This window comes from Muntiacus reevesi, chromosome 6 (genome assembly GCF_963930625.1).
Source record: "Muntiacus reevesi chromosome 6, mMunRee1.1, whole genome shotgun sequence".
NCBI lineage: Eukaryota > Metazoa > Chordata > Mammalia > Artiodactyla > Cervidae > Muntiacus > Muntiacus reevesi.
In genome coordinates, this window is record NC_089254.1 from 23,009,304 (window position 1) to 23,081,392 (window position 72,089).

The 72,089-nt window shown below is 38.3% G+C and overlaps 1 long non-coding RNA gene across 2 annotated transcripts; it reads left to right on the forward strand.

The window, feature by feature from the left end:
* Positions 1–20,861: 20,861 nt before the first annotated feature.
* LOC136170467 (uncharacterized) lies at positions 20,862–59,563 on the forward strand. 2 transcript variants are annotated; one of them, XR_010663639.1, is made up of 5 exons: positions 20,862–21,004; positions 24,127–24,245; positions 44,596–44,711; positions 46,063–46,304; positions 59,416–59,563. It is a non-coding gene; the product is annotated as an uncharacterized lncRNA (long non-coding RNA). The 2 variants fall into 2 exon arrangements; XR_010663638.1 differs by lacking the exon at positions 59,416–59,563 and having other exon boundaries at positions 46,063–47,635.
* The last annotated feature ends 12,526 nt before the right edge of the window (positions 59,564–72,089 follow it).

The window sequence follows — 72,089 nt, forward strand, 5'->3', positions numbered from 1 at the left end:
ATGTTTTAGCACAAATTATTTGGTTCATGCTTCTTCTTTAGGCAGAGATATACATTAGGTGAATTTCCTAATTTTGCAAAGTCCAAAATATAAGTTATTTTTAAGAAGCACCTTGCCTAAGCATGCAAATATTGTGTGTCTTAAAATACATACAAATGGAAGATTGTGATAATAATATTACCTTAAAACCATATATATATATGAAAGACTATGGTTATTAAATTAATTCCTTGTTCAATAGACCCAAAAAGTCAGGGTACTTTTAAAATTTATACTTAAAAAATAAAAACAAAAAACACCTGCACCAAACGATGGGAAAAGCAAAACTTTCAAAATATGCTTTTGAACCAGAAAACAATATTAGTATAATATTTGAGGTGCTAAAATACTTCTAATTATTTCAGAATTCAAACCTGCTTTTGCTTACTTGAAATTGCATCAATCAAAAATGCCTTTATAATTCAACCCAAATGGTATAGAACTTCAGTCAGCTGGTGAAACTGATTCTGGACATTAAAGAGATGCCTGCGAAGTTATAAATCGCTATTCCAATCGGAAGTGAAGAGGTTAATAATTCAAGATTCCAGTAAAGAACGGACTAACAGAAAGGTTTCCAGCGACAGGCATTCGTTTTGGGTTTGTTCTCTTGTCCTCCTCTCTTGCTCCTTCTCTCATCTCTCTTTTTTTTTTGACTCAGTGGGGGTTTGGGGAAGATGTTTGGAAGGGAAGGAGAGGTCTAGTTGCTGGCCCGCGGCGCTCCCCGGAGCCCCGTTACGGAGGGGGAGGGCTTCCTGCCCAGGCAGCCATCTGTAACCTTCTGCGAACAGCAGGAGCCCGGGGCTGCTCCAGTCGGTAAGCCAGCCCGAGGACTCTGTCTGCATGCGAAGAAAAGCCTGACGGAGCCTCCCCCCTTATCTCTCAGATTCTCTCTGCCTCTTTTACCTGTTGCTGGCGAACCATGGAGCTGGTTTATTAGGAGTTGCTCGTATAAATAAAACAGCATCTCAGCAATGTCAGCCCAGTACTGTTGAGGAGACTGGTATCAAAATACCCCGCCTGCCTCCTGGAATGTGCTGGCAGCAAGCTGGCAATGTCATCATTCAGCTCATGTCACACGGTGGAACTCTTTCTGGCTTTCGTGGACGTGTGTCTGATGTTCCCTAAAGTTACTGCTTTCTAGGCTTGAGTCAATTAGAGCTGACTTTTTGGAAAGCGGTGTCATTTAAAACCTATTTTATGAAAGTTATTTTTGTGCCTATAATTTGGGGCTCACACGTCTGTTATTTCCTCCAGTCCTTGGCATGCACAATATGCTGCCTATGGAAAGTAGTAAAGAGTGACAATGGAAAAAATAACAAGGACTTTTTTACTTTCAACATCTGGAGAAAATGCATTTAAGGAAATGTTAACAAATAGGTACAGGAATTGATAAAGTAAAAAATATATGTGCTTCCTTATAGAGGCAAAAATAATCAGAATAGATGGATATTTTTAATAATTAGTTTTACACAAAGAATGCATTACAATTTAACAGTGAAAATGATCTTACTTAAGAAGATTCCATTCACATCCTTTCCTGGGGTCAGCCAAATGGCTAATGTCAAGTCCCCAAAGCACATAGGTACAAAAATATTTTCTCAGAACTAAGGCACAGGATTCCAATTTTCAAATTTTCCTCTTTTCCACTTTTCAATAAAGTTTTACTATTATATTTAGATTCCTGGCAGCAGTCTAGAGAAGCAAGCAAATTCTACTGTAGAATATGACACTTAAAAACAAGATAAAAATACTTCAAGAAGCAGCATTCTAAGTCAGAGATAGATACTAGGGTGAGCAATGTAGCCATAGTGTTATTGAGGAAAAAAATGTACATATGTGAAAGTACCCTATCTTTATACACCAAAATAACTTAAAGACAAAATATACTTCAAGCAAAAATAAATCATAATGAATATCTACTACAGTTTTACTAAAAAAAATAGTAGATACATTCCAGCATAGTTTTTCTACCTCACTCTTTTCACATTTTTTATACCTTAAAGAAAGCATCAGTAAATATTCCCATCTGGTTTTTTTATTTTTGGTGCTACATCACAGTCTTATGACAGTATAGGCTAATTTATAAAGATATTGCATCAAAATTTGAAAACACAGAAATTCAAATTTAAATAATTTAAATATATTAAAATAATTAAATTAAAATTAAATAATTTAAATATTTTTTCCCTAGACTTAGCCATTGTTTAGATGAGGAAAAAATTTCCAAATCAGTATTTGGAAGAAGAAAACATCTTGACAAAATACTGTAACGAAACTTATTAAAAAGTGCAGAATCAGATCTGTAGAAAAGTTTAAGTTTTAGAAAATAAGTGGATTGCTTCCAAGTGCATAGAGTTAATGCTTATTGGGGGAGAATGCCCTTGTTGGGGATGGGGGTGGGAGAGGCACTTCCTAAGACTGCTTTAATTCCTTTCTTGTGTCCAGTCATCCTAATGTCAGTATCCAGCATTAAGCTTTGAGTTTAAATGTCTCAGAACTTTTTTTCTTCTTAGTATTACAAAGGGAAAAGCCAGTTCCATCATCAGGAGTGTGAGACTGCTGTAGCAAAGCAGAAAAAACAAATGATTACTTTACAATTTTATGACAAATAAATTATTGTAAAAAGGAGGCTGCCCTGATTCATACAACCAGGGTTTCTTACCTGTCAGTAAACTGCCTAGGAATCCAACTAGCTAGTGAATTGGCAATGAGAACATACTGTCCAGGATAAGCATGGTCCAAATTCTTGTGACCAGCAGGTTTTCTCCATTAAGGCAGATGTTTCTTTTTTAAATGAATTAATACGTTCAATAATATTACAGTCTGGATAGGAGATCCTGAGGTCCATTTTGTCTCTTCAGGGAAAGTATAAATATGTTGAATGTTATACCCTAAGTACAAGTCTCAGTGAAGAGTCTTACCTTTGTCAGGTCTATATTTTCCAGGCACTTTTTATTTTATATAACTCATTAGTAATGACAACAGTTTTCTTCCAGGTACTGACTGTTTTCAGTGGCTATTCAAGAGAAATATTATTGTGAAAATCTCTCAATTAATGAGCCCCCCCATTTTTCTGTGCTAGAGCAAGATGTTCTTGAACCTTAACTATATAGGTGCCAATAAAAGGCTGTGAAAGTTGTTATGGAGACGTCTGCACCTGCTTAACCATTTTACACTGCCCCTGTGGTTAATACACAAAACCCTTGAGTCAGAATAATTATCCCGATTTTTCTGATGAGGAAACTCAACTTACACAACATTTTCTAGTCATTCCTCTAGCAAACACAACTTGAACTGCTTCTCTCTGACTTCTCAGAAGGACTACATGGCACTTCTCTATTTTGACCTATCCTTGGCTAACGAAAGATAATGCTGCATAAACTGGCAGTAGGTTCCTAGAGACCAAGAACCCTGGGGTTTGATTTATACATTCCCAGAAACTAGCACAGTGAAACACAAATAAGACCCTCAATTTGTATTTCCTGAATGAATGAATGAAACAAACTCAATAAAGAGTTTAATTGCCATGTTGAAAAGCTGTAAACTGACTTGCATTTCATTAAGCTATTTCCTTCAAATTTATGCTCATCTTTGAAAGATACATTTATTGGGTTTAAAGTGAAAGTTGCTCAGTTGTGTCCAACTCTTTGCACTGACAATTTTGGAATTTTCATTTTATTTAGCTGTATTCCTTAGAATTGTTAAGGTTAAGGGAAAAAGGCCTTTTATCTATATAATTTAAAAATATAATCAGAGCCCAACATCACTAATTAAAAAAGTACAAATCAAAACTGCAGTGAGATACCATGTCACATGCATTAAAATGGCTACTATTAAAACAAAAGACAAAATAACAAGTGTTGGTGAGGGTGTGGGAAAATTGGAACCTTTGTATAATATTGTTCAGAATGTAAAATGTCACAGCTGCTATGGAAAACAGTATGATGGTTCCTCAAAAAATTAAAAATAACATTACCATATGATGTAGCAATTCTAATTCTGGGTATATGCACAGAAATTTGAAAGCAGGCTTGAAGAGATATTTATACATCCATGTTCATAGCAGCATTATTCATAATAACTAAAACATATAATCATCCTAAGTGTCCATCAACAGACAAACCGATAAGCAAAATGTGGCATATACATACAATGGAATATTCAGCCTCAAACAGGAAGGAAATTCTGACATGTGGTACAACATGGAAGAAACTTAGGGACATTATGCAGAGTGAAATAAAGCAGCCACCAAAAGACAAATAATGTTGTGGTTCCACTTACAGAAAGTAGAATGGTAGTTACCAGGGGATGTATGGGGGAGGTGGAATGTAGAATTATTATTTAATGGGTACAGAGTTTCAGTTTTACAAGATGAAATGAGTTTTGGAGATGGATGGTGGTGATGGTTGCACAACTATATGAATGTACTTAGTATCCACGTACTTTACACTTTAAAATGGCTAAGATAGTCAATTTTATATTTTGTGTATTTCACTACAGTAAAAAATTTTGGAAAACAGTATGATCAGGAAAAATGACATTGGTCCATATATATAAGCCCCCTTTTGGGTTCTACTCAGCATTACCTCTCTCAAGTTTTTTTATTTTATTATTAATATAAGGGCTTCCCAGGTGACACAGTGGCAAAGAATCCACCTGCCAGTGCCGGAGATACAGGAGATGAGGGTTTGATTCCTGGGTCAGGAAGATCCCCTGGAGTAGGAAATGGCAACTCACTCCAGTATACTTGCCTGAAAAATGACACAGACAGAGGAGCCTGGTGGGCTACAGTCCATGGGGTCGCAGAGTCGGATAAAACCGAGAGCACGCGTGCGCACACACATGCACATTTTAATATAGCTGAGGTTTTTTTTTTTTTTAGAACTTTTTATTTTGTATTGTAGTTTTAATAATTAACTGTACTTTTTTATTATGAGGGAGATGAAGCTCTGTGGACCTTCATTAATTATTTAAGTGAATCTGGCATCTTTCAAATTAAAATAACCAGTTTATTCTCAGAGAGTTTTATAGAGCCAGTGCTTAGGTATTCACAGGAAAATATTGCCAAGGAGTCTTAAGAAAACCAACAATTTTAAGAATACCCAGTTCTTTAAAAAACAGTACCACTGTAGCATGAATTATTTATTAGCAAAAATTTTAAATTATTGATTAATGCACAGGCATAAAAAGACAGCAGCAGTTAATGAGCTGGGTCTCTTGCTCCACATTATATGGATCCCGTGAATTGATTTTGGAATTTTAGCCTCTGAGCATTGACGCTTCCATGGTCCAGGTGATTCTTTATCTATTCATCCACCCATTAAAATACGTCCTTTTAAAAGTCATTTAGCAAATACTATTGATGACATTTGCTATACTAGCCCTGAGTTAAATAGGAGGGAATACAATTATGACAACATGGATATATTGAAATATGCATTTTTATAAAATAACAATTCTGAAATTAAAAGTTATGCATATATACAGACTTTTAAAAAAATTTTATATAATCCAAATTTCTAACATTAAATTAGAATGTCTAAAATATAGCACTATAAATTAGTTGACAAAATTTTGAATATTGCATTCTTTTACAAGTGTTTACAAGTGGTAGTTGTCAAATTTACTCATTTATAGTTTAAAAAGATCTTTCATGGTTTTTGCTCTAAGTTGTTTAATGAGGTCAGTAAAATTCTCTTACCCTGAATTTTTTCTTCTGTGACTAATTATATAAACTCATGCATCAAAGAATTTAATTAAAGGCACCGTTAAGGATGTGGAGATAATGTAGATAGAAGCCTCAGCAGTGATTCAGGTCCTGAAGCATGCTTTTAGCTGTGGGACATGTTGTTCTGGACTTCCCTAGTGGCTCAGACAGTAAAGAATCTGCCTGCAGTGCAGGAGACCTGGGTCCAATCCCTGGGTCGGGAAGATTTCCCTGGAGAAGGGAATGGCCACCCACTCCAGTATTCTTGCCTGGAGAATTCCATGGACAGAGGAGCCTGGTGGGCTACAATCCACGGGGTTGTAAAGCGTCGGACACAACTGAGCAACTAACACACACACACACACACACACACACACACACGTTGTTACATATTTAGAAGTCAGCAAAGTCTGTGTGGTATACTGCCTTGGTTTTTCAGGAAACCCCTGGTGTCAGTGCCAGCAGCCTTTCTTAGGTGGCTGTAGGGGCCTTGAATTTCAAATAGAAAACTGGAGAAAGAACCTTAACTGTGTACAATTTTACACCCAAATTAGTTAGTCCTCAGAAGCCCCAAGAAATAACCAGGTAAAATTTTAAAGGTTGACTCAAGTTCCTGTGGTCAGGCATGTAAAAGGAAAACCTTCCAGTTTTGGACTTTAGTTTTAGAGTTGAACACATTTATCCACTCCCCAGCCCACCTCCAAACTATCCAGGCTGGGGACATTTAGAGAAGGCACACTTTACATCTCTCCAACTTTGGTTCTTCTTTACATAGTCTTGTGTGCTTAGATATAGTTTCTCTAGGAGAGCTATAAATGTCTTTATGGCTTGTATGGTAAAGTTTTTGTCTCTGTGAAAAGTTCAGCAGATATATTAGTAGAAGATTCTTTCATACAAGGCAGCATAGAGCAGAGGAGGTTGAGAACCTAAGTAGCAGGATTCACTGCTGGCTTCTCATCACATATGTTTGGTAAAGGGTAACAGCAAGGAATTCCCTGATGGTCCAGTGGTTAGGACTTCTAGCTCTAACTGCCGGGGCCCCCCGGTTCAATCCTTGGCTGGGGTGTTCAGTCCCTGATTGGGAAACTAAGATCTCACAGGCTGTGTAGCATGGCCAAGAACAAGATAACAGCAAGTAATTTGTGGGGGTGAAAAAGACATGGCTCTTCACTGGGAGGTGCTAATGAAAGCAGTCATTCAGCGCTTTCAAAAAGTAACCAATAACCCAATTTTCATTTTCTAATGGCTAGTTCTACTAAGAGCTTTGCAGGAAAACTAAGCCTATATTGTCAGAAGCATAAAGATGAAAGGGAGATGTTTGGAATATGGGGATTTATTTCCCTTCTTTCTGGCTCAGATCAATCTTGCTGTCCCAGAGTGGCTTTATCCCAGCCAGGTAGCACCATCCAGAAGTGGCTGTGTGGAGTTGGATTGGGAGCAAATGACAAGCTCCCCCCACAATGCATACATTATAATGCTTTTCTTAAGTCAGGAGAGGTGTTGAAATCTGATGTGTAATCAGACTGTAATCTGATGTAATCTGATTGTAATCTGTAAGGCTGTAATCTGATGTGGTAGTGATAGATTGCTCCAAAAAATGACACTCATCTTTGCTTTAAGGCTTCCCAGGTGGCACTAAAGGTGAAGAACCTGCCTGCCAATTCAGGAGACGTAAGAGCTGTGGGTTTGGTCCCTGGGTAGGGAAGATCCCCTTGAGGTGAGCATGGCAATCCAATCCAGTATTCTTGCCTGGGCAATCTCATGGCTGGAGGAGGCTGGTGGGCTGTATACAGTCCATGGGGTTGCAAAGAGCTGGACACGACTGAAGTAACTTTGCACGTACATATGCATACTTGATTTAACACTTGCAATATTTAGGCTATTATAGAACAAGTTAAATTGTGCATATATTTTACAGTTTATCCAGCTTATTTCATGTACATATTGTGTTTCATGTATTTGAACATACAGTTTCTTCTACACATGGGATATCCGTTATAGCAGCATTACCTGAAGGTGGGAGTAGGGGCAGGTGCCCTGGTTGGTGGTGATAAATTTATAATTATGATTATGCTATAATATGGGTAAATATTATATTACCCATATTTATATGGGTAAATATGGTGAGCTACTATAATTTTTTGACAAGGTAATTTTCATATTTGCCTAGTGACAGCTAGCAAATGGGATTATGAAATTTGTGAGAAATGAAAACAGTAATACAGAATAAGGTAACTTTTTTAGCATGGGCGTAACATGACCTTCCCTGCCCTTCCCCACTGTTTGTTTTGCACACTCACATGTTACCCCATTTGATTCTCACAATGATTCTGTATTAGCCCCAAATTATGGATGAAGAAACTGAGAAGATTTCACTCAGTAGTGCTAGAAGAAGATGAAGCTGGAACCAGGGACTCTAAGTCCAGGAGTCTGTGCGCTACTCACCACGTAGGCCCTCAATAAACACGTTCATCCACAGAGACTGAGGGTTGCTTCCTGACTGTTCTTGTTTTCCTGAAAGACCTTTCAGCAAGAACTGTGCTAAAAAATAAATTGGGGCATCGTAATTGAATGCTCTTGTGTTTCTGTCTGCTCATTGTCTCTCTCTTAAATAAGAGCACATGGCACATCCATTTCTCAGCAGCATCACAGAATATCACTACCTAATTTAAGCTCCATTCAGGAAATAAATAGCAGGTTCTAATAGGGCCTTGGGAGGCGCAAATACATGTGTATACATACCAGCATGAATGTACATAAGTCCCTTTGCTCTGCTCAGTCACAACAATTACTATGAAAGCTTCAGTAACTTCATTTTGGCAAACAGAATGATAGGTCTGTGAACCAAATGTTAGCCTTAAAAAGTGTATTTTTCTGTTAGATCATTAGGTTTCTTTTTTCTGTACTTAACAGATGTGTGGGAACTAAATGGGTCTGGAGTCACTGATATTTTATGAATATGAAAAGCACTGTCCTTCCTGTGAATAAAAGCAACCATTATCCAGTTAATTGATCTAAATAAAAAATTTTTCAGCTTTAAAAACATATTTTCTAATGCTCTTTATTTTACTCCTTATCCTCTTAACCTCTGGAAACCTGAAAATAAAAGCCTGTGAGGCTATAAATGAGAGAAAACCCTTCCTTTTGAATTTTTCTCCCCTTGCTTGTAAAACTTGACTCATGTCCTCTTTGAGGAGGAGTGAGTGGCCACGTTTGCAGCCCCCACCATTGTAAATAATACTGTAACGTGTGCTATGTCATCACACACTAATCACTGGGTGGAATAACAGGAAGGGACTTTGGCGATTACCTGATTTAATTCCCTTACTTTATAGAGGAGGAAACCAGGGTCTGGAGAGGGAAGTCCCCTGCACAAGGTCACACATATAATTAGGGGCAGACCATGTTTATTTATATTAATACAATTCACCCTTCACTGTTCTACAAGCAGCTGGTGGCTCTGTGACAGGAAAGGAAAAAAAAATAGCACTGCTGCCACATACACAAACTTCATTTATTCAATTTTTAGCAAATATTTATTGAGCCTTCTGGCATGCTAAATGTTGGGGATCCAGAGCTGAACATACAAGCTGAGATCCCAGGAGACAAAAACAGTTCTCTGCTTCCATAGGTGACAATCAAAAGTTGTTCCATAATAAGCAAAGGCCATTGAGGACTCTTCACAGCATATGGGTATGGCTTAAAGATAATGGCTTCTAACACACAGAGTAAGAGAATTCAAGGGGTGGTACATTAATATTTTCAAAATTAGTAACAGCTGCCCCTTTCTGTAAGTAATGCAGTCATGAAAGATAATACATGAGGGCAAAAATAGAGTTGATGCCAGGACACTAATTCATGAACATCGCTGATGGTTAAATTGCAGTTTTCCTTAGACTTCCTATGCTCTAAAATAATTTTTTAAATATTCTTTTAAGCTCTGGAATAGAGGTCAAGAGATTAGAACTTTCTTCCCTTTGGTAAATGTTCTCAAGAAGTCTAAAAAAAAAAATGACAAAAAAAGTCACACTCCTTTAAGAAAGTCAGACTACATAAAAGCCAGTGTCCCTTTCAGTTAAAACTTCTATTTCAGGGACTATTTCACTTCATATTTTGTAGAAAACATTTTTATCATTGAAATTTTTAAAAAGTTGAAACATGTCATTTGAGTGATTTTTTTTTTTTTTTTCTCTAACAGGGTTACACAAAATGGGAGAATCAGAAATACACTTCTAGAAGGTAGGGGCAGTATCTAGGATATCTGTGTCCAAGGTCATGCTGTTTAGTAGCTCAGTCATGTCTAGCTCTCTGTGACTCCATGGGCTGTAGCCCCACTGGGTTCCTCTGTCCGTGGGATTTCCCAGGCAAGAATATTGGAGTGGGTATCCTTCTTCAGGGGATTTTCCCTACCCAGAGATTGAACCTGCATCTCCTGCTTGCCAGGCAGATTCTTTACCCACTGAACCACCTGGGAATCACGCATAAAGGCATAAAAAAACGCTGAAAAATAGCGAGTACTCAGACTTTTGGCATATCTCAGGTAGGAAGGATTCAGTATCCTGGAGATAAAAATGAATAGAAAATATGGTTAGTTTCAAATAGAAGATAGCCTTATTCATGATACATCCAGTTGACTAAACATAGAAGACAGAGCGACTCTGATTTCTAAATCTAAGTGGTACAGGGTGCTGGGGAAAACAGATCCAGTTTGAAATGCTTGTTCTGTCATAGTTTCAGTAAGATTCTAAAACGTTAGAAACTATGAAGATGAGGTAGCAAAGTTTTATGTTGTATATTCCTAAATTCAACTATCCTTGAACGTGCAAATTTTTCATTTAACTTTAAGCAACATCTTAGAAATGACACGGGTCTATATCTCCTTTAATTAGGCAGGATGCATTATTCACCAAATCCTGCAAATCCTTTTGTCTGGTTTCCCTTCATTGAGATTTTCTACAGCCAGTTGTTATTTCTCTTAAAGACATGGACAGTTAACAAAAAACAGATTAGAAACTGAAGTTAAAGAAGTTAACTGAAGTTAAAGAAGTGACAGAACCAAAAGGATTTGCTTAATTGCTTACTTTATGTCAAAGCAAGCCTTGGGCCCTAAAGAGGAAAGTGAGTCTGCTTCCTAACAGATAATTACTGGGAGGATAGTTTCAGTGACCATTCCACTGCCAGAAGAGTCAGCAAATTGGCAGCTGGGTTCTTCCATTCCTCTCCTCTGGTATTTCAGCAAGATAAGGTGGTGTGAGATCAGTTACCCGCTTCCTCTTGCCCTGGGCTTTCCATCTTTCTGTAGCAATCAAGGACAGTTCCTTTCCATGTTTCAGCGTCAATCACCCCTCACCCGCGCCTCCCCTCTTTAGAAATCAGTGGAATCTGCCTTGAGTTAGGAAAGTTCCAAAATACTTCCTAGCAGAATCATGGAAATTAAAGATGCAGAGGACTTCACTGGATCATCTCCTCCATCTCTTTCCCATTAAGGAGTTTTCCAGATGGGTAACTTTTGTACACTGGATGCCTCCTCTCATTTCTGCACGGCCTAAAGTCAAATTTTGAGCATCCAAGTCTAATGTGGAAAGGTGAATAAGGCCTGCATTCAATAATTTCATAGACAGAAAAGTGCCTTATCCCAAAGGTGTTATCATATTACAACAGCTTTTGGATGGAAATAGGTGACACCTCATCAGAACAGTTACGTGAGAGTGCTGTATGGTCCTCCCAGCTCCATGCCTGACTTTTTTTCTTTTTCTAAGCAGAGAGCAGTGTTTGGTTGCTGTGAGCACAATAGAACCCATTGGGAACTTGGCCTTTTCTCTCTCTCTCTTGCTTTCTTTTTTGTTCTAGTTTTCTACACATAAGAACTGTTCTTTCAGCTTTCCCCCCACCACCCCCCCAGAAACCTCCTGAAAGATAGGAGTAATGCCTAATGGTACGTAGATAAATATGCTGGAGGACATAAGTCAGTAATAGGTATCTTTTCACCAGAAATTTATTTCTGACTCTTCCCCTTCATATATTTCCATCAACTTCACACAATGCTGCCAAAAAGTAGTTTGAATTTCTTTCTTAATGTTAAATTATTAAAGAACAACCTTAAGTAAGTGCCATTGTGGTTAGAAGATTATGGCCATGTTAAGGCCAGAAGAACCTTCTGATTTTTCCTTCATACAAAAACCCAACTTTAATGTCAGGTGAGGTGGAATCCTGGCTTGCTTTTCCCTTAACTGTGTTAACTTGCATGAGTTATTTAGCTTCAATCTCAATCTAGTAATTTGTGCAATGATCTTTTTTATAAGGCAAAGTAAATGTTAAAATATCTGGCCCATGCTAAGTGCAAAATAAATAATGGATTTTTCTTCTTCCTTTTTTGTTTAAAGATAATTCATCTAGGAGACCTGGAAGAATCCCTGAAACAGGGGATAAATGTGAAAATGTTTCTCCCTGTCTCATTTTAAGAAAAAAACCCAAATTAATTCTACCTTTTTCTTGTAGTAATAGTGTGCTTCTGAGTACACAGTTCCTTGATACTGTTTTTTAAAAGAAAGAAGAAAAAGAAATCTTGTCATTCATTATACAGTTGGCAAAAGCAGTTAAAAGAATTTTAAATACTAAACTTTTTAAATCCTCAGTATTCCATGATGCTCTTCCCTGTGACACATTAAAATATACCTTAAAAATATTAATAACATTAGAATCATCAGACATATCATACTCATGGGTCAAAATGGTAAAGTCTCTTAGTTGCCAGTAGCAGGAAACAACTTGAATTAACAAGCACAAAGGGCAACTTACAGGAATAAATTGGTGAGAATATTTCCTTGAAATACTCTTCCCTCAGATACTTCATTTTTACTTTTCTTCCTCATGCTGTTATTCAAATGTTACTTTCTCAGTGATGCTGTTTATGATCTCCCTTAATAAAATTGCGATCCCTTTTACATCCTCAATGTCCCTTCTGGATCCTACTATATATGGATTTATTTTATATTATTTATTTCATGTCTACTGTCACTAGATGTAAGGTCCACCACAGCAGAAATTGTAGACTATTTTATTTATTGCTTTTGCCTTAGCAACTAAAATGGTACCTGGCATACAGTGAGAACTCAGTAAATATTTATTAAGTGATTCTGAATCTCATGGAATCTGAGAATTTTTTTAAAAATTGGCTTCAGAAAAAGCCAGTCATGTTTTTTAGAAGTGGGAGTATTTAGATTTTTCCCTTTGAAGCACTGTCATTAACATGGAAGTCCACTTTTATGGATAGAATGTGTCTTCTAGGATGTCATTCTGTGTTCATTCTCTGTTAGCAAACCAGAGAATTCACTTGAAGGAGGGTATGACTGACTCGCCTGCCATTATGTCAAATGGCACCTCAAACATTTCTGCTTAGATTCTGGAGAAGTGGCCAACACTGAAACACTTACCAAGTAATATAGATGTGTGAAGCCAACTGGATGTGATCCCCTAGAGAGCACTATACCCTAGTGGTGTACTTTAGGGGATAGTATTGAAGCAGAGAACAAATTTCCTGTTTAACCGGTGAAGCCCCTTTTCAGTCTGGCTGAGTGCTGTATTGGGCCAAAGCCCACTTTTTTCCAGACATTCTGATTTTCAAAAGAAGTGGCAAATATGGATCTTTCTATAAATTCTCCCAGTTTCAAAATTGTGGCGACTACTTACAATGTGTTAAAATACACTGTGAAGATCATGCAAAGCATATGGAGAGGACAGATGTGGCCAGCTTGTCCTGTGTTTTTTAATGTCCAGTCTAGAGTATCTTTCAATTCTAGTTATCTGCATTTCATAACCTAAGCCATTTTCATTTATTTGTATTTGTAACATTTATAAAATTATTAATAAAATCCTCAATTTCCAAACTAGATTTCTCGTGCACATAGTTTTCAACTTTCTCCTTCTGAAGGATTCTCCTTATTCCCTTAATTAATTTAATGATTTCCTTTAGACCTTTCTAGTTCATTGCGTTTATATCATTCTTGAGTATTTACGTGAAACAGGTGAAAAAATACTGAGTCTGCATAAAGAACATGTAGATTACACTAGTGCCTCACTAGTTGAACAAGCTTGAACACAGTCATTTAAGGTATTGGAACTTAGATCTATGCCTCTGTACCCTTAAAAGGAGAATGACAGCACAAATTCCTTTCTCTTATGTGAGGCCATGTACTTGAAAGACTGTACAAACTATAAACCGCTTAAAATGTAAGACTTATTCAACTAGAATAGCATCGTAGTTTAGTATAGCTGTTGAGTCCCACTGAATACTTTATTTCTAGTAGAGTGCTTTATTGCCAATAAAATTCTTTATATCCTATAAAACTTAGAATGCATAATTACATGGCTTTGTTGTTGCTTCTGCCATCACAGCAACATTCTGAGATGTTTTCCAGACTCTTTGAACTTTTTCTTAGGTCGTAATTTATAATTGACAGTGTAGTAGTTTATAAATTCATTTTGCCCTCAACCTAGCTCATCGCATCCCTTCTCCCCCTTCAAATTGGATTCTAATTATCTTTCTGTTGTCAGTTGTCTCTTTTGAGTCACCCCATTTGCATTTGTCATATTTAATCACTCTTCCTCATTTGTTCTTCACTTAAAAACACCTCCCTTGTTAATCCCTATCCTTAAAAATCACATCAAGACATTTTTAGCTGCTCAAATAAAATGTTTTTCTTTAAGCTCCCAATTCTTCCAGTGAAAAATTATCTCTTCTAAACATTTATATAACTTTATTAATTTAAACCTTAATGCAGTTCACTTTGATAAATATTTATTCATGTATCACAGTAAGTACAATGATTCAGTCTTGTTCACTTTTGTTGCTCTTACAACTCTTAAAATAGGACTTTGTATATAATAGGTACTCAAAATAAATTGGATAAGTGGATTTTTCTTTAATTTTATTACCTTTATTTTCCTACATCAAAGTTAAGTGTTATTCTTTATTTTAATTGCTTTCATTATATTCCTGCATGCTATGCCTGTTAACCTAACCTTAAGTGTAGTTAACCTACACTTAAGACCTTGGCAATTAGGAAAAAGAAAACTTAAAGAATTCTCTCTTTTTTTCTAAGCAATATATTTAACATGTTGGTTGAGACTGTGTTCCAGGCTCAACCCCCAGAGAACCCTGACACTAACTTTTCTAAGTAGAGAAATGATCATTTATTCCTACACATTGCTTCCTGTCATTAAGCCATTTCCGTACTTAAGACAAAACATTTTCCATGATAACAAGGAAACCAAGTGTTTTTCCTAAATTGTTGTTTGACCACCTATAGCATACACACACTTTCAAAGTTTTCTGAAAGTAGAAATTGTGTTTTGTCAATATCGGCTCTGAGAAATCCGGGAGATCCATCTATTTAATGTCTCTATTGAAAAACCTGCTAAGTGCCAGGCACTATAAGAGACACGTGAAAGGAAATCCCATTTAGCCCTTGAGATGCTTCACCTTTGCAATTGGCTACCTGCTTTAGTATTAGTACAAAGGAGTAATTCTGCCTGGTAGGGAGGCCCATGAAGGTTTCACTGAGGTGGACACTTAAGCAGAGTCTCCAAAGACAATTTACTTCCTGATCAAGGATCAGGAGGTACATTCTGAGAAAATGGAACAGCACATGTTGAATCATGGTGGCAGACACCAGCACCCAGTGTGATGATCTGCATGCAGTCTGTCAAGCTCTTCTGGAGAGAAGCCATAGAGCAGATAAGACCAGAAGAGGCCTGTTGCAGAAAGCCTTCTGAACTGTGGTTGTTGTTGCTCAGTTGCTAGTTGTGTTCAACTCTGTGACCCCATGGACTATAGCACGTCAGGCTCCTCTGTCCTCAGGCTCCTCTGGAGTTTACTCAAATGCATGCCCACTGAGTCAGTGATGTTATCCAACCATCTCATCCCCTGCCACCCCTTCCTCCTTTTGTCTCCAATCTTTCCCAGCATCAGGGTCTTTTCTAATGAGCCTGTGAACTCATTTTCCATGAGAACTGTGGTGGAGAGTCCCTGTTTTATTCTGTAATCTGAACAGTCAAATGTTTGCAAGCAAGGAAGAGATCGGATAAGATATATCCTAGAGAGTACTGTGAATGCTGGGATAAAAGATGTATCTTGGAAAGTGAGGCTGTTTGCAGATTACTTGAAAACTTTAGTTCGATACTCTAAGCTGTTAGAGCAGCAACAATGAGGAGAGAAGGAAATAAGCTATATTGTTTTGGAGGTTTAATCAAATGGAATATACATTTATAACTTGAGTTCATTCAGTTCAGTTCAGTTCAGTAGCTCAGTCCTGACCAACTCTTTGCGACCCCATGAATCGCAGCATGCCAGGCCTCCCTGTCCATCACCAACTCCCGGAGTTTACGCAAACTCATGTCCATTGAGTCAATGATGCCATCCAACCATCTTGTCCTCTGTCATCCCCAGCATCAGGGTTTTTTCCAGTGAGTCAGTTCTTTGCATGAGGTGGCCAAAGTATTGGAGTTTCAGCTTCAGCATCAGTCCTTCCAATGAATATTCAGGACTGATCTCCTTTAGGATGGACTGCTTGGATCTCCTTGCAGTCCAAGGGACTCTCAAGAGTCTTCTCCAACACCACAGTTCAAAAGCATCAATTCATTAGTAAGGCATTATTTTCCCCTTGTTGAAGCCACATTACATATTCTCCCAAAGTTATATTTTTCTAGGAATCCGTGATATTGGCATTCTTTCCAGGTGCTGCCATCCTGACGAGTATGAGGATACGAATCACCAGTCTGAAGTTTCCAGGTTTGCTTCCAGTTTCCTCCCCATGGACACTATGTACTGGAAACCATTAGTCTTTACTACCACAAGTCAGTTTAGCATGACAGTTTGCATATTCTAGCCAGAATTTTCACCAGGGTCCCTGATGACTTATTTATATCTAGTCTGTCAATTAAATATAGAACATACTCTTGATTTACTCGGTACGACTTTGTTTTTAGATTTTTAACTTGCCATTGTTTATGCATCCTTGCTTTCCTTTAAAGATGAAGATCTTATCCCTCCCTTCAGTAATCTCTGCTCATCCCTTATTTCTCATTCTAGCTTGCTAACAGGAGCTGTGGTTGAGTTAACTTTTTAAAATATGTGACACACATCTTCCCTGAGGTTTTCAGTAAGATCGTCATAGGTGACTCCAGGCTTCCTGTATTCCAATTCTTCTCTAAATGCTCCTTATTTTCTTTACCAGTGTATGTCAATAAGTGAGGATAAAGAAATGTGAGACAGAATGGAATTCTGACACATTATGTATCCTTTATCATGAAATTAAAACTGTTGCATCTACACCTAATTTTTAAATTATTTTATATCTTGTGATCCCAGAAATTTAATTAAGGTACACACCAGTTATTCCACTTATTCCATATATTCACCTTGTTAGTGTTTTTAAGCACAGAAAAAAAAATTGCAAATAATCACAGTGGACTAAAATGTTATATTTAGTGACTCAGTTATGGTATATCTAGATAATGTATTAAGCAGCCATTTAAAAATGATTATTTTAATCTGGTATTTTGACATGAAAAACTATAGAATATTATATAATAAAGAAAAGCACATTGTGTAATTAGATATGGAGTATGATTTGATTTTGTGATAGATTTCTTTTTATAAGATACAATTTGGGTAATAGAATGTCAGTTGAATTTGATTTAATTTTTACTGTTTTATACTTTCTGGTGAATGGAACCCATTGCAGATTTCAGAATACTTGCTGTTTTTATTTAGGAATGCTTGTCCTCTGATTGAGGTTTGCAAACACTTTCAGAATAAAATTATTAGTAATTATTGGTAATACAAATGATCCATGACATATTTTAAGAACATTTCTGTGAGATGTCGCTAAACAAAACACAGTCAACCAAAAACCCTTGCATCATTTCCTCTGAGTTAGTACCTTGTCTGAGTAGAGAGAGACACTGGGTCTCCCCTCTGCTTGCACCCAATCAGGGTTAATTTGACAGGTGATAATGCCACCATGACTAAAACCAAGTTGACAACTCCAGATTCACTATTTCTGGGATGATATTTAAATTTTATATAAATATATATATATATAGCATTATATATATATTAAATTTACATACGTGTATTTTTTTTAATAGAAAACTGAGTTTTTTGTTTTGCTTTCTTTTGTTTTACCTATACTCTTTGTTGAAAGAATCTCAGCTCCCCTGCGCTCTAGTCCAGCATACCAGGGTACGATTTGGCATTATTATTCCATTCTTAGAAAAGGAAAGGACAGTGCTGGGCAAGTTGACATTCATTTCTCTATTTATTTTCTTGGTGGCAAGGATCCTGACATTTCCAATTTGATGCCTTGGGTTGATAGACTGTGTGCAGTTTTCTTTTATTTCCCTTCACTTTGGCAAGTCTTCCAGAAGAAGGGATGGCTTCTTCTAGTAACCAGTGAGGCTTTTTTACGTTTTTCCTTTACAATCTGGAAAATTTCATTATGAAATCTGAAACTTAATATTTATGCCACCAACACATTTTGCATGTTAATTTGCCAAGAAGATAAATCACATTTTCTTACATTTCCAGAATCTCAAGGATTATGGGGCATCCCACACTTGCTCCCTGGATGTTCTACACTGGCGCTCCATCTGGTTTTCTTTTCTAAACATGTTCCCCTGAGATCGTCTTTAATTTGAATTGTATTAAATTCATCAAACTTCTTAATGAGCCTTGGGCATTGTTCAACTTGTGTGGCAGTCCCTCCTGGATAGTAGCAGAGGAGAATCTTAACTGCCTTTAGTATCTGTACTTCTGGGCGTTCCCATCAGGTCTAAGCGCTGTTTCACATTATGTGAATGTCATAAATAACTTGGTTGAAAGGGTCAATGTTTTCTTATCTTGAAGAGAGTCAAAGGGCAGTTTGCATTTATCTAGGAAATGCACCTCACAGATGCTGGTCTTAAAAGCTCCTCAGGGGATGGGTGGGGAAATACTATTATCCTTACATAATTCTAAAAACCTGGGGGGTGCGGGGGTGGACCAACTGCACAAATTCTTTCCTTTCCTTTTCATCAAGGCCACAGCAAAAAGACACACACACACACACACACACACACACGCACACACACACGCACACACACACCCCACTAGTAATTTCATTTATCTTACAGCTCACAGTTTCTACTCAGTAGTATGTGCTTCTCTTGTCACATCTTAACTTATTTCCTTCAGGATGTTTTTCACTTGTATACAGAGTGGCTTGTAAGAGGTTTACTTAAGTACTATCTTGGAATGTTTCAAGTACACCTCCCCAAGTCAGAAGAGCAAAAGCCAAGGGTTTTTTGTTTTGTTTTGTTTTGTTTTGCTGTGATGAACTGAGACCTGACTTAAGAAATTTAGCTCAAATCAGGTTTTAAAGAAAAGGATTTGTAACTGTATTCTAAAGGCCCCCTACACAGTCTACAGCTGTCTGGATCTGTTCCTGAATGGAAATCATAGATGAAGTCTGTGATATCTCCCTATTGAATTCTCAGTCCACCACCCAGTTTTAGTTCATGCTATCTGTTCCTTGCCAAATTCCACTTCCTTGAGACTATAACCCATATCCATTGATTTATGTTGTAAGTCTGGGAAAATCAGCTTCTAAACACTAAAGAATTTGAATATTATCAATTCACCTTAAAGAACAGAAATGCCTGCAGAATTCCTCTTGAAACAAATATTTTGAGATCAATTCTACTTTATTATTGACTTCCATAACTGAATTAGATGTTCTTTTTTCTTTAAATCAACTGTGTTGAGGTACATTTTCATGGAATAGAATGCACTTATTCTAAATACACAGTTTGATGAATTTTCATAAAGACATATGAAGCCATAGAGCTTCCGATCTAAGCAAGATACAGAATAGTTTTATCCCCCTAAAAATCTCCCTCTGCCTCTTCTAGAGTGCAGCTAGTGAAAAATTCCAAAGATGAGACTGAGTTTGGTGGGTATCAGGAGTAGAAAGAAAGCCGGAGCAGCTGGCTTAGTGAAGAAGCAGAGAACAACATGAACAGAGAGCAGAGAAGCAGGTGGGACCTGATCTTGCATGAAGTAAAGTTTGACTTTATGTCCAGTGTAAAGAAGCCTTTGGAATCTTGTATATCAAGGAATATTATGATCTGATCAACAACTCATTTTCCTTCCATCGCCATCTGTCCATTCCTACAGTTTCCACCTGGCCGAGATCCCCTACTTCATGCTTTCTGATCCCATCCACAGGAATTTCTGGAATTTTTTTTAACCCCTAAACTTTTCTACTACACGTGTCTTCCTCTGTTTACATCATTGCTTCTGCTCTACTGTCTAGCATGTAAAAGGGATAGAAGGAAATAAAAAAGAAGGAAGGAATGGTTTTAAAAACCTATTGCAAACTGATCACAGTACCAAATTATATATTTTATAATATATGACTGCACTAATTGACAATTTACTTCTATATAGGTAGTTTATGAAAAGTGAGACCGAGCAGAAAAACCACCATTTGTTAAATGCATACTATCTGGCATTAGTCCAGGCACTGCAGCCAGAACTATAGAGTAGAGAGTTTAATAACTACTAGGCTCAGTAGATGCTGCTTGCTTTAGCAAATGAAGAAACAGATTCAGGGAATTAACTTTCCCTAAGTCACCTAAGTTGTAAGAGTGCTCGGATCTTTATGGTTCCATAACCTATTCTATTCCTCCAATACATACTATCTCCTCAAAATTAGGATTTCTTTTCTGGTGTGTTACGTGTGTCTGACTCTTTGCGACACCATGGACTGTAGCCCACCAGGCTCCTCTGTCCATGGAATTCTCCAGGTAAGAATACTGGAGTGGGTAGCAATCCCCTTGTCCAGAGGATCTTTCTGACCCAAGGAGAGAACCCGAGTCTCCTGCATGGCAGGTAGATTCTTTACCATCTGAGCCACTGAAATAATATGAACATTTTAACTATGTGAACAGAAAGAGGGAAGGGAACTGGTACTGTTTATTAAGTTCCTAATATATGCTGCTCATTAGGCTAAGTATCTAAAATTTTATCTCTTTTAATTATTCCAGCTATCCCAAAGAAAGCCTGAGAGAAGTTAAGAAGCCTTCTCAAAGTCGTGAAGCTCATTGGGACAGAGCTGGGAGGTGATTCAGCTGTATCTGGTTCTGATACTCATATTCATTGCCTCTGATGAAGCCACTGTTTGAAAGAAAAAGCTGGCCTCATCTCCCTAGGACTAGGTATATAATATACTTATTGTGTAGAAACTTTCATCCAGAGATGAAATAGAAAAATCTATTTCTAGGGGCTGGGGAGTAGGGCTGTAATCTCCCTCCACTTCTGCAGTGTCTGTGAAGAAGAACATGGTTGTCAAGTGCCCTAGAATAAATGACACACTTTGATAGAAGCACAAGAGCGTCCTGGCTTCAGGGCCCACAGTCGCAGAACAGGAAACGGAGAGGTTTCCAGGAGAAATGAAGTTGCCTTCTCTAGGGAGAAACAAAAAGGAGCCTTTGAACAGGCAGTTGATCAGTAGGAAAACTGCAAAGTGATAAAAGAACTGGGAGTCACAAAAGCCCTTGGCATACTAGTTTTAATAAAATGGTTTGTCCCCAGTTACTATTCAATGAGTGCCTTGACATGTGTTTCTAAGAATTATCTTTTAACAATGCAGGTGTTTCCACCCAGAGCCAACCCCTGTCTTTACCAAGGATAAAAGAATTCCTTTGGACTGTTTATCTGATTGACCAATCAGGATGTGCATTTATTTCTTTCACTGATTTTAACCAGAGTTTTCACTGCTTTCTATTGTCTGTGGTGGACAGAGTCTGCTACAGTTTTGGCTGTGTGACTTTTTACTAATTATTCATATGGTTAAATTTGAAGCCATAATTGTTAAGTATTTTATTTATATTCATTTTTTATTTCTCATTATCCAATTTTTATATTTTTTTCAGTTATTTTTATTAGTTGGAGGCTAATTACTTTACAATATTGTGGTGGTTTTTGCCATACATTGACGTGAATCGGCCATGGATTTACATGTGTTCCCCATTCCCTAGCCTGAAACCCCTCCCACCTCCCTCCCCATCCCATCCCTCTAGGCCATCCCAGTGTACCAGCCCTGAGCACTTGTCTCATACATTTTTTAAGTATTTTAGTATTCCCTAAAAATTCATAACAGTAGTAGTTAGATTAGAATCTCCAAACTAGATCATATAAAGGTGGTATAACAATAACATGCATTAGCTTATCCATAATATCTCCTTACTGTGAATATATTACAAGATGGCACAGAAACATATTAGCTACAAAAGTGATTTTTCAGCTGAAAATAAATATAAGATTGCTACTAAGAATTTTCGGATTGAAAAAACACTGGTTACTCTGGCACCAAATTACACATCTTGGTAATGAATAAGAATAAAAATATCTTTGCCTGTGTAGAAACAGTTTTGTCACATGGTTAGACAAGCATAGTGAAATTTTCTCTTTTTTGCTCCTAAGACACTCAGAACCAGCATTCACCTGGCATTTCGTAGGTAATTTATTATTTCAGTACTACTATAAAATGGCCACTTCTCAAAACTATCGTAAATGAACCATGTACTCCAGATATTTTTTTTCTTCTGGAGTCTACTGGGAAACTGCTTGTTCAAAAGACTATAGAAATTCAGCATCACATCCGGATCCTTGTCCATTGTGATGGACAATGAAATACACTAGGCCAGTGTAGATGTCATCTTTAGTGGTTTCTGGGGGAGGAGGGCTGTGGAGAGTAGGTAGCAGAGTCCTCTGACGTTGTGGATTAGGATAAAATGGCTATGACTTGTCTTTATTGCTTCTATTCACAATCTTTTGGAAATACTGTCTAGAATACAGGAAGAGAATGAGACTCTCTCATGGAATGCTCTATCATAGATCAGCACATCAGATTCCCAGTGGATGCTTGGACTGAGTTAATCAATTGTTTATATACTTTGAACAGACCCAAATTAATAGTAATTGAAAGTAGCTAAGATATTTAAAAATTTAGTGTAAATGTAATTTAGTGTAAAACATTTCTGCATCATTTATGTATTTACTTATCCTACCCAGTCAAAGAACCTTGTGCCTGCTACAGCTCCCCTAAACCTGTTTGGGCTCTTACCTATTATCATATATTGTTGTTGTTGCCGCTGTTCTGTTGTTTATTACAGTCATCTTCCCTTCAGTCACATTAGAGTCTACTTGTGACTTTTTTCAGATCTCTAGGTATAGGTCTGACCCTGGAGAATATATCAGGGACTGATTGCCTAACAATCAATTAATAATGATTGTTAATCAGTTAATGGCAAATAGATGGAGAAACAGTGGAAACAGTGGCAGACTTTATTTTGGGGGGCTCCAAAATCACTGCAGATGGTGACTGCTGCCATGAAATTAAAAGACGCTTACTTCTTGGAAGGAAAGTAATGGTCAACCTACACAGCATATTAAAAAGCAGAGACATTTCTTTGCCAACAATGGTCTGTCTAGTAAAAGGTATGGTTTCTCCATTAGTTATGTATGGATGTGAGAGTTCGACTATAAAGAAAGCTGAGTGCCAAAGAATTGATGCTTTTGAACTGTAGTGTTTGAGAAGACTCTTGAGAGTCCCTTGGACTGCAAGGAGATCCACCCAGTCCATCCTAAAGGAAATCAGTCCTGAATGTTCATTGGAAGGACTGATGCTGAAGCTGAAACTCCAATACTTTGGCCACCTGATGAGAAGAACTGACTCATTTGAAAAGACTCTGATGCTGGGAAAGATTGAAGGCAGGAGGAGAAGGGGATGAGAGAGGATGAGAGGGTTGGATGGCATCACCAATTCAATGGACATGAGTTTGAGTAAACTCCGGGAGTTGGTGATGGACAGGGAAGCCTGGCGTGCTGCAGTCCATGGGGTCGCAAAGAGTCAGACACGACTGAGCAACTGAACTGAACTGATTGCCTAACAGTCAAACAAAAAGCTTCATGAAAATGGAAATAAATCATACTTAAGAAACTCCTTTGCAATTTGTCATCCTACTTGTTTCCATCACTTTAGCACTGCTCAGTGAATTGTATATAGAAAATGAATAGAGATATTTTTGAACTATCATTTCTTGGCATTGTCAGTTTATGAAGAAGACAGTTTTTGTTTTTCAATTTTCCATGAAGGGAGAGCATTTTCAATCTGCGATAACATGTGCTCACCCGTCTTCACCTTGAACCTGCAGCATTTCAATCTGTAGTGAGGGTAGATGACACCTTTTTGACTTTTTTTTATGTTGCTAGCAGAAGTCTTCTCGCGTTTGCTTTGAATCCAGTCTTCAGTGCATCTCTGTTTGCTCTTGCACAGATCTAGGAGTATAAGATGTTGCTGAGTCCAGCCTGTCGGCAGTACACCATCACGATGTCAGAAGAAAGGGCCCAAGGACCTGTCAGTGTTGGCTTAGCCCTCTACCCAGCTAGCGGAAGGTCAGGAACTACTTTTTCTTTGGGTTAATTTGCAGACTTTGATGGTGTAACACAAGGTTCATATGTGTAATAAAAACAATATTATAGTTCGAAGATTCACAAATCCCCAAGGAGGTAACGCCTCAAATATAAACATTGCTAGTTGAATTTATTCACTTGATTCCTCTTTATATGTTAAAAAGAAAAACAAACAAACCCAACAGCCTTTACAAAAAGCATTTTCAGAGTGACTTCGCTTTTCTCCAGAACATCAGTTAAAAATCAATAAAAGGCCAGGATAACACAAGATAGTGTTTATTTTTAAAGTTACCTCTATAAGTGAATCTTCCAATTTCACATTTTTGTGTTTCTCCTTTATGGTTAGTCTTTGGAGAAAATACAAATTAAAGAGTTTTTATTCAACTGAAATGGAGGCTTTCTTTAGAAGAATTTCTTTCATAAAGCATAGATCAAATCTAAGCTCAGATTTTGAATATGGAAATTCTCTTGGTGATGAAAGTTATACTGAGTAAATGTGGAATGTGTGCTTCATACTTTATGTGTTCTTGAAAATAATCACAATGCCAGTGAACTTCAAGATGATGAAGTTTAATGGGCCCTGGAGTCTGACTAGATCTCATTTCTTGGATTAGCATATGACTTGCAACCAGAAGTGTGTGTAGAATCAGCAGAAATCTGCAGAGAGTCATGGTTCTGGTGGGAAAAACATGTGTGCCAGTCAAAGGAGCCCCTGGCTGCTATAAGTGATTGAGGAATTGAAAACTTTGGCTCGTTCAGTGTAACTGGGTGCTAGACAGGATTCCACTAGGAAACTTATGCTGAGATTAGACTAGTTTGTAAAGGATGCCAAGAAAAGCAGAGTTGCTGCTGCTAGGGCAGACTGAGGCATGAAGAGTGAAATCATTGGACGTTATAAAATATTCTAAAAGATGAGGAATTATCTAATAAAAAGTGTTATCTTTAGTCTTTGGACCTGCTCTTTTGTTTTTATTTTTCCTTCTCCTCCCTGTCGTGACCAGTCATTGATCTCCAACTAGGTTCAGTTATTTGGATTCTCTGGCACGATTGTCATCTGGCCTGGGAATTATAATTATTTTTGTGAAATAGCGACTATCTTAAAGCAGTTCATTTATACTGGCAGAAAGTCAAAGCTTGTTTCAGAGTTTTAAGTGCCTAAAAAGTTGAAAAATTTTCTCTTCTCATGTCCTGACAATGAGAGCAAGTAGGTAGTACCAAAGGGAACTGCGGGGTTTCTGGCATTATTGCCCTTTGCTTTGGTAACAAGAAGAAAAAGGAATGATTTGGAAAGACATAGGAAATTCTGCTCTTACCTGGGTGGATCATGTCGAGTTTTGGTTTTTCCATTTCCCTGTATTTCATTTATTTTTTGGATAGCGTTGTAATTTTACAAAGTGGTTGTGAAAACACTGCTGACAGCTGAATTTACATCCTTGGGTCATAATAGTCACCAGGAGATTGGGTCCACAGTGAATAAGCAGCAAGAAATCTGGGTAGAGGCATGGGGCATAGAGACATTATGTTAAAAATTCATTTAAAATAGCAAAAGACACCACCCACTCTAACTTTTTTCCTATCAGTATAGCCATAATGTAGTTCAGTCCTCAGACACAGTGTGGGGGATATGAAAAAAAGTCAGTCATGTAAATTAGCATCTTAAATGCACTATTTTGTCTTCAAAAATCTTTATAATTACTTGAAAAATATATTAGTATATTTGAAATTTAGAATTAAAAGCTGACTTACTGCCAAATAATGAGCAGGCTGTTAGTTTTATTTTTGAGAGTTAGGAGAAGGAGAAAATCAAACTGATGAACTAAAAACAATTATTTATCAAACAATACTTTGTTGATAGAAAATTTAGGAATTAAACAAGTCCTATGACCTATAATCTAGTAGCAAAGAAAGTTAACCAGTTTGTTCCTTTCAGATTCTTTAAGGCGGTGCTCCTTTCTGTAAAGAGAAGCAAAAGAGACCAGTGTTTGCAGATGGTCTGCTGTAAGTCAGGTGTTTTTACACACACTATCTCACACCCTCTGGATTAAATGCCACTCAGGGAAGCTTTACAGTCATCTTTTTAAAGAATAAAAACATGAACCTCAGAGGGAAAAAAATAAACCCACTATTGTTAGTAAGTGATGAAGTTCTAATTTTGAACCAGATCTTTCCACAAATTTATATTTGATTGACTTCACTGGCAAGCTGGAAGTGGAAACCAATTAAACATTTTTAAAAACCTATATTTTTATCGTTAGTACCATGGGAATGAAAAAAAATCAATGGGGAAAAAAAAAAACCAACCTGCTTCATTCACATTTTATTCATTCAGTGAGAGTAGTTTGAAGCAGTGAATGACCAAGGCTGGAGCAAAGAACTACCAAATGTGCCTGAGCCTTCTCTACACATCCTCGCTCTCTGGAAGAGCCCAGTGCCTTTGTATGGTTTTCCTTACGTGGTGGGCTGGCAGGTATGGTCACAAGAGAAGACACAGGAGAAGCTCCAGCAAACAAAGTTTCTTACACTCACAGGTCTGAGAGATAGGAGGCAGGCAGACCACATAGGAAAGACACAGGATGGTGGGGAGCCAGAAGATGGAGTAAGGAGAAGACGTTAAGCCTGAGCCTTGACTGGGGACAGCAAAGCAGAGTAGGAAGTAGTTTAAAGTTAGTTGGTTTGAATCCTTTCAGTGGACTTCCCAAAGCTATAGAGGTGGTTTCCAGTTGCCTGGTAGTCAGGTACAGATGAGAGAGTTGGACAATAAAGAAGGTCAAGCACTGAAGAATTGATGCTTTCAAACTGTGGTGCTGGAGAAGATGCTTGAGAGTCCCCAGGACAGCAAAGAAGCCAAACCTGTTACTCCTAAAGGACATCAGCCCTGAATATTCATTGGAAGGACTGATGCTGAAGCCCCAATACTTTGGCACCCAATGCAAAGAGCCAACTCATTGGAAAAGACCCTGATGCTGAGAAAGATTAAAGGCAAGAGAAGAATGGGGTGGCAGAGTATGAGATAATTGGATGGCATCACCCACTCAATGGACATGAGTTTGAGCAAACTCTGGGAGACGGTGAAAGATAGAGAAGCCCAGTGTGGTGCAGTGAATGGGTCACAAAGAGTTACATCCAACTTAACAGCTGAACAAGGTCTTGAGGTGATTAAAGCAGAAGAATAAAGAGTAAGGCAAAGAAGTAAAGAGTAAGGCAAATAGAGGATGTGTTGGTTCTGGCTTGGTTGGTGTGCATTTTAAAGGTCCACTCCGGGCTGAACTCTATGCTGTCATCTCTAAGAACTGGCTGACCCCAAGAGGGGCAACTTCTCCCCAGCTGGAAAGTGTTTTTTCTAAGATATCAAAGCATTACAATATATAGAAAAACTTAAATATATACACTGTACCTGATGACCTGTTTCACATGCCACGGTTATTACTGTCCCTTGTCTTTCAAGTCACTGTCCCTTCAGGTCTTTGGTTTGAGAATATAGTGAACATCTTGACCACCTAATTGGCAGGCATTCTTCCTTCCACCATCCAGAGAAGCCTGAGTCTTAGTTCAGCTTTCTTACTTCCTTCATGTAACCCACATGACTCAAGAGAAAGGTAACCATACCACCCTCTGCTTATGAGTGAGCCTGAATTATCAAAGGTCCTGCTCTTCTTAGTAACTGAGTCAAGTATGGGCATGTGACTTTATCTTGACACCCCCCCCCCCAAAAAAAAAATAAAGATTTCTGAAGCGTTCTAGAAAAGTTTTCATAGATCTGCTGAAAGGAATACAGAAAACCTTTCTCTCATGTTGAACACTTGTGACCTTAATGCATCAGGCAGCCACTGCATGAATGCAAGGGAAAGAAATCTCAGGATGAAACCAGCCCTGCCTAGGAAAGAGCAGATAGATAGCACTAGTAAACTAAAGATAGAGTGGGGCTAGGGACTGACCAGTCCTACCTCTGCATGTCCAAACTCTGGATGTCCTCTCAGTGTTTAAGCCAGGTTGAGTTGGACTTTCTATTGCACATATGGCTCTTTTGCAAAAGCTTGCTCCTGACAAAGCAGTTTTAGATAAGTGGGAAAAGGCTTAAGAGGACCCCTACTACAACATTGGTTCTGGTGTTTATCCAGGACTTCTACTATTTATTAGGTTTATGCAAATATAGTTATGGTTTTGGACCATGAATTTTATTTTTATTTTTTTTCAATTATTTTTATTAGTTGGAGGCTAATTACTTCACAACATTGCAGTGGGTTTTGTCATACATTGACATGAATCAGCCATGGAATTGCACGTATTCCCCATCCCGATCCCCCCTCCCACCTCCTCCCCCACCCGATTCCCCTGGGTCCTCCCAGTGCACCTGGCCCGAGCACCTGTCTCATGCATCCCACCTGGGCCGGTGATCTGTTTCACCCTAGATAATATACATGCTGTTCTCTTGAAACATCCCACCCTCGCCTTCTCCCACAGATGGACCATGAATTTTAAATCATTATAACTAACCTCAAGCACATCTTTATTAGTCAAAATAGGAACCATAACAATCAACACATTTTTGCCAATGAGAAAGATGTTTGTTTATTTCTATAGCGTAAAAATCCATGCTTCAGAATTCGACAGACTCTTGCTGTTTGTGGAAGCATTTTCCCTGTAAAAGTTGTTGAGATGCTCGAAGATGAGGAAGTTGGTTGGCAAGAGATCAGGTGAATGTGGTGGATGAGGCAAAACTGTGTAGCCCAATCCATTCAACTTTTGAAGTGTTGGTTTTGCGACATGTGCTCGGGCATTGTCTTGGAAAAGAATTGGGCTCTTTGTGTTGACCAATGAGAGATTCAGGCTTTGCAGTTTTTGGTGCATCTCACTGATTTGCTGATCATACTTCTCAGATGTGATGGTTTCACCAGAATTCAGAAATCTGTACTGGATCAGATTGGCAGCAGACCAAACAGTAATCATTATCTTCTTTTGGTGCAAGTTTGGCTTTGAGAAGTGCTTTGGAGCTTCTTCTTGGTCCAGACACTGAGCTGATCATCACTGATTATTGTATAAAGCCCACTTTTCATCACACCTCACAATATGATCAAGAAACAGTTCATTGTTGTCGTGTAGAATAAGACAAGACAACACTTCAAAACAACGATATTTTGGTCTTTAGTCTGCTTATAAGGCACCCACTTACCGAGCTTTTTCACCTTCCCAGTTTGCTTCAAATGCCAGTTGACCGTGGAATGGTTGAGTGCTTTGGCAACTTCTCATGTGGTTGTAAGAGAATCAGCCTCAATGATGCTTTCGTTTGGTCATTGTCAACTTCCGACGACTGGCCATTGCACTCCTCATCTTCAAGGCTCTCATTTCCTTTGCAAAACTTCTTGAACCACCACTGCACTGTAGGTTCATTAGCAGTTCCTGGGACAAACACATTGTGGATGTTGCTAGTTGTCTCACTGCTTCATGACCCATTTTGAATGCAAATAAGAAAACTATTTTAATTTGCATTTTGTCTAACATCATTTCCATAGCCTAAAATAAATATAAAATACACAGCAAGTAATGTTATTAGCCCCCCCAAAGAAACCATGAGAAATGCACATTAAAATGATGTATAACACTCATTTAAGACTGTATTCCTATATCAAATGGCAAAGTTCAACAATACAAAACCACAATTACTTTTGCACCAATTTATTAAAGAGCCTCTTGATGAAAGTGAAAGAGGAGCATGAAAAAGTTGGCTTAAAACTCAACATTCAGGAAACTAAGATCATGGCATCCGGTCCCATCACTTCATGGCAAATAGATGGGGAAACAATAAAAACAGTGACAGACTTTATTTTGGGGGGCTCCAAAATCACTGCAGATGGTGACTGCAGCCATGAAATTAAAAGACACTTACTCCTTGGAAGGAAATTTATGACCAACCTAGATGGCATATTAAAAAGCAAAGGCATTCCTTTGCCAACAATTGTCTGTCTAGTCAAAGCTATGGTTTTTCCAGGATGTGAGAGTTGGAATATAAAGAAAGCTGAGTGCCAAAGAATTGATGCTTTTGAACTGTGGTATTAGAGAAGACTCTTGAGAGTCCCTTGGACTACAAGAGATCCACCCAGTCCATCCTCAAGGAAATCAGTCCTGAATATTCATTGGAAGGACTGATGCTGAAGTTGAAACTCCAATACTTTGGCTACCTGATGCAAAGAACTGACTCATTTGAAAAGACCCTGATGCTGGGAAAGATTGAAGGCGGGAGGAGAAGGAGACAACAGAAGATGAGATGGTTGGATGGCATCATCAACTCAATGGGCTTGAGTTTGAATCAACTCCAGGAGTTGGTGATGGATAGGGAGGCCTGGCATGCTGCTGTCCATGGGGTCACAAAGAGTCAGACACGACTGAGCAGCTGAACTGAACTGAGTGGAAGCCCTTCTGTTCCACTTTTGCCTTTCAGATGTTGCATTAGAAAGAATGAGTATAAAGGAAATCATTTCCAGGAAACTGATGTCCCAGAATTAGGATCACACAATAGCAAGTTAGTTGAGCATCTCCGCTATATCAGTCACTCTTTGGGGCTGTAGAAATATAACAAAAAGCAAGCAAAATCTCCAGTAACAAGTTACTAACAATTTTAAAGGAGGAGAAAAACAATCAACAAGCCAGCCAATAAGTATATAATTCATGCCAAAAGGCATGAATATTTTCATCCCAATGCAAAATAAGATTCTCAGTAAATATTAGATAGTGCTATGAAGAAAAGTAAGAGAGAATCAGTCAGTATAGAATCGCTGCGCACATGGGGAGTGCTATTTCATACAAGGAGCTAAGGGTCAATCTTCCAAAGAAAGGACATGAAAGCAGAAACCCCAAAGACTGAGAGAAGCAGTCATGGAGTTATCCGGAGGAAAACTCTTCAGGCAGCAAGAATAGAAAATGCAAAATCCCAGAAATAGGACCCTTCCAGGTGTGTTAGAAGACTATCAAAAAGAACAGTTTGGCTATCATAGAATGAATGAGTGGGAGAAGATGAGGGCAGAGAGGGGACACACACCTTGTAGGCAGACATAGGACATCATTAGCCACAATAAAGACTTTAGACTTTCTTCTTTTCAAGAGCTTTGTGTGGAGTGTGACATTCTCACTGCAATGAGAAAACAGGCTCTAAGAAGGTCTGGAGGTAGGAAGACATGTTAGGAGGCAAATGCAGTAGTTCAAATGAGAAAAAATGATGACTTGAATTTGGAAGACAACATGAAGGTAGTAAGAAATGCCAGATTCTGAATATATTCTGAATATTACTGAATGGTTGACTATGTAGTATTGGAGAAAGAAAGGCATCAAGAATTATTCCATGATTTTGGCCCAAATAAATAAAATCATCTTTTTTCTACGATGGTGGTAACTACAAGATGGACTACTCTGGAGGTGGGTAGAGTTACAAGTTCAGAATTAGCAATTTTCAAATTCAGAATTAGTGAAAAAATATTCGATTTTTATAGACTTTCACAGAAAAGAGTTGAGTAAGAGGCTAGGTATCCAGCTCTAAAATTCAGAAAAGAAAGTTAAGATTAAAGACCTAAATTTGAAAGTTGTCTGAATCCAAATGTATTGAAAAGTGTGGGACAAAATTAAATCATTTAGAGAATGAATGCAGATAAAGATGACTCGTGAGGCCATCAGTATTTAGCAGACAGGGAATATGAGCATCGCCTGGGAAAGGACAGAAGGAAATTCAAAGGGAAGACCAGTGAGTTTGAAAAAGAAAAGGATGATCCAGAGGCCGATAAAGAATGTGCTTTAACAAGGAAGAAATGAGCAAGTGCTTCAGTTCAGGTCAGTTGCTCAGTCGTGTCTGACTCTTTGTGACCCCATGAACCGCAGCACACCGGGCCTCCCTGTCCATCACCAACTCCCAGAGTTCACCCAAACCCGTGGCATCGAGTAGGTGATGCCATCCAACCATCTCATCCTCTGTCGTCCCCTTCTCCTGCCCTCAATCTTTCCCAGCATCAGGGTCTTTTCAAATGAGTCAGAGCTTCACATGAGGTGGCCAAAGTATTGGAGTTCCAGCTTCAACTTCAGTCCTTCCAATGAACACCCAGGACTGATTTCCTTTAGGATGGACTGGGTGGATGTCCTTGCAGTCCAAGGGACTCTCAAGAGTCTTCTCGAACACCACAGTTCAAAAGCATCAATTTTTCAGTGCTCAGCTTTCTTTAAGTCCAACTCTCATATCCATACATGACTACTGGAAAAACCATAGCCTTGACGAGAAGGACCTTTGTGGACAAAGTAATGTCTCTGATTTTTATTTTATTTTTTTTAAGTTTTTATTTTTTTATTAGTTGGAGGCTAGTTACTTCACAACATTTCAGTGGATTTTGTCATACATTGATATGAATCAGCCATAGAGTTACACGTATTCCCCATCCTGATCCCCCCTCCCACCTCCCTCTCCATCGATTCCTCTGGGTCTTCCCAGTGCACCAGGCCCGAGCACTTGTCTCATGCATCCCACCTGGCCTGGTGATCTGTTTCACCCTAGATAATATACATGCTGTTCCTTCGAAACATCCCACCCTCACCTTCTCCCACAGAGTTCAAATTTCTGTTCTGTACTTCTGTGTCTCTTTTTCTGTTTTGCATATAGGGTTATCGTTACCATCTTTCTAAATTCTATATATATGTGTTAGTATGCTGTAATGTTCTTTATCTTTCTGGCTTACTTCACTCTGTATAATGGGCTCCAGTTTCATCCATCTCATTAGAACTGATTCAAATGAATTCTTTTTAACGGCTGAGTAATATTCCATGGTGTATATGTACCACAGCTTCCTTATCCATTCATCTGCTGATGGGCATCTAGGTTGCTTCCATGTCCTGGCTATTATAAACAGTGCTGCGATGAACGTTGGGGTGCACGTGTCTCTTTCAGATCTGGTTTTTAATATACTGTCTAGGTTGGTCATAACTTTCCTTTCAAGGAGTAAGTGTCTCTTAATTTCATGGCTGCATTCACCATCTGCAGTGATTTTAGAGCCCCCAAAAATAAAGTCAGCCACTGCTTCCACTGTTGCTCCATCTATTTGCCATGAAGTGATGGGACCAGGTGCCATGATCTTGATTTTCTGAATGTTGAGCTTTAAGCCAACTTTTTCACTCTCCTCTTTCACTTTCATCAAGAGAGTCTTTAGTTCTTCTTCACTTTCTGCCATAAGGGTGGTGTCATCTGCATATCTGAGGTTATTGATATTTCTCCCAGCAATCTTGATTCTAGCTTGAACTTCCTCCAACCCAGCATTTTTCATGATGTACTCTGCATATATAAGTAAAATAAGTCAATATACAGCCTTGATGTGCTCCTTTTCCTATTTGGAACCAGTCTGTTGTTCCATGTCCAGTTCTAATTGTTGCTTCCTGACCTGCATACAGATTTCTCAAGAGGCAGATCAGGTGGTCTGCTATTCCCATCTCCTTCAAAATTTTCCACAGTTTATTGTGATTCACACAGTCAAAGGCTTTGGCATAGTCAACAAAGCAGAAATATATGTTTTTCTGAAACTCTTTTGCTTTTTTGATAATCCAGTGAATGTGGCAATTTGATCTCTGGTTCCTCTGCCTTTTCTAAAACCAGCTTTACCATCTGGAAGTTTATGATTCACATATTTCGGAAGCCTCGCTTGGAGAATTTTGAGCATTACTTTACTAGTGTGTGAGATGAGTGCAATTGCGTGGTAGTTTGAGCATTCTTTGGCCTTGCCTCTCTTTGGGATTGGAATGAAAACTGACTTTTCCAGTCCTGTGGCCACTGCTGAATTTTCCAAATTTGCTGACATATTGAGTGAAGCACTTTCACAGCATCATCTTTTATGATTTTAAATAGCTCAACTGGAATTCCATCCACCTCCACTAGCTTTGTTCGTAGTGATGCTTCCTAAGGCCCACTTCTGTTTGCATTCCAGGATGTCTGGCTCTAGGTGAATGTGAGTGATCACAGCATCATGATTATCAGGGTCACGGAGATCTTTTTTGTACAGTTCTTCTGTGTATTCTTGCCACCTCTTCTTAGTGCTTCAAACACCACTGATTGGTAGAATTAGATGAGAACTGGAAAATGTCCTTGACTGTATGAGAAAAAGGCCAAATTCAACTTGCTTGACTTTTCTTTTCTACGGGTATCACCTTATCATATTTCTTAAGCATTTGGAATGCAGACTAATTAGACTACTTATTTTTATAGAGATTATATTTGATTTCTTTTTGTTCAGTCCCTAAGTCATGTCCGACTCTTTGCAACCCCATCAACTGCAGCACACCAGGCTTCACTGTCCTTCACCATCTCCTGGAGTTTTCTCAAACTCATGTCCATTGAACAATGATGCCATGATGGTGTGATTAACAAGCTGAAAGCAGCTGCCTCTGTGTTTCTACCTAGACTCCAATTTGATGAGTGGCTTAGGAGTATTCTGAGGGTCAGCCTGCAGTTACATGGGAATCTTGAAAACATGCAAATAACACCCCCACCAAAGCATTACATTGCTCATTGCACATTAAGGTGCACATTTTCAAAGCCATCAGAAAGCTGTAAAACCAATCTGATTGGCTTTAGCAATAGTTGAAAAAAAGGGAACAGCATATATTAATGCTTTCTGGCAAGCCATTTGGAGATTTTTATTTAACTTTCATTATATATAGGTGTTTATTATCAAAATACCTCATGCCAATATGATAGGGTAAGTCTTCCAAACTAAAGCATTTCCACATCTGTGAAACAGCTGAATTTATGTCAAGTTTGTGAATCTATATAATTATAAATTTAATTAAATTCCAAATGATATACTAATGAAGAATTTAGGCCTCCACAATGAGCATTATGCACAAACTCTCTTAATATTGACAGTAAAATATTCAAAGTACAGGCTTTGTATTCTAGTTTGTAGTAAAAACAGTATCTTTAGGCTGAAGGGAGCTGATGGAGTGCAGTACAAAGAAAGGAAGGCTATGCTGTTAAATAGCAGTTAGCAATTAACCTTATGCTCTTTCTTGATTATTTCTATGTTATCATAGGAGTTAAAGAAATGCCAAGATTTTTTTTTACTAAGTTTCAGTTCTAACTGTAGTTTGTTTCAATGAGATTATTTTTGTCTTCTAATAAACACATGATTCACAGAAATCTTAGTTTTCATTATGTAGTGATTAGGCATTAGTATTTCTATGACTACAGATTTGAGAAATACCTCACTGACAGTGAATGAATTCATTAAGAATATATTGCAGACAATATATTCATTACTAATTAGGGATAAATGTTAGCTTCCCAGGTGACTCAGTGGTAAAGAATCATCCTGCCATTATAGGAGATGCAGGAGACATGGGTTCAAACCCTGGGTCGAGAAGATCCCCTGGATAAGGAAATGGGAGCCCACTCTAGTATGCTTGCCTGGGAAATCCCGTGGGGAGAGGAGCCCAGCAGGCTACAGTTCATGGGGTTGCAAAGAGTCAGACACAACTGAATACACACATACGCGGGAATAAATGTTAGTTTTTGAAGCAAAGAATAAGTCAACATGTTCATGAATAACTATGTAATAGTTTTTTCATGTTCCAGACACTGTACTAAGCTCTTAATTTATAATTACTAATTCCTCAGGTGAACTCTGAGGTATAGGACTGTTTTCCAGATGAACCCTGTTTTAAACAATGGAAACTGGGGTCTGGAAATTTTAAGTAATTTGGTGAACGTTACAGTAGGTATGTTGGCTTGCCAGGCTCTTAAGCACTACTCTGTACTGGACCTTTATGTACAAGTACAAATCTATATACCAAGGTTCTTCTACAGCTTCTGTACCAAAGGAGATGATAAATAATAAATAAATAAATTTATGCAGTTTTTCCACATAGCTATCTCACAGTTTCTTGAGCTTTTGTTAATACTTTTTTCTCAGTAGCAAATAGCTTTAATAGATACAAATATTATATATTGTTCATTTCTAAAATACAAGACATGTATGCATTTTGTTTAATTTATTAGTAAATGAGGAAACCAATAAAATATTAGAACACGTTAGTAAAGAATCCAGAGAGCACAGATGTGTGCAGTCAGAAGCTGCTTGCTGAAGTGAATGTGTTGAAAAACTTAATTCTTGGAGGTGTACTAGACAATTTTACTTTCTATGAGCAAGAATAATGTTCATTGCTACCCATTTCTACAAATTACAAAGTTATAAACTTGCTGAAAGACAATAAACACAGATAACCCAAGGGTGTGCTAGAGAGGACACCATGTCATCTTTTTGCCTGTTCAAAGTCTTTAATATCTGACAGTCCATTCACCTTGTGATTGTAGTAATCTCAAAGATTATTCTTGAGCATAAAAAAGGCACAATTAGATTTGACCTGATTATTTACCCAAGTGCAACGAGAGTGTTAATGTATCATAAAGGCTCTTTGAGTTTGCTTTGCATTTTCTGAGTCATACATACAGCACTGAGCAGCTACAAAGGCCCTAAGTTAACCTCTGTCTAGATATTTTCATAAGGAATCTCAGATTTTGTGTTTTTAAAGGCCTCTATTCTTCTATCCCAAGGCCAGGAAGCCAAGCCCAAGAATCTCACTCCACCAGATTTTACTGGCAGTACCTAAACATCGAAGTGAATTCCTATCTTCTGGAAGTCCCCCACATTTTTCAAGATTCCTAGTCTGCCAAGAACTTACTTACTAAGCTTTAGGATAAGGCTGGGACCCTGTAAGCCAGGTATTGGACCAATTTTCTTAGGAGAAGTTTGGAGGCATTGGCTCTATACTTTTCTTTCCCCTGAAAGGCAGTTTGTCACACCTGATTAGAAGAGTTTCAGTCTCTAATACAACACCCTAGGCAAAAATCTTGGAGTGCAGATTCTTGTTGTGGCTATGCAAATATTTTCATGAAAGGTAGGGAGCCATACTAAGCTTCTGAATTCTTGAAAGAGGGGGTAAGTGGGTGGAATTGCGTCTGCCTGCCCCACGCCATCCCCAAATACCTCACAGTTCTAACAGTTGTGAATGTGCACTGTTTGAAAAGAAGCTCTTTGCAGATTAATTAAGTTTCCTCATTCAGTCCCAGGAAATGAATGCCTATTCTACTGGATCTTGGACTAGTGGCCGGGTTTTATGACACTCTGGTTTGAAAGTTGTCTATGTGAGCTCACCTTCAAAGTCTGTACCCAAGAGTTTATTCTTTGAAGTGTCAATCATTAATTAAGAATTTCAAGACAAGATCATCCTAGATTTAGGGTGGGCCCTAAGTCCAATGACTGATGTTTTTTATAAGAGAAAGAAGAGGAAGATTTGAGACACAGACAATTTGAGGGGAAGGCAGTGTGAGGACAGAGACAGAGTTGAAGTGATAGGTCTACAAACCAAGGAACACCAAGGATTGCCAACTGCTCTTAGAAACTAAAAGACCTGGGACAGCTTCTCCCCTCAGAGTCTTCAGAAGGAATGAACCCTTTTATTTTTAAACTTCCCGCCCTCATTTATTCTGTGGAGAATAAATTTTTATCATTTTAAGTCATCCAATTTTTTGGTCATTTGTTAAGGAAATCTTAGGAAACTGACACAGGTGGTCAGTAAGAACTAAATGTTATTTATAAATGCCATATTTCTGCTTTAAATGCAGATTTTACTAAATTGTATGCATTATAGGTAGCTTAAGAAAAAGAAAGGGCTCATTTATTTGTCCAGAAAATAGAAACTTAAAACTATACCAACTGTATTCCAAACAAATAATCACAATAAAATTACCTTCATCACTTTTCATATTCAGCTCTAAGAAATAAATGCTTATTTCAGCAAATCTTGGGTTAGTGGTCTGACTTCATGAAGCCATCTAGCAGTGTGGTGTGAAAGTTGTCTGTGTGATGTCAGTTTCAAAGCCTGCACTTGAGTCTATTCTTTGAAATGTCAATCATTTAAAGTCTCAGAGACCTTTTCTGTCCATGACAGAACTCTTCCCTGTAGCTTACGGCAGGGTTTTCAGGTAAGAATTAGAGTAAAATAAAACTGTTTAGAGACTTAATGGCCTTTGTTATTTTATCACCATAGTTGATAATATTATCATCATAGTCAATAAAATCAAACAAAAGAAAGTAAAATTCTCTATGGGGGCATAGCATATAACTATTTTATAGAAATTTTGATCAGTTGTTCTCCTTAGGGGTAAAACCATATTATGGAGACAAAGGACACTGACAAATTTCCAGGGACTTCCCATGTTTCTGAAATATTTACATTAACAGCATTTCACCCCCACATACATTATCTAGAAAAGGCTGAGTGTCTCTTCCGAACTGATAACTTTTCTATGCGACTCTTCCAATAGCAATAGATCAAATAAATGTAAAGTTGTCTCATATTTCTTTTTACTAGGTGATAGAACAAAGCTTTGTGATTTCTCGGGAGACCTCTGGGAAATCTCAAAAATAGTTCTGGGTGTAAAATGTATCCTGAAAATATTTTCATTCTTTCTTCAATTCAGGGACAGTTTTCAGGAAAACAAAAGCAAAAGAGTGGTCACAGGCTATTTGGATACTTTGAGAAAATAGAATAATAGGTATCTGAGAAATGATTTCTAGTTACCTAGTTAATCAAAGTGACAGTAAAAGATATTAAAAACAAATTTAGAAGATAATATCTATGCTGGATAGCCAGTCCCTTCTGCAAAAGATCTTCCCAACCAGGGGATTAAAACTGGGCCTCCTGCATTGCAGGCAGATTCTTTACCACTGAGGCATCAGGCAAGTCCCATTTAATCAAAGTGACAGTAAAAGATTTTAACAGCAAATTTAGAAGATAATATTGGTCTAAGAATTTTAGTTCTTTAATAGTTGAGGAATCTTTATCCTTTTTTGTTTGTTTCTGCTTAATTAAATAATCAAAGACATAAGAAAGTAAACACAAAACACAGAAATTTGTCCTGAAGAGGCAGTATGTCCTGTGTAAGCAAGATAACAGAGAAAGTAAAAAAAAAAAAATCCTTTCATAATGTAGATGAAGGCATGAATCAGTTAACCAAGGAATTTAGCCCATCAAAATGAGCCAATGTTACTAAAATTTTAACATACTTCATATTAAAAGTTTCTTTTCAGATTTAGGTATTATATATAAACCAGGGATAATTAATTCCACCTTGCCAAGTTTTGACCTATATTATACTCTTTCAATATTCTGGAACATGCTGACCTTTGGTGGAGGACAACCTATGTTCTGAGGACCCCCAGGGAATTCTTCAGAAGTCTATGAGGTCAAAACTATTTTCACAATAACATTAAGATTTTTAAAAAAATTTTCCTACTCTCACAAGTGTGCGTTGGGGTTTTCCAGAAGTGAGACAATGTGTGATAGTGCATCAGGTTGCATGCAGAAGCTGGTTGAGAACCCAGCTGTCATCTATTATTTCATATATTACGGACATTTTTTTAAATGTGTAGCAAAGTCACTTTTCTACCAAAAGTCTTTTTTAGTAAATAGTTATTTTCATAAAAATATGTTCTTTCTCTTAGCATGGTTGATTTATTCCTTCTGTCTTTAAATAAACCAGTAAATTTATATTTTAAAAATCCAACCATTTTAGGCTTGAATATGGCACGTATTGACAGTTATAACCCAAAAATAATGCTCTTTGGGGTTGACAATACTTTCTAATTAATAGTTTAAAGGTAGAAGTGAAAAAGTTTGGGTAAAGCTGCTTTAGGAAAAATGTATTCCTTTTCCTTAAAAAAGAAAAGCACAGAGTTGTGTTTTCTTTCTACTGTTCCCTATAGTGTCTCAACCACATACTAATTATTACTTTTAACCATAGTAACTAACTTCCATATCTAGAGTCATAGGAAGAAACACATTTATTAAAACGCAGTTTGAGGCCATTGTCTTATAGAATGGACGTCCTTGGTTCAGACAGTAAAGAATCTGCCTGCAATACAGGATACCTGGGTTCAATCCCTGGGTCAGAAAGATCCCCTGGAGAAGGGAATGGAAATGCCAGTATTCTTGCCTGGGAAATCCCATGGACAGAGGAACCTGGCAGGCTACAGTCCACAGGGTCATAAAGTGTCAGACACAACTGAGTGAATAACACATTCACTTCACTTTTTATGGAATCGACATAAAATATGAACTACACTGATATCTAATATCTAGATAAGAATAAAAAAGTAGCTCAGGATAATTAGAGGACTAGGCATGGCAGAGCACGTTTTAGAGATGAAAAGAGCTTCATTAAAATCACAAGTTAGCACGTAGAGGAATTCAATACGCACCAAGAGACTGGCTCCCTATTTTATGAATGTAGTCAGAAAAATCTGACAAGGGCACGGGAAGGACAATCAGAATCGCAGCCAAAGCAAATATGCTTTAGTTACAAAGACTCGTGTTAGACCCACTGAATAGCTGTACGCTCCCCACCATCCTACACCTCCCTTAAAGGGATGGGAAGATCCAACTGTATCTGGGAATTCACTGAAGATTTAATGGCAGAGAGAAGCCACAGTGACTTTCTTTGTAAAGATTATTTTAGCTGAGGTGAGTTTTATTTGTTTTTTGCTTTTCTCTGGGAAAAAAAAGAAAAAAATTTTATCATCAGTCCTGTTTTTGGTTCTTACTAGGAAATGGTGACACAACAGCCAAGTACAATCAGAGTCTAGTGAATGGAAAGAAAATACATATGGATGTGAAAAGTCAGCTTGATTTGAGGAATTTGTAGGAAATGGCCAGGCTTCCCTGGTGGTTCTGTGGTAAAGAATCTGCCTGCCTCTGCAGAAGATGTGGGTTCAACCCCTGGGTCGGGAAGATCCCCTAGAGAAGGAAATGGCAACCCTCTCCGTTATTCTTACCTGGAGAATTCCAAGGACAGAGGAACCTAGCGTGCTAGAGTCCGTGGGGGTCACAAAAGAGTCGGACAGGACTCAGTGACTAAACAGCAACAACAGAGGAAATGTCCTGTGCAGTCGAAGAAGAGTCTACACAACTGCTAGTGAAAGCTGTGTGCTCAGCTGAGATAGATGAGCGCATCTCCCACCTTGGCTTGTGAGAAATTTTGTCGGTTTTTAACTCTGACTTATTTATTTAATTTTCATGAATGTAAAATGACACTGAGATACTGTGTCAAGTTATAATATCATAGTGGAAAGCATTAGAATGAGACTCACTATAGGCAATGCATTGGACTAAAGATGCTCACAGGTACTTTCAGGATACTCACGTGTACCATTCAGGAGTGTGATCTGCATCTTTTCTGGAGGACTATTATAGTCACATGATTAGAGCTCTTATAACTGTGGCAGTCCTATAAATCAGCAGTTCTACTTCCAGAAACTTACCTTAAAGAAACACTCAGATGTCATCAGTGTTAATATAGGGTGCTAATAATAATAAAGAAATAGAAACAAACAGAACAAGCACCCATCCAGAGTTGGTTGAAAAAATTAGCCGTTCATCCATGTAATGAAACACTCAGTAGTTACAAATAATGATATGACTTCATTTATTTCTTCATTCATTCAACAAATATTTAAGTGTAATATTCTAGGAACTACTGTATAAATTGGACATATAGAAATAGACCAAAAAGTCCCTGCCCTCCAGGAGCTTACATTCTAGCTGGAGAGAGAAGCAGTAGTAATGATGTTAACACAGCATGTTAGCACTAAGGAGAAAAACAAAGGCGGGAATTGGGAAAGCTGAGGAAGGAGCCACTGAGAGAGTGAAATTTGCATCAAGATGTGAAATAGATGAGAGAATAAACCACATAGATATCTGGAAGAGCAGGATCCCATAAAGATGGAACAGCTGATACTAAAGCCCCTGAAGAACAACAAGGGGTCAGCATGGGCAGAGGGGACTGAGCAAAAGGACTCAGGTGGTAAGGTCAGAGAGGAAAGGAAGTGCCGATGAAGAATTGGGCCATTTTAGAAGGAACAGGTAACATGGTTTGTCTTACCTTATAATAAGATTACACTAACTGCTATGTTGAGAATAGATGAGAATGAGCTAAAGATGGAAGGAAAAAGACCAGTTGTAAGGTTTCTGTAGTTATCTAAGCAAGTTATAAAGGGGTTTGGGCCTGAATGAAATAGTGGAGGTGGGAAGTGGTAAATTTGGGGCTTATTTGGAAGGACAACAGCATTTTTATTAAATCAGATGTGGGCTGCAGTAAAATAGCTAAAAGATGACTTCAAGACTTATTTCTTGAATAACAGGAAGGATGGAGTTATTTATTGAGATTAGGAAAGAGGAGTGAGTTTGGCAGATACTATCAATCAGATTTGAACTTGAACTCTGAAGTTTTGAATCTTAAGTTTGAGATGCATATGAAGTCACCAGATAGAGATGTCAAACAGTCACTTGGATATATCAACCAGGAATTGAGAGAAATCCAGGATGCAGATTATAATCGGACAACGCCATCCTGTAAATGGTACTTAGGGCTTTCCTGGTGTCTCAGTGGTAAAGAATCCACTTGCCAATCAGGAGACTTGGATTCTATCCCTGAGTTGGGAAGATCCCTTGGAGAAGGAAATGACAACCCAGTCCAGTATTCTTGCCTGGGAAATCCCATGGACAGAGGAGTGGTGGGCTACAGTCGATGGGGTCATGAAAAAGCCAGACAAGACTTAGCAACTAAACAGCAGCCACAATGAAATGGTATTTACAGGCATTGGATTATATATGAACACAAAGGGTACAGGTATAGAGAGACAGGAGAAGAGGTGAAAGGGCTGAGCCTAATAACACTACAAATGTTTGAAGACTGAAATTGAGGAGAAGTCAGAGAAACCAAAGGAATTCCCTGACAGTGGTTAGACCTCTGTGCATTCACTGCTTGGGGTCCAGGTTCAATTCCTGGTTAAGGAACTAGAATCCTGCAAGTTACACAGTGCGGCCAAAAAAGAGGGGTTGGGGTGGGGGGAGAGATACCAAGAAGAAGCAGCCAGAAAATAAAATCAGAAGAGGCTCTGGAAGCCAAATGAAGACAGTGGTTCAAGAAAAGGAAGGGATCCGCGATGTCTAGTAAAGGTCAAGTAAAACGAGGAATGCGGACTGCACATTGAGTTAGAAGTTAGTGGTGAGTTTATGAAACAGTCAGTGGAATGGATATAAATGTCTAATTGAATCTGTATTTAGGTAATATTTTTGAATCCTACTTAAAATAATGTTTAGGGTATAAAACAATACATGTTTGGAAAGTGTAGTATGAATTTACTAAATATATATTCCTATCTATTATTTTTTTCTTAAATTTTATTCTGAGGCTGTACATTTTGTACCCCTGACTTTTATTCTGTGACTGAAGTTTGTGCCTCTTAATCCCCCTCACCTATTTCTCTAACAAGTAGGTGGTTGCTAGAGTGGAGGGAGGAGTAAGGTAAGAGAAATATCACTGTGAATTTATATGTATATGCATACATGTTTAGTATTAAAATGCATATATAGGAGAAGTATGAAATAAAGTCCACCAAGATATTAACAGGCTCTGTTTCATAAAGTGATATGTTAAAGCCTTTGGTTTGGGGACTTTCTCTATAGCTTTATTTTTTCTGAATGGGTATCTATTGTGTTTGCATGGAGGGGGAAAAAAGCAAAGGTAAAAAATAAGGAATAAAAATAAGCCACGAAAAATAAGATAATCTGCATGATGGTAAAACTCTCGGTAAGATAAAGAATAAGATAAAAAAGACTTGATTCCCCTTAAGCTAGGAAATGTTTTAGAAAAAGTTTAGTTGTGAAATGCATTTGTATTTAAACACTTGAAGGAGTTCATAGAGCTCTTTCTTCTTACACTGTGAATTATTATTTAGTCAAGAGTGTTCTTTCACTTAAAAATAAAAATCTGATTTCAATTGTTCTTAATGGTCTAAAAACAAGATGTTGCGCTTGAAAGCTAATAAGAATATGCATTAGAAAGCTGGAATTTTGTTCTTTTTTTTAAAATTCACTCTTTTTTATTTTCCTATAGCTCAGTAAGTGTTTAATATAGCAAGACTTATATTTTACGTGTTTTAATAGTGATACTTTAGGAAAGCCTCAGTTTACCAAAAGATCCTCAAATATAATCACAACCCAGGAAGCAGCTGTATTCCATTTCCAAAGAAAAAATTACACCATGCTGAATTGTTTAAAAGAAGTAATATACTAGTGCATTTTTTTTTTTTCTTGTGATTTAGTTTGAAATACTGTGCCTAAAATGCTGAGCTTGAAGTCCCATAAAGCTTGGTATGCTTTGCAAGAAAGCACTCCCAGCTTAATTTAGGCCAGGCTTCCTTTTGCTTTGAAGGAACAAAAAAGAAACATTAACTGTTCCTGGCCTTCTCCTTAGGAATTGACTCAACATTTCCTCAACAGTCATGGTGATGTTCAAGAAAGCTGAGCTGATTCTTAAGTGAATAAATGAATGAATGAATGAACTGTGGAAAACTAAAAAAAGCAAAAAAAGTAAGTCACCTTTTATCTTAACAGAATGTAAATGGAAAGTCTTAGAAATGTGGAAGCTTCCAGTCAAATACATTTTTCTTTCATGTGAGGCAGTTTTCTTTCAAAATCATGGTAGCTTCAAGCAGGCACCACAGCCTTTATATTAAGCCTCATTGAGTTGAATCACCTGTCTAAAATCTAAAATGAGATAAGTTTTAAAAATACATATATATTTACTCCTCAGTACAAGTAATATAAATGGAGATTCAGTCTTGCTCAGTATTTGGAGTACCTGTGCTTCTTGCTGTCTCTTACTGTGAGAACTACCATCCCTTTTCTTGTCCTCAGTCTGAAAATATCTTTCTGCTATCTCTATAATCTGAGTTTAGAATACAAATTATTGGTATCAAATAATCAAATATCTCTTATACTGATCTAATATAGATGAAGAGCTCAACTTCAAGAAGTAATCATATGGAATACATGTTCTAGTCTAACAAAGTAGAAACAAAAATTGTAAAGCAATGAAGTATAGATTAAAAAAATAATTATGGGGGACGATATAAAATACTTGAAAATATTTGATTATTCCAAACAATCAGAGAAAAGGGAGAACAAAAAACTTGTTGGGACAAATAGAAATAAAATAGATGGTAAAATTAAATTCAGTGCCAACAATTAAATGTAAATGGACCAAATACTCCTGTTTGAAGGCACAGGTTTTCAGAATGTTTTCAGATACATTGCCTACATCAATAAAATTGAACAGTTGGAAGATTTAACTATCTGACTTTAAGTCTTATTATGATACAGTATATGAAAGAGTATGCTATTTGGTATTGGCATAGTAATAAATAGATCAATGATCAGAATAGAGTCCAGAAATAGACCCAATTATACACAGTTAATTTCTTTTTGAAAAGATGCTAAAGCTATTTAATTTATTGGGAGAAAAGAAAATCTCTGTGACAAGTGGCACAAGAAAAGCAGATAAACATATGGGAAAGAAATAAACCTTGACCCAAATCTTACACCACACATAAATGAATTGAACTGTCAGCCTAATTAATGTAAAAGCTAAAACTAAAAATTCCTAGAGGAAGAAAATGAAATAAATAGCTTTGCAAACTTATGTAGGCAAAAATTCATTAGAAATTTAAAAGTACTAATTTTAAAACAAAAAATTGATAAACTGAGCTTTATAAAAATTTTTAAATTTTCCTCAACAAAAATTATCACATGAAGAATCAAGCTATAGAATGGGAGAAAGTATTCACAATTAGCATCTTACAAGAACTTGTAGAAATAATATATAAAGATCTTTTAAAAATAATATTCAAATAGTCTAAAAATGATCAATGTCTTTCCACAGATGAATGGATGAACATAATGATATAAATATATCATTATTCTACATGGCAATGAATAAAAGAGAGCTGATACAGAATGAGCGTCAGCTACATTATATTGAGCAAGATAAGTGTGCATACTGTATTTTCCATTAATATAAAATTCTAAAATGTGAAAACTGAACTACTGTAATGGAGATTAGAATAGATGTTCCCTGATGGTGAAGAGGAAGAGATTGGTAAAGGGCAGAAAGGAACTTTCCAGGTTAGTGAAAATGATTTATGCCTTAATTAATTAGTAATTACATGAATGTATACAATTGTTAAGAATCGTTAAATTGTACACCTAAAAGCCATGCATCTTATTGTACTTAAGTTATACCTCAGTTTGTAAAATGTGATCCTGTTGAGGAGCTCTGGCTGCTGGGATTCATCTACTGGGTTCAGGGATATTAAGCAACACATTATTTTGCCCAGGAATGCTAAAGGTAACTAACTCTACCAATAGAATATATGGAGAGAATATAATAACCCTTTATGGCAATTCAGCACATAGAGTTTTAAAGCAAACATAAACTCCCCTTTGGCCTTAAAATAATATCTGTGTTAAGTAGACAAACATCATTATTCCAAGTCATAAATGAGGCAAGTGAAGCTTTTTAGCAGGACATAAAATTAGAAGGAGAATCTCAGTTTTTCTGACCATTAGTCAGTCCAGCTCTCTGGACCACTATATCTGTACAGATCATTGTCATTTTAAGACATTGATTGATTGTCCAAGTTCAACAGTCATCCACCTATCTCCTGGCTGGGCTATTGGGTTTTAAAGATGAACACGAGGCCTCAATCCTCAAGAAGAACACAGTCTATACTTACTCTGCGAAGTACATTGTAGGAGAATATCTATTTTGAACACCTATACAGACATCCTGGGGCTTCCCAGGTGGTGCTAGTGGTAAAGAACCCGCCTGCTAACACATGAGATGTAAGAGATTCAGGTTCGATCTCTGGGTCGGAGAAAATACCCTGGAAGAGGGCATAGAAACCCACTCCAGTAATCTTGCCTGGAGCATCCCCATGGACAGAGAGGCTTGGCAGGCTATTGGTCCACAGGTCACAGAGTCAGAGACAGCTGTGCGCCTTAGCACACATACAGACATTAAGATGTGAATGCATTTTCCACATTACCTGATATGTTGGAATTAAATTAGACCTCTTAATCAACAATCTATCAAAGTGTATTTATTAGGAAAAAATGCTTTTGGACTTTAAATTCATCATATGTCCAACTCTTCAAACCCTGAGGGGTAGTTTCTGCTGCAGCCGACCAACACACTAAATGTGTGCCTTTATTTCTAAACTGAAAGTGGAGGCCTCAAAACCCCAGAAAGGAAACATTTGTTTTGGCCTTTTTTTTTTTTTTTTCAGCTGTCCTCATTGAGAATATAGGGACAGCTAGGAGCAGGAAGGATCCTGTTAAGTTTCCATGAAACCACCAGTCCCGACACTGTAGAACAGTTTGTTCCTTTTGTTGGTTTCCACATTCCCTGCAACTGGGAGGTGGTGACTAAAAGAAGAAAGGCTCCACAGTAGGGCGATGGGAAGGTTACTGTAGGATAATTTGAAGCTTGGTTCTCCTACACAATAGTTTTTATTGAATAAGAGAAAGAGATAGTTTAAATTTCACTCTGAAACAGAATGAAATGGTGACTTTACCAAGGATGCCCTTTGGCCCTAATATTTATTTTTCCTTATATCTTGAAATTTAGGATACAATGCTTATTAATTTTGCATTTTAAAATTAGCATAGAGGGACTTCCCTGGTGGTCCAGTGGCTAAGCCTCTGCACTTGCAATGCAGGAGGCCTTGGTTCAATACCTGGTCAGGGAACTAGATCCCACATGCCACCACTGAGGGAAGACTGCAACCAAGACCCAGCACAGTCAAATAAATAAATATTAAAGATAAAATAAAAGTAACAACATAGACTAAATACACCTATTTTAATATTTTAACTTATTTGGGCATATTGGAATTCATAGCTTATAATGTTTAAGAAAAGTAAGATATATTGACATTTTATATGGCATTTCTGACAGATTAAAAATATCCCTAATTACTGTATAAATAAGGAGCTGTAGAGCAACTGAAAGCCTCACTTGTAACTTTAATGAATGTCAAGAGTAATTCTTATTTAACATTTTAGAGGTGGCTAATACCATATTTGTTATACATTTTTCATATAAAGTGTGATTTGCCATTAGTCTTCAGAAAAAAAAACTTAAGACTATAAATTTTACCCTAAAAATCACAAAAAGTGATTTTGATAATAAAGATTTAAATATTATTCAGTAAGAAAAGCAGTAGGTGTTAGAATTATAAGATTTAATCCAAAATTACTATGAATGTGTCAAGCAACTTGTTAAATCTGAAGAAGAAACTCTGATCAAAAAGATAACCAGTTTCCATTCCTAGTTTTGCCACTAATTAAACGTGTGATACTGGATAAAAATAGAGAATTTTAGAATAATATGAAGGTCCAAAGAATTCAGTGAAGGAATTTTCTCCAGTGGCAAAGAACATTACACTGATCTTAGTCTTTGCCTGATCACTTATATTAACGAGGACTCATGGCTTCATGAGGCAGATGTTATTTTTCTGTAAATTATCTGAGATTACTTCAGTTTAAATAAAGTGGTATAAGTGTGCATGTTAGTTTTAATCTGTGCCCTAGAAATAACATAATTTACAGAGTCCTAATCAAGACTACGCACCCAGGGATGTTTAACTACTGCTTGGAAAAATTTCATCAGAATTCTACACTATAAAATTATGGTGATAATCAATTCAGTGGTCCTAAGTGTTGATCCCTGCTAAATGTCAGATAGTGTGATAATCGGCCCAAGGAAAGTTATCAGTGATTTTTTTTCTGTGATGAGATGAGTATTGTATGAAACAACATGGGCTGATCACTCTGCTCTTGGTCAAAAGAGGTATAAGAGTCTTGGATTAGCTCAGTTATTCAAACTGGTACCCTACACCTAGGGCTGTGTACTTACTCTGACTAGCAGACTAAAATAACTTTGCTACTGAAATGTTGTCACATTTGCCTCATGGGACCCTCTTATTTAATTTCATTACAAGAGTGCCCTAAAGAACAAAGAAACTTCGTCAAGTTTGCAGGTTGTATTCCTGACGTGAGTGTGCCTGTTAATGTGTGGCAGAATTTTGCTTGCAACTTGCTTTTATCATAACATACCAAGCAGCAGTAAGGTGCTGGAGGCTATTGTATCTACCCCCCAAAATCCAATAATTATTTATTTCCAACTTTATTGAGATATAATTGACATATAACATTGTGCAGGCTTAAGGGGTACAATGTGATGATTTGATGTATATATTTATTGCTAAATGATTTTCACAATAAGAGGAACGCAATTATTCTGAAGGACTACATCAGTTTAGGTAAATTCACAACAGCAACTCATTCTGTTTTTATTTTTGTGTTAATGTCTCAGAATACCATTTATTAATTTGCAAAGAGAATATCAAATTTTAACTGAGCTAGAACATGTGTATTAGCTGATGAACACATTACCTCTTCTGGTTTTATAGTTCCCTTAGGAAATATTCTTTATATTTAGTTGACATTGACTTCTGTAAAACTTTCATGTGTTTGTCATGGTTTTTTACCTTCTGGGCCACACACATGAGCCTAATCCCTCTAAAGCAGAACTAAATTTTTAAACACAAACTCAAAACATGACTTATTTTTTTTTCTGTTTTGATTGAGACCTCATTTACCATAACAGTATAAAATTCAGTCTCAGTCCATTTGAGTGTTTACCCTTTCCAACTCATGTTGAAAACCCTCGAGTCTCACAGAAGATAGTCCATTCAAGGAGTCTTTCCTGTGTTCAGTTCACGTTTCTTTCTTCTGAATTTCTCATTGCTTAAGATCCCCTGGTGAAGGCTATACTTTGTCATGGTCCCACAGCCCTGGAGCTGAGACAGGGCCTCTCTACTTGCACCAGGCTGTTCTACTCATATTCTGCCGCTTTCTTGGAAGACAGCATCTTGGTAATCCGTGATATTTGATAGAATTACAAATCTTGATCCTCGTCTCACCGTGGGAAAAACAGCCTAGCTCCAGGAATTTCTACCTCCCCAATCTGCAAGAAATAGGCTTTTATACACCAGCACACACATACACGTTGGCTTTGTCCCACAATGTTTCATCATTCTCTTTCCCATGAGTCTTCACCATCTTCCCAGAGGCAGTTACTGTTATGACTTTTTTAAACCATGGATTAGTTTTGTCTGCTTTAAAATTTGTATAAACAGAATTGTATAATATGTATTATTTTCCTGTGTAAGAAATTCATTCTTTTTTATTGTACTGTAGTAGCATTCCATTATATGAATATACCACTGTTTTAGGCATTCTCCTATTAAGTTGTCTCCAGTTTTTAACTACTATGAAAGAGTATTTGTGGATGTATACTTAAACCTTTTCTTGGTTAAATATATTGGAGTACAATTGCTGGGTCATAAGGTAGTTATATGTTCAGTTTTATAAGAAACTTCCAGACCTCTATTGAAAGTGACAGTACCATTTTATATTCACACTAAAATGAATTTTTCCACATCTTCATCAATATTTGGTATTGTCGGTGTTTTTATAACTAACCATTCTGTTGAGTATGTAGTTGTATCTCACTATGGTTTAAAGTTCATCTTGTCTATACTTCTATGTATAGACAGACATAGAAGTAAGCCACAGTAAAACCATCACTTGTGTATTCAAGTTTTGAATCTTCAAATATTGAGAGGTATCCCAGTTGAATAGATAAATGTTTAAGTCTATTCCTATCTCTTGGGGGCAGGGGGTACAGATTCACAGTTCATCCTTGAGTGTTCTGGCCTCCTGTTTCCCAGCTTTGACCCCCTCCCCGCACCGTGGGGTTGCCCTGTGCCCATTCATGTAGGTCGTCCAGGTCAGGCGGCTGAGCTCTGTCCTTCCCCAAGCACAGCATCCCTTTGGGCCTAGGGAAGTGCACACCAGTGTCATAATCTGGAAGCAAGCCCAGTGGGCGAGGAATTCTGGGATTGCAAATAGCTGCAGGGTGGGCCACAGGGGAGAATGTGGACTTTAGATGGACATAGCCTTTGACCCCCTACCCAAATCCTTGCTCCGTGGGAGAAGTAAGGACAGAGGCAGAGACCCCCTTTTGTCCAAAGCTGAGTATAGTAGTGTGAGAACACCCATTTCATCTGCTACTAAAGTTGCATTCTACTACTTGCCTGAGCGATACCAATTTTCACCTCTTTTGCTGCAATGGCAGATTCTAAAGGGCTCTGTCATTTCCTCAGCCACCTCAGTCTTTCTACAGTATTTGGCTGAGATGTAACATTTTCACAAGAAAAACAGAAACACAAAACCAACCAACAAACCCAGAAAATGCAAAAAACACATATAGGTAGGATGTTTACCTACCTCAGAGAATTGTTTATGGCTGATGCTTAGAAATACATCAGCGATATAGCCAAAACATAACCAGAGCAAAAGAATTCACAGCCCCCTCCCGTACACACAGACACACACCCCTTGCCAGATTACTGCACAGATGGATCATTCAGAAATGCCTCAAAAATATTTATCAATCACAGTTTAATTGAACACTGATTATATATATGGTGGTCACTGCCCCCCAAGGACTCTGCATATACTACTTATTTAATCCTTACATGACTTAGCAACTAAACAACAATAACAATTATCATCTTCATTTCAGATGTGGAAACTGAGGCATAGTGAGGTTAAATTAAAAAGATTGCTGGAGTTTACTTGCTAGGAAGTTGCAAAGGCAACATTCAAAGCCAGACAGTCTGGCTGCCGAATCCACAGCCCAGCCAGGAGGCTGTGCTGGGTAGGTCTATGTGTTAGGCGTTTTATGAGGTGTTTTATATAGATTAGCTAATTCAAACTGTGACAAAGGTATAATTATCTCTGCTTGACAGATGAGAAAACAGAGGCTAACTAAGTTGCCAAAATTATAAAACTAGTAAATGACTGAGTTGGATTTTACTAACTTGTCAAAATTATATAACTAAAAAGTGAGTGAGCTCAGTTTCAAACTTGATTAAATTATATTTGGGCCATATAGCATCTGAAGGCAACATGTAATATTTTTTAAATTTTTGTGTGTTTTCATTTTCAATTTATATATGGAAGAGTAAAATTCAAGTATCTGGGCATTTCTTTTACATAGAATACCCCAGCCTTTAACAATACCTGATAAATGAGGCATTACTGTACCCTGCTACACACAGGGAAGATTTGATTTGATTTCCAGTCCTGCAGCCTAAACCAAACCTGGGGTTTTGAAAGTGGTGCTATAGTTGGCATTAACTGCATTTGATTTTTCTCTGGGAGAAAAAGAGTTCCTGTTTGGACTTTAAAAAAAAAGAACCAATATATCCATAAATATCAAACACGTTATTTCATTTCAATATACATTTATGGATAAGATAACTTAGTGATTTCATATTTCCCTGTGAATGCAATAAAATCTGAAGAAAATTAAAGAAAAAAACGTCTACACCAAATCATTCAATATGCATTCCTCGCTGCATTCCACAGCTTGGAGCGCATACAGGAAAGTATGGAAAAAATGATTGCCTGAGCTCTCCTACTTAGAAAGATTTAATTTTCCTTCTGAGCCCTTAGTGTGAGCATAGGTGCAGCATTTATTGTACATCTGTCACACGTTTTCAAGTTGCCACTGAATTGAGCATGTGCTTCTTAAATGTAAGAGGGAGTAAAAAACCAGGAAAGGTTCTTAAAGAAAGCAGTGCATTTTCTATCCCTGAATAGAGAAATATTTGCACATTTAAGCATAAACACAGACTATGCTTTTTACCCAACAGCTTTCTTTACTTCTCAGTACACTGCTTCTATGATAATGAGTCTTACCTGAAGACGTATTCATTGACTAATTATTCTGATTAAATTATGCTTTGCAAGCTTCAGAGTAAAATTCATTTTCTCACTGATCTTAAAAATACTAGAAGGTCTGAGCAGAGAGCTCTTCCACAAATGGGGACTCTCCAGTGTCACTGTGGGGCTGGTGATTGGAAAAGAAGAGCAAACACAACTGCAATAAACCGTGTGTGTGTGTGTGTGTATGTGTGTACGTGTTAGTTGCTCAGTTGTGTCCAGTTCTTTGTGAACCCATAGACTGTAGCCTACCAGGATACTCTGTCCCTGAAATTCTCCAGGTCAGAATACTGTAGTGGGTAACTATTCCTTTCTTCAGAGGATCTTCCCAACTCAGGGATAAAACCCAGGTCTCCTGCCTTGCAAGCGGATTCTTTTTTTTTTTTTTTCCAATTTTATTTATTTATTTTCTTTACAATATTGTATTGGTTTTGCCATACATTGACATGAATCCGCCATGGGTGTACATGTGTTCCCCATCCTGAACCCCCCTCCCACCTCCGTCCCCATCCCATCCCTCAGGGTCATCCCAGTGCACCAGCCCTGAGCACCCTGTCTCATGCATCAAACCTGGACTGGTGATCTGTTTCACATATGATAATTTACATGTTTCACTGCCATTCTCCCATATCATCCCACCCTCGCCCTCTCCCACAGAGTCCAAAAGACTGTTCTATACATCTGTGTCTCTTTTGCTATCTCGCATACAGGGTTATGGTTACCATCTTTCTAAATTCCATATATATATGTTAATATACTGTGTATTGGTGTTTTTTTTTTCTGGCTTACTTCACTCTGTATAATAGGCTCCAGTTTCATCCACCTTATTAGAATTGATTCAAATGTATTCTTGTTAATGGCTGAGTAATATTCCATTGCATATATGTACCACAGCTTCCTTATCCATTCATCTGCTGATGGGCATCTAGGTTGCTTCCATGTCCTGGCTAATAGAAACAGTGCTGCGATGAACATTGGGGTGCATGTGTCTCTTTCATATCTGGTTTCCTCGGTGTGTATGCCCAGAAGTGGGATTGCTGGGTCATATGGCAGTTCTATTTCCAGTTTTTTAAGAAATCTCCACACTGTTCTCCATAGCGGCTGTACTAGTTTGCATTCGTACCAACAGTGTAAGAGGGTTCCCGTTTCTCCACACCCTCTCCAGCATTTATTGCTTGTAGACTTTTGGATAGCAGCCATCCTGGCTGGCGTGTAATGGTACCTCATTGTGGTTTTGATTTGCATTTCTCTGATGATGAGTGATGTTGAACATCTTTTCATGTGTTTGTTAGCCATCTGTATGTCTTCTTTGGAGAACCATCTGAGCCACTAGGGAAGCCCACAATAAACCTTACGACTCCTTTAAAATAAGTACCGCTGTGAATATTACTTCTGACAAGAATGCCATGTCGATATGGATCTACGTTTACTAAGCCTGGTGGTGGTGGTGTGTGTAAATATTAGTAGATGATAGTGGCAAGAGAGGGCATTCTTGTCTTGTTCCTAATTTTAGGGGAAAAGATTTCAACTTTTCACCATTGAGAACAATATTTACTATGAGTTTGTCATATAGGGCCTTTATTGTGTTGAGGTATGTTCCTTCTGTGCCTACTTTCTAGAGGGTTTTTCATCATGAATGAGTGTTGAATTTTGTCAATAGCTTTCTCTGAATCTATTGAGATGATCACATGGTTTTTATCTTTCAGTTTCTTAATATGGTGTATCACATTGATAGATTTGCCTACACTGAAGAATCCTTGCATTCCTGGGATAAAGCCCACTTGGTCATGATGTATCTTTTTAACCCGTTGTTGGATTCTGTTTGCTAGAATTTTGTTGAGGATTTTCGCATCTATGTTCATCAGTGATATTAGCCTGTAATTTTCTTTTTTTGTTTGTGGCATCTTTGTCTGATTTTGATATTATGGTGATGGTGGCCTCGTAGAATGAGTTTGGGAGTTTTCCTTCCTCTGCAAGTTTTTAGAAGAGTTTGAGTAGGATAGGTGTTAGTTCTTTTCTAGAAATTGTGGTACATATACACAATGGGGGGCTTCCCTGTTGGCTCAAACAGTGAAAAGTCCACCTGCAACACAGGAGACCTGGGTTTGATCCCTGAGTCAGAAGATTCCTTAGAGAAGGGAATGGCTACTCACTCCAGTATTCTTGCCTGGAGAATTCCATGGACAGTTCATAGGATCACAAAGAGTCAGACACGACTGAGTGACTAACACTTCACTTTCATTTTCATACACAATGGAATATTACTCAGCTCTAAAAAGGACCACATTTGAGTGAGTTCTAATGAGATGGATACACCTAGTGCCTATTATACAAAGTGACGTTAATTCAGAAAGAGAAAGACAAATACCATATATTAATGCATATATGTGGGATCTAGAAAGATGGAACAGATGAGCCTATTTTCAGGGCAGCGAAGTGGATGCAGACATAAAGAACAGACTTAAGGTCACAGTGCAGGAAGGAGAGGGTGGGATGACTTGAGAGAATAGTACTGAAACATATACATTACCATATGTCAAACAGATAGACAGTGGGACTTTGCTGTATGATGCAGGGAACCGAAAGCTGGTGCTCTGTGACAACTTAGAGGGGTGGGACTGGGAGGGACATGGGAGGGAAGTTTAAGAAGGAAGGGACACATGTATGCCTGTGACTGATTCATGTTGACATATGGCAAAAGCCATCACTATAACACAAAGTAATTACCCTCCAGTTAAAAATAACATTAAAAAGAAGAGGAAGGAGGGAAAAAAGAAAACTGAAGGAGAGAAAAATATCCTTTAATAAAATGGACTGACTTCTTAAAAATTCTTACTTCTATCCCTAAAATTCAAATTAGGAAGAGAAGATTTAAACCAAGAAAGAACTCAGCAAGGTAATGACTCTCTATTTCACGATTTCTATGTATCATCACCATAAAAAAGAAAAAATTAGTGGATGTGTTCTTACTTCCCCTGAAGCCTCCACACCGCCATGCTATAAAATGTCAATGCATGGTGTTGCAAAATTTATCTGTTTGTTTAGCTTTAGAACTTGACTTTCCAAGAATGCTTCAGCAGTGAATGAGAGGCCCATGGTGAGAACAGACCCCACACAGCTGCTGGCACATGGGTGCCTGGGCATAGCCCATACAGAGCAGGAAGTTGCTCCCACTTATTTGGCAGAGACTGCCGGGGCATGGAGCCACTGACAACCTGGCCTCCCCAGTGAAGTGAAGTGAAGTGAAAGTCGTTCAGTCATGTCCAGCCCTTTGTGACCCAATGAACTATAGCCCACCAGGCTTGTATGTCTGTGGAATTCTCCAGGCAAGAATAATGGAGTTCGTTGCCATTCCCTTCCCCAGGATGTCTTCCCAACCCAGGGATCAAACCCAAGTTTCCTGAGTTGCAGGTGGATTGTTTACCCTCTGAGCCACCTGGGAAGCCAAGAGATTCTTCCCTAAATGTCAGGGCCTCCTTGGGAGGATGGGAGCCAACATTGCCAGAGGCAAGACTTAGAAATGAGCAGGGAACAAAGGGAGATGAGAATGGAAAAGAAAAAAGGTTATGGCTTCTTTGCCAGAACCAACAGTGGATGGAGAAATCATCTCAGTTGCTGGTTTGATAGAAAGGGCCTTCAAAGTGAAGAATATTTTTCTTTTGTTCAGTGTTTGAACTCTGCCCTGCTTTGATTTGTGACTTATACTTCACTTTTTTTTTAATTGCTGTTGTTTGTGGCTATTTAATTCTTTTTTTAAGAAATAGAGTCAAATTCAATAGGAAATGAAAACAATTGATTACCTTCCAGACTATAATAAAGATTGTATAGAGAGTATTTTTTAAATTAGCTTTTAAAAAATGTTGGGGAGGCAAATACACTCTCTTAAAGTTCTGCTATATGCTAAAGAATGTGCTAGATATTTAACACATATTATTATCCTGTTTGGTGCTCATAACAACACAGATAAAGTATTTATTTTTGGCTCTTTTTTGCTGGTATAGAATTTAAGGTACTAATCTCTGACCTCAGCCTGCAGCAGATTGACATGGGGCTTCGGTTCCCCAACCAGAGACTGAGGTCGGGTCATGGCAGTGAGAGGACCAAATCCTGACATTAGACCAGTGGTCAGTGAAAAGGCCATGCTCTTCGGCTTTGCAGAAAAAGGATTCCCACAAATATGAAAATAGTGAAACAAGTAAAGTCTTTATTAGGAAGAAAAAGAGTACAGTACTTTTGGATAGACACATGGGCAGACTCAGAGAATCACTGAGTTGCACCCCATGACAGTTTAAATTACTTCTTTGGGGGCATTTCTTCCAGTTTTCCTTTGGCTAGTTATTTTGATTTGCCTGGTTCACAGTCAATATTTGGTCTATCTCAGGATCCTCCCATGTGTGGGCATGCATCTCTTAGCCAAGATGGATTCTACCAAAGAGGCCTATGGGTAGTAAGCATCACTTAGCTTTGTTCCCTTTTGATGTCCAAGGAGGCTTTCTGTGCGTGTGTAGGTAGGGAGGCCTCCTGTCTTTGAGAATGACGAGTGGGTAGTCTCTTACCTTCTATCTAGACAGGGCCCAGCCTCCCCTCTCAGTTGTCTTGCCAATCTCATCTTGGAGTACTGGTCCACAGGGAATGAATCTCCAATTGCTTTACCCTGGCAGGGGGAGGACATCTACCTCCTGCCTTAATACGAAGAAATAAAGTGGCATGTCCAGAGTGACACAGCCACAAATGTGATTTATGACTTGACCCTTGTCCAACAGAGAAGTTCATTCCGTGTCCTCACACTGAGAAGCATTTCCAATGCATTTCTCCTCATTATTAATTAGGAAATAATTTTGTCACATAATAATTGGCTTATGCCAAATAAGAATTTAGATGTTTCCAAGAAAATCCCATTGTCAGTTTTATAACCTGACTTTAACAGATTTCTGTAGAGATGTAACTTTCCAACCTATTTGGTTGTATGGCTAGAATTAAATGTTATTATACAGAATCAAAAGAGAATTGAATTAGGAGGCTCTATAGATTGTCATCATGCACTGTCCACAATCGTCACTAGCCACATGGGGCTTTTTAAATTTAAATTAATGAAAATTAAATGAAATGAGAAAAATGTATCCTTTTGTAAACGTTTGAGTTCTTGAATAGCTATGGCACAGTACGGAGTATTACCTACTCATCTTTGCAGACAGTTCCATCGAGCAGTGGTTCTCTTTTCTTAGAATTCAGATGAAGAAGCAGATTTCCAGAAAGTTATTGTTTGTATAATAAATACCTCTGGTGTGCTTTCTCTCCCAGCCCTCTTGTCCCCACACTACACTGTCATATAAGCTTTTTTATTTTTTTAATATGAGAAAAAAAGTAAACAATTATAGGAAGAACTGCAGGAAATTTATTTCTTGTTTGTAACATGCCGAAGTGAGGGGAAATGATACTTTTTTTTTTCAGGATCTTATTGTGAACTGTAGGTTTGTTGCCAAAGATAGAACTCATGTGCCCCAAATCATGTTTCTTGTGAAACTGCTTTAAAACCTTGAGAGGCCAAAAAAAAAGTCCTATGAAGCTTTGATTAGTAATGTCTTTTTCCTAAATGTGAATATCTGTAAGAGTTTCTAATTTTTAAGTGATGGCCATTTAATAAGGACTGTTTTTCAAATGCCTGTTTTGTGATAAATCAATCCATTCAATTATGCTTAAATATTGGAATTTTTTTAAAGTTGAAATGACCAATATATTTTGTGAAAATTAAAATAATTTCCGAAACATTTTAAACCTTAATTCTTACAGTATTTGGAAGTTGTCATTTCTTCATTGATTCTTTCATGTAATTAATCATCTGTAGATTGTACACCTAAATCTACATTTCTTTTTCATTTGGATCTAAACTTCATCTAAAACAATTGAAACACATGTAAACAAGGGTCCCCAACTTCCAAGATCTAATGCCTGATGATCTTAGGTGAGCTCATGTAATAATGACAGAAATAAAGTGCTCAATAAAGGTAATGGGCTTAAATCATCCTGAAACCATTGCCCACCCCTCCCCGCACTAGCCCATAGAAAAACTGTTTTCCGCAAAACCAGTTCCTGAAGCCAAAAAGGTTGGGGACCACTGCACTTAAGGACATTTTGATTGAGACCCAAAAGACTTTTCTCTATACTTACTGAATGTTAACACGTGGAATCACTTTTCGTATAGTAGTTACAGCTGACTTTAAATAATACCTCACTGAGTCTTTGCATTAATACTTGTGCACTTCTGTGTTTTAAGTCATACTCGTTTATTAAGAAGGATTCAAAGTGCTTTAGTTATTACTTTCCTCACAGTCTTCTTCTGGTGTAGGAAAATAACTAGCTAAATTCTGATTCACAGGAGGGAAAAATGAAGCAAAGGCCTGTGATTATCTGAGAGCTTTTTCAGTATACCAAAATCTATAGCAACTTGGATGTCAGGTAACCTAGATCTGATGGCTCACAAATGATCACAGACTATGTGTAAGTAACTATAATTCGCTTCAGTTGTATCCGACTCTTTGGACTGTAGCCCACCAGGTTCCTCTGTCCATAGGATTCTCCAGGCAAGAATACTGGAATGAGTTGCCATGCCCTCCTCCAGGGCATCTTCCCAACCCAGGGATTGAACCTAAGTCTCCTGTGTCTCCTGCATTGGCAGACAGATTCTTTACCACTAGCACCACCTGGGAAGCCCCCACAAACTATGTAAGCCTCTTAATTTCCACTCTTGTAAAATCAGTGTTATAGTTAAAGGGCCCTGACATAACATTTATGACTGTGTTCAGTGTATATGTGAGTGCATTTATCATTTAGGATGTACACCAGAGTGAATTATCTCTGCTAGATTCTGTGACTGTGACATAGATTGGGTGTGGGGTTAAGTCATGACATGATTCGTGTAACTCTGTGGCTGATTCACATCAATGTATAACAAAACCCACTGAAAAATAAAAAAATTAAAAAAAAATAAAAATAAAAATAAAAGTCTCTGTGTACAACTACAAAAAAAAAAAAAAAAAAAAAGATACAGAATTTTTCACTGTAACCATCCTCGCCCATCCTGCTCCACCATTAGGGATATCTCCTGAAAGAAGTTAGACAAACATGATTTGAAACCATTACCCTTCAGTTCAAAAGTTTCAGTGTTTTTTGTTTTTGTTTTTTTGCAGGAACCTGGTTCCCCAACTAGCGATCAAACTGTGCCTTCCTACAGTGGAAGCTCAAAGCCCTAACCACTGGACCACCAGGGAATTCCCAGTTTCAAATTATTTAAAGTTTATTTCTCACATTGTCTCTGTCTCATCCAAGTTCTTTATTTTTTTCCCTTTGTTTTAGTTTCTTTTAGCTTTCTTTTCTATTTTTCTAAACTGACTTTAGCAAGCCTTGGCAGTTGTCTTATGTTTGAGGCATACCGTGAAAAATGGATCAAGAAGCAGAGCGGGTACATTGGTAGGTATGAGCTGGCCACCCAAGATGGCTATTCTCTTGCTCTCTGCCAGCCCCTTCTTCTACCAGTGCCCACCTAGCCTACACCCTACTCACCTGACTGACCTTCCTACATACTTGGCTCAGCCCTAGCCGATGACTGTTCTGACCTTTGGATCAGAACATCTGCACCTGCTAGCCTGTTTAAGGGGCGGTGAGGGGCGGCGGGCCTCCGCTAGTTTCCCTGGTAACCAAGGAGCCAATCGGATGTCAATTCCCCCTACACTCGGTCCCCTCCCCTCCCGGCAGGGCCGGAGCCTGCTGCTGGCGCTGCCCACAGGCCTCTGCCGCACACCGTGAGGTGTCCCCGCAGGACCTTGCTTCAGACGTGTAAGTTTGACCTCTCTGTCGCCGACTCCAGGCTCTTTCTTTGGTCCCAAAGCTGGGCAGGGACAGCGCTCGCAGGCCTGTGGGACGCAGCCCCACTATTGAGCGCACAGCCGGGAGACCAAGGAAGCTCCCGTGAGCGCTGGAGACGTTCAGGAAAGGGGAGTTGTGGGGGCCCTGCAGTAACACCTGGGGCCTGAAGGTTGTGGGGGCGGGGGCAGGGGACCCGAGGGTGCCCACCCACTGATGTGGGCCCTGTGACAGCTGTCCTTGATGAAAGGGGACCGCCCAGAGAGCACAGGGGACTCAGACACCCTCAGGCTGTTGCAGAGATATGGCCGCCATTACAGTGCGAGAAAGTGGCCACAGGCTGGTCTGGCTGCTGCTGAGCTCACAGCCCAGGCGAAGCTTGAGTGCTGGCCGTGTTCCTTGGAAAGTAAGGTGTGGGAATGGGAGGGAATGATATGTATTATTGTCTACCCCTGTTATTTGTTAAACTGAATTGGTGATTTAGAAATGGAAAAAAGAAAATCCCTGAAAAATGACCAAGATGGGAATCCTGACATTCTAAAACTGGTTTCTGTATATGCCATGAGAGGAAATGAGCTTTCTGAAAGGTATTGGTATTTCTCTTCTTGTGTTTTTGAGAAATCATCTGCTTGGGATCTCAGGGACTTTATCAGAGAAAGGAAAAATCCATATTTATTTATGGATTACAGTTTTACAATGTTGTTTTAGTTTCTGGTATATAGTATATGTGTATTATATATTCTTTTTTATTTTATTTTATAATTTTCTATAAGATATTGAATATAATTTTCTGTGATATACCATCAGTTCAGTTCAGTCCAGTCGTTCAGTCGTGTCCGACTCTTTGCGACCTCATGAACCGCAGCACGCCAGGCCTCCCTGTTCTTCACCAGCTTCCGGAGTTTACCCAAACCCATGTCCATTGAGTCGGTGATGCCATCCAACCATCTCATCCTCCATCGCCCTTCTCCTCTTGCCCTCAATCTTTCCCAGCATCAGAGTCTTTTCAAATGAGTCAGCTCTTCGCATCATGTGACCAAAATATTGGAGTTTCAGCTTCAACATCAGTCCTTCCAATGAATACCCAGGACTGATCTCCTTTAGGTTGGACTGGGTGGATCTCCTTGCAGTCCAAGGGACTCTCAAGAGTCTTCTCCAACACCACAGTTCAAAAGCATCAATTCTTCTGTGCTCACCTTTCTTTATAGTCCAACTCTCACACCCATTCATGACTACTGGAAAAACCATAGCCTTGACTAGATGGACCTTTGTTGGGAAAGTAATGTCTCTGCTTTTTAATATGCTGTCTAGGTTAGTCATAACTTCTCTTCCAAGGTAAACGTCTTTTAATTTCATGGCTGCAGTCACCATCTGCAGTGATTTTGGAGCCCAAAAAAAGAAAGTCAGCCACTGTTCCCCCTATTTGCCATGAAGTGATGGGACCGGATGCCATGATCTTAATTTTCTGAATGTTGAGCTTTAAGTCAGAATCTTGCTATTTATCCATGTTCTGTATAATAGTGTGTATATGTGAATTTCAAGATCTTAATTTATTCCTCTCCTCAGCTTTCCCCTTTAATAGCCATAAATTTGTTTTCAAAGTCTGTGAGTATTTGTTTTACAAATTAAGTATATTTTTGTCATTTTAAAAATTTCTGCATATAAGCAATATCATATGCTATTTGTCTTTCTCTGGCTTACTTAGTATGATAATCTGTAGTTCCGTCTATGTTGCAGCAAATGGGTAATTTCATTCTATTTTTATGACTAATATTTCATTGTATATATGTCCCACATCATCTTTATCCATTTATTTGTCAGTGGATATTTAGATTGCTTCTGGGTCTTGGCTACTGTCAGTAGTGCACCTGTGAACACTGAGGTGCATGTATCTTTTCAAATTAGAGTTTTCTCTGCATATGTGCCTGGGAGTGATATTGTTGAATCATATGACAACTGTACTTTTAGGTTTTAAAGAACTTCCATACTGTTTTCCATGGTAACTGCATCAATTTACTTTCCCACAAACCTGGTAGGAGGGTTTGCTTTTCTTCACACCTTCTCTAGTATTAATTATTTGTAGATTTTTAAATGATGGTCATAAAAGAGGATTTGGTAAACACTAGCAGGAAAACTGGGAGATGTGTGCTGACTTAGATATATGTATGTCTATGTGTACCTTACAACATACCTTATAAATACAATGTTTCTCTGCCTCCAAGTGGCATGGCCAAGATCATTAGACATACAAGTAGCAAGTGACTTTAAGTTAGTCACTAGGGGCCAAAGAACTTTTAATAACATGGACAGTTATTAATGGTATTAATAACTGACTGGGTTAACATTTTTAAATTGGAGTATAATTACTTTACAATGATGTATTTAAGTTTCTGCTGTACAACAACATGAATCAGCTATAAGGATACATATATTCCCTCCCTCTTGTGGGTTAACATTTGTTGAAGCCTTATGACTTCAGACAGTACTCACTTTGATATTTGGAGGGGTGTTTTTCATTTCTTTCTTACTCATTCACTCATTCATGTCTTTTACTAAATATTGAGGCAAAAGGCAGGAATGAACTATTGAAGAAATTGGAATAGCATCATGAAAGGAAGAAAATAGAGGAGAATGAGTTGGTTTTCAGTTCAGTTGCTCAGTCATGTTCAACTCTTTGCGACCCCATGGACCACAGCACGCTAGGCCTCCCTGTCCATCACCAGCTCCTGGAGTTTACTCAAACCCATGTCCATCAAGTCGGTGTGCCATCCAACCATCTCATCCTCTGTCGTCCCCTTCTCCTCCCGCCCTCAATCTTTCCCAGCATCGGGGTCTTTTCAAATGGGTCAGCTCTTCACATCAGGTGGCCAAGATTTTGGAGTTTCAGCTTCAATATCAGTCCTTGCAATGAAAACTCAGGACTGATTTCCTTTAGGATGGACTGGTTGGATCTCCCTGCCATCCAAGGGACTCTCAAGAGTCTTCTCCAACACCACAGTTCAAAAGCATCAATACTTCAGTGCTCAGCTTTCTTTATAGTCCAACTCTCACATCCATACATGACTACTGAAAAAACCATAGCCTTGACTAGATGGAACTTTGTTGACAAAGTAATGTCTCTGCTTTTTAATATGCTGTCTAGGTTGGTCATAACTTTCCTTCCAAGGAGTAAGCGTCTTTTAATTTCATGTTGGCAGTCACCATCTGCTGTGATTTTGAAGCCCCCCAAAAATAAAGTCAGCCTCTGTTTCCCCATCTGTTTGCCATGAAGTAATGGGACTGGATGCTATGATCTTAGTTTTCTGAATTGAGCTTTAAGCCAACTTTTTCTCTCTCCTCTTTCACTTACATCAAGAGGCTCTTTAGTTCTTCTTCACTTTCTGCAGTAAGGCTGGTGTCATCTGCATATCTGAGGTTATTGATATTTCTCCCAGCAATCTTGATTCCAGCTTGTGCTTTCTCCAGCCCAGCGTTTCTCATGATGTACTCTGCATATAAGTTAAATAAGCAGGCTGATAATATACAGCCTTGATGTACTCCTTTTCCTATTTGGAACCAGTCTGTTGTTCCATGTCCAGTTCTAACTGTTGCTTCCTGACCTCCATACAGATTTCTCAAGATACAGGTCAGGTGGTCTGGTATTTCCATCTCTTTCAGAATTTCCACAGTTTATTGTGATCCACACAGTCAAAGGCTTTGGCATAGTCAATAAAGCAGAAATAGATGTTTTCCTGGAACTCTTGCTTTTTCTGTGATCCAGCAGATGTTGGCAATTTGGTCTCTGGTTCCTCTACCTTTTCTAAAATCAGCTTGAACATCTGGAATTTCATGGTTCATGTATTGCTGAAGCCTGGTTTGGAGAATTTTGAGCACTACTTTACTAGCATGTGAGATGAGTGCAATTGTGCAGTAGTTTGATTCTTTGGCACTGACTTTCTTTGGGACTGGAATGAAAACTGACCTTTTCCAGTCCTGTGGCCACTGCTGAGTTTTCCAAATTTGCTGGCATATTGAGAGCAGCACTTTCATAGCATCATCTTTTAGGATTTGAAATACCTCAACTGGAATTCCATCACCTCCACTAGCTTTGTTTGTAGTGATGCTTCCTGAGGCCCACTTGACTTCACATTCCAGGATGTCTGGCTCTACATGATTGATCACACCATCGTGATTATCTGGGTCGATTTTGGGGACCCACAAATACCCAGTTTTGCTGAATGATGTGTGGCAAGGGGGGATTCTGCAGCAAACAGTCTTTGAACTTCATCTGCAGCTTCCACCCTGTCCTGAATCTTCAGCCTGATAACCTTTCAGACTTAACTGTACAATCAGCTCATTGCTTCATGTTCAGCCTTTCTACTGTGCAGATAGTTGGACTTGCTGGACTTCACAATTGCATAAGCTATTTCCTTAAAATAAATGTCTTTCTATATATACATAGCCTGTAAGATCAGTTTCTCTGAACAGCCCTGATTAACACAGTAATGAAAGAAAGGTAACAGAGGAAATTAGCAAAAAGAGACCATTAGCAGTTTTTAAGTAGAAGGATGATAAGATTGGAGTCATGTTTCAAGAAAATGAATCATGGTGAGATGTAAATTGCATGGAGGGATAAAGCACAGTAGAGAAACACATGGAGGGGGAATGTAATAGAGGTTGATAAGTATTTGAGAACATGAGGAGCACTGTGATAAAGAGATGGGATAGATAATGAGAAAACATAGGTGGTGATGCTTCAAGTTCTGGAAGCAGACTGATCAGTTTGAAACCCCAGCTTTTTCCTTTCCTATTTGTTTGAACTTAAGGAAAGCTTTTCTGAAACTTATTTATCTGTAAAATAGAAGTAATTGTATCTATTTCCTATAGCCATTGGAAGTTTCAAATAAAGGCATAATTACTCCTGAAATGTGTAATAGTTTCTGTGTATCTTGTATAGTAACCACTGAATGAATACTAGTTTCTTATACCCATCTCCCACATACACAGGATAGCTAGCACATATATGGAGAGTTAGCTACATGAGAGCTAGCATATTTATGTGTATACACACATATGCTGGCTCTACATATATATGCTAGCTGTCATACATATATACATGTGTGTGCATACATATAAAATGTGTACAAAGTTCATGGCACAAAAGCATCAGTTCCAATAAGAAGTTGAAGGGAGGAGGGAGAATTCAAGCTTTTGTGACATGAAAAAAAATGGTGCTGTTGACAGGAATAGCAAAATCAAAAGCCGTAGCCCTTTTGAGGTGAGAGACAGGAAGGATAATAAACTTGTTTATTTTGGAACATGTTAGAATTCATTTACTAAATGAGAACTGAGGAAAATCTAGGTGGTTAGAAGTGAAAGTTTAATAATATGTAATAAAGCAGTTGGAGAAAAGCAATATCTTAATTCCAAAATAATGGGAATGAAACTGAAGATTTTAATTTATTGACTATGTATATTTGTATTAAGATAATATTAAGAAAGTTTTAATGAAATGGGAAAATGCTATAGTCGTTTCTTTTAATATACATATTAATTAAAATAGTCATTTCTATGGTATAAAATTATAATTCATTAATTTTGTTGGCATTCCAGTAATCTTACAGATGAACCTCTGCTTTTTAAAAGTGGGTATATGTGTCAGATGCCAAGTACTATGATTTATTAGTATTGATATTTGAAAATGAGAAATCATGGTCAGACAAACATACATATGACTAGTATTGATCACCAGTTACATGCAGGTTCTGTGCTGTAGTTACTTCTTCCTCAGAATATCCCTATTGGTTTGAAATTTATTCTCTAATCTATGGATGATGCTCTTTTTCCTTTGAGAACACAAAGCTAATAAGAATACAGTTTGATCTGAACCCAAATTTGTGTGATTTTACAGCACTTAGATGTGTGGACTGGTTACCAGAAAGCATCTTTTTTTTTTTTTTTTAAACCCAGAGGTTATCAAAATTAAACCTTTTTACTGGTCAGAAAAGCTTAAAAAGCTTTCTGTGGCAAAAGGTTTTCTATCCCTTTTGAATTCTGCTCAATCACAGAGGAAGTTGTAATAAAAGTTCTCATGGTAAGACACTTATTTCACTTCAGCTACTGTCTCCTCCCACCATCTATAAAAAGTTTATGTACCACACAGACTATAAAGAACACAACTGAAGACAGACTCACAGGATAGGGCTGAGGTAATCTGTGCTCTGCAGACCCTCTTCCTCTATACATTTGTAGAAAAGCACAATAAGACTTTTCAGACATCTGTTTTTGAGGTTAACAAAACCCGAAAAACATCGACAGGACTCAAATAGCTTTAAAATCTTTAACACACTCTGCCATATTGGAAACTACCAGTCAAAATACATTCTCTTAAAGCAACCTATTCCTCTTTCATATTTTATTTGTAAAATTATTCTATCATCCATTAGCCTAGCACCAAGTCTATTTTTACTGTATCTGGGTATACTTTAGAGTCACAGTAACATTGTAAATTGACGTATACTGTGTATTTATTGCTCCTTCCCATTTTCAAGCTCTGACGAAGCCCAGGGCCAAGGTCCTTGAAGATGGTCTAGAATCCTACAACCAAAGGGAACATGTCAGGAAATGGGCTTCCTGAGGAGGCAAAGCTGCTAGCTGCTCTGTAGCTAGGTCACAGACTGGCTAATGGGCAGCAGGCAAGTGACCACTGAGAAAAGTACTGTAACAGGTGACTAAAAAGGTGATTGGAACTAGAACCTACTTTGTTCTTACTCCGTGAGCACTCATAGGTCTATCCATTTTTTTCTTACAGGTGAAATGATAGAGATTTCACCTAAATCTTGAAACCCATTTCACACCATGCTGCTGCTGCTAAGTCACTTCAGTCGTGTCCGACTCTTTGCGACCCCATAGACGGCAGCCCGCCAGGCTCCTCTCTCCCTGGGGTTCTCCAGGCAAGAATACGGAAGTGGGTTGCCATTTCCTTCCCCATTTCATACCATAAAAATACCAAAATAAATATTAAAAAGTAACAGTACAAACACAGACTTTTGAAATACTCATTAAGTAAGTAAAACCAAACAGAATATAAAAACCACTTTGTTAATGTCCCCTGTGGTGAATCTCCCTATATGAGTACAAAGGGCAAACCGTATTACAAGGCAAATCCAGTAAGTTGGAAATGTTTTATTCTTTTAGAATCAGTAAACCTTCTTTTGGCCACCATTTCTCTTTGCACCAGGATCAAAATTAGATTCACCTTAAATGTATTATTTATTAAACTATGAAAGCCTTTGAATTAGTAAAGCTAAAGGCAGGATTGCCCCTAATATTTGCAGGGCCTGACGCTTGCACTAGGCATGTCTGAGAATTTTAAAGTTATATATCAGACTGTGGGGCTTCCCTGGTGGCTCAGTGGTAAAGAATCCACCTGCCAGTGTAGGAGACACAGGAGACAAGGGTTCGATCCCTGGGTTGGGAAGATCCCCTGGAGAAGGAAGTGGCAACCCACTCCAGTTTTCTTACCTGGGAAATCCCATGGACAGAGAAGCCTGGCGGGCTACAGAGAAGCCTGGAGTCACTAAGATCCGGATATGACTGAGTGACTGCACACATACACACACATCAGGCTATAGTCATGATCCTGCCAGGTTCTCACTAAGGCCCTTGGAACCTGCTTTTGCACTTGCCCTGCAGCTGAGGTGCAAGAGGTGTTGATCTCCCAGGCTGCATCCATCCCTGCACACCCCAGTAACCACCTGGATCTGTTGACACAGGGCCTGGCAGAGGCTGGTCCAGCACCCAGGATGCCAGGGCAGTCACTGGAATTACCCAAGCCTAGAGCAGGTCTGAGCTGGTAAAGTTCCCCCAGTGCCAGGATGCAAGTTCTCCTCCCACTCTCTTACTTTTCTAGCTCAGAATTTCCTGGCAGTTCTAAGTACTTCCCAAAGCTACATTACCCCAGGACAGGGAGGCATGGTGTTTTGTTGTTTGGAGCCTCCAGTCTGACTCAACACCTACTTGCAGTGATTTGAGTCAACCAGCTTAAATAGAAGCAGCTCCATTCCCTGACTCCTAGGGAAGAAACCATGAATTTTCTCCACTTGCATGACTCACTCTCAACACACACATCCTGTGTGTGTGTGTCAGGGGGAGGTGGGGGGGGGGGGTTGGTGTCCCAAACATTCCTCCCAAATAGTTTTATCAGTCCAATTAGTTATTGAACTTTGGAAAACCTTCCTTAAAAGGTCAGAAAAAAAAATTGTATTTTGGTGTTTGAGAAATGTGTTGATTCCCCTGTAGCATGAGACCTAGCCCAGTAGCTTTCGAAGGCAGGACTTGCTCAGAAGAGATTTATTTTCTTCATGCACTTTAATGTCCTCTTCATTGCTTTTCTCCAGTGTCTCGTAATTCACCCACATCTACCAGGAAAACTAATTGCCTTATAGTCATTGCGTGACAGTTATAGTGTTACTTATGATAACACTATAAAAGTCTTGGTTTCAAGACTTTCAGATCTTTAAAGGTATAGTATCTCATATCTCATCACATTCTTATGGTTAGATTGCATTTCAGTAGGATGAAAACTAGCCACTGAGCACCCTTCTTCCAGCAGAGACGCACCTTTCTGCACCCCATGTGGTTCTTGGCACATGATCACTCCAGGGGCCTTACCCGGGATCTGGTTTCTGGGTCCTGGGGACATGATTCAGGTATGGACAATCTGAGTGTCTCTTGCCCTGGCAACATGACTGGTGGCAAACGGGGCTCATCAGAGTCTAGAAGTGCTGACAGATGTTGGGAAGAGTATGTTCTTTTTCTCAGGAATCCAGAGCATGTTGGATTAGGGCCGTCTGTAGTCATCTTGCTGCCTCATGGAAAAAGCCTCTGAAATTGAAGCCAAACAGAAGCAAGGAGAGATGAGAGAGAGAGTCCTCAGGATGGTGTTTAGATCCCTGAATCCCGTTGTGCCCCTTGGAAAAGCCAATACTTTTTTTGACTCGGTTTATTTTGAACTAGTTTGAGTTGGAGTTGTGTCACTTGTAACACAAAGCCAACTGAAAAACAGAATTTCTCAAAGCAACAATTGCGTCTGATCCCAGGCAAATCCGCCCAGATGTTCTACAACCACATCATTTAAAAAACTAAACCTATCTGTTTATCCCCCATCCTTGACAAAGCTGTCTTTCCTACTGTATTCCAAAACTTCTGACCAAAAAATATCACTCCTCTTGAAGTTCCATCTCCATAAATACTGCCACACTTTGTCCTGAATATTCGTGAATCCATCTTCTCTTCTACTCTCGCTGTTTATTCCATAATTGTATTTTAATTTTTGCTGATCTGTTGGAATAACCTTTTTCTAACTGGTTTTCTGTACCTTGTTTTGCCCACTTGCAAACTGTATTTGATCTTGTTGCCAGAGTGAGATTTGTGACAAGTACTTTTAATGATGTGACCCCTGTGTTCCATTCCACCCCCGCAACACTCTCTCAATTGCTAATCATTGCCTGAAAGGTAAAGCTCAAATACCTTAACACTGGTTAGCTAGCTCCTTTATAATCTGGCTGAAGCTAAACTGGCCTCCTGCCACAGCCTCACAAATAATTTGTGGTTCATCCCTAATAAATTACTCCAGTTCCTTGGGCACAGTCATTTGTTTGCACATGCTGTTTCTCCTTTATCTGAGATGGCCTTTATATTTGTTCTCAGCTGAAAATTAATATGCGCTTTTCTAGACTCAATCAAGCCTTGCTTCCTTCTAGTAAATTTAATCTTTCAAGGATCTGTATAAAATGGAAAGTCCAAATCAGTCTACTACTTAAGCTCAGGATTTTATTTGTATCCATTATCCTTAAGTTCACTTAGAGAATCTGTGAGGTATGATCGTAGAGGAATGGGAAATAGTAGAATGGATCTTAGAACCTTGCTGTGAAGAGGCCATGGTTATTATGTTGTTCCAGAAGCCAAGGCAAATGTAAATTTTTAGTTCTTTGGATTCTGTACTATCTGGTTGGCTCAGTGTATCCATGGGTCACACACTTATACTCCTGTAATATAAACCCAAAATACACACTGGTGTGTGCTGAAAGCATAGGGACATTCCATGTTGTTTATGACCTTTCTGCTTCCATATAGCTTTTCTCCCAGAGCCCATTTTGTATTTCTGTCTCTGCACTTCTGAATTGGAGATTTTCCTATATTTGCATCAGCATTTTACACTGGACATTTCCTCAAGGTCTCTGACTTGGATTCCCACTCTCCCTACTTCGGGTTACTTTGTAAAGCATATATATATATATCTGTCTTGCAGCTAGCCCGTTGGAACCCACCGCTTACACATATGCCCCACTCTTGGATATATGGGCTCTTCTTAATACTGACCAGAGTCTCCTTTTAAGTCTGGTTAGCAGGAAATATGAATGTTGGCTTAGTCATGAGCACGATTTAAAGACCCAGTAGTAATCACGAAATCCAACTAGATTTCTTTTGCAGTTACTTAGCACTCCTTCCTTTGTCTTGTTATTTGGTCTCCAAGTGGAAGGAAACAAAAGTTCCTGTTTATTTCTCTAAAGTGCCTGTGACACTGATTTGTTCATTTCCAACCCGAAGGTAGTCAAAGCCAGCAATAATGTGACTCATCCATTTGAAATATTTTTTTCAGTCCATCTCAGCAGACTGACTTGTTCCGGCTCCAAGGCAACAATGCCTGGGCAAAGTGGTTTATCATTAACTCACAGATTGCATGATGCCAAATGCTGGATTTTTAGAGTCATGGGTGTTCTGCAAAACCCTCAATGCCCAGGCGAGACATGCTGGATAGATTCTGTGCATTCTGGGAAATACATCAAGGTAATAATTACTTCCACATTTCCCCTCTTAAATACACATTTTTACTCAGGGCCACAGTTTGCCCTTACATACACCCAATGCATTTCAGATTTCTGTGTAATTTAAAGAAAAAGCATTGCTGAGGTGAGCCAAATTTATATACGAGTTCTTTGTATAAGTTATTTCAGAGCTACAAAGGCTGTGGACCCATGCTTATATACAGTTTGTTTCCTTGTTATGGCTTTCTGCCATCAGTTGGAATACCTTTCTTACAGTGCCTTAGCTCCCAATATGAAAAAAGGTTACTTATTTTTTATTAATTTTTTAAAGAAAGACTCCTTATGTATGTTGCTAAGAGGACTGGTTTACATTTTCAATACC